Raw genomic sequence first — 63,599 nt, forward strand, 5'->3', positions numbered from 1 at the left:
AAATTATGATATAAAATAGTGATGCAAATTGGACGTATCAACTCACATGATTCAGATTCATATGATGATGCTTGTAATCTAGATGTCATTATGCTAGTCAAGTGGGTTTTACTTATGTGATCTCCGGAGACTCCTTGTCCCACGTGTGTAAAGGTGACTAGTGTGTGCACCGTGTGGGTCTCTTAGGCTATATTTCACGGAATACTTATTCACTCGTTTTGAATGGCGTAGTGAAGTGCTTATTTATATCTCTTTATGATTGCAATGTGTTTTGTATCACAATTCATCTATGTGCTACTCTAGTGATGTTATTAAAGTAGTCTATTCCTCCTGCATGGTGTAAAGGTGACTAGTGTGTGCACCGTGTGGTTCTTGTCGTAGGCTATGATCATGATCTCTTGTAGATTGTGAAGTTAACTATTATTGTGATGGTATTGATGTGATCTATTTGGTTATGTTGATCTTTCATGCACTCTAAGGTTATTTAAATATGAACATTGAATTGTGGAGCTTGTTAACTCCGGCATTGAGGGTTCGTGTAATCCTACGCAATGTGTTCATCATCCAACAAGAGAGTGTAGAGTATGCATTTATCTATTCCGTTATGTGATCAATGTTGAGAGTGTCCACTAGTGAAAGTGTAATCCCTAGGCCTTGTTCCTAAATATCGCTATCGCTGCTTGTTTACTCGTTTTATTGCGTTACTACTCGCTGCGTTACTACCGCTTGTTTACTCGTCCTGGGCAAAGCACTTTTCCGGTGCCGTTGCCACCGCTCATACTTATTTATACCACCCGTATTTCACTATCTCTTCGCCGAACTAGTGCACCTATTAGGTGTGTTGGGGACACAAGAGACTTCTTGCTTTGTGGTTGCAGGGTTGCATGAGAGGGATATCTTTGACCTCTTCCTCCCCGAGTTCGATAAACCTTGGGTGATCCACTTAAGGGAAACTTGCCGCTGTTCTACAAACCTCTCGCTCTTGGAGGCCCAACACCTGTCTACAAGAATAGAAGCACCCGTAGAGATCAAGCTATTTTCCGGCGCCGTTGCCGGGGAGGAAAGGTAAAAGGTACTCACACTCCGGATCTCGGCTACTAAGCTATTTTCGCCGTTGTAAGTACTCGAAGCTATTTCCTTTAGATCCCGCAATTGCATCTTTTTGTTTCTTGTTTACACTAGTTTGGCATAATGGACGACAATGAGCTTCTTATTCTATTTCCTGATTTAAGACATGGATGGTTTGATGCGAAAATTAAAAAACCCATGGAACATATTAGCATGAATACTTTGAATACCATTGTTGCTAATGATATGGAAAATTCTAAGCTTGGGGAAGCTGGTTTTGATGAGCATGATATTTTTAGTCCCCCAAGCATTGAGGAGAAAATTTACTTTGATGATACTTTGCCTCCTATTTATGATGATTATAATGATAGTAGTCTTTTAGTACCACTTTGTTATGGAGGATAAATTTGATTATGATTACAATATGCCTCCTATATTTGATGATGAGAATAATAATGATAGCTACTTTGTTGAATTTGCTCCCACTTCAACTAATAAAATTTATTATGCCTATGTGGAGAGTAATAATTTTATGCATGAGACTCATGATAAGAATGCTTTATGTGATAGTTATATTGTTGAGTTTGCTCATGATGCTACTGAATATTATTATGAGAGAGGAAAATATGGTTGTAGAAATTTTCATGTTACTAAAATGCCTCTCTATGTGCTGAAATTTTTGAAGCTACACTTGTTTTATCTTCCTATGCTTGTCACTTTGCTCTTCATGAACTTGTTTATTTACAAGACTCCTATGCATAGGAAGCATGTTTGATGCTCTCTTTTGCCTCATACTCTATTTTTCATGTGAGCATCATTAAAACTGCTGAGCCCATCTTAATGGCTATAAAGAAAGAACTTCTTGGGAGATAACCCATGTGTTATTTTGCTACAGTACTTTGTTTTATATTTGTGTCTTGGAAGTTGTTTACTACTGTAGCAACCTCTCCTTATCTTAGTTTTGTGCTTTGTTGTGCCAAGTAAAGTCTTTGATAGTAAAGTGAATACTAGATTTGGATTACTCGCGCAGATTCTGCATTTCTTTGTCTGTCACGAATTTCGACCTGCCTCCTCGTAGGTAGCTCGGAAAATTAAGCCAATTTACGTGCGTGATCCCCGGATATGTACGCAACTTTCATTAAATTTGGGCATTTTCATTTGAGCAAGTCTGGTGCCTCAATAAAATCCATCTTTACTGGATCTGTTCGTTTTGACAGATTCTGCCTTTTATTTCGCATTGCCTCTTTTGCTATGGTGGATGAATTTCTTTGTTCCATTAATGTCCAGTAGCTTTATGCAATGTCCAGAAGTGTTAAGAATGATTGTGTCACCTCTGAACATGTTAATTTTTATTGTGCACTAACCCTCTAATGAGTTGTTTCGAGTTTGGTGTGGAGGAAGTTTTCAAGGGTCAAGAGAGGAGGATGATATAATATGATCAAGGAGAGTGAAAGCTCTAAGCTTGGGGATGCCCCGGTGGTTTACCCCTGCATATTTCAAGAAGACTCAAGCGTCTAAGCTTGGGGATGCCTAAGGCATCCCCTTCTTCATCGACAAATTATCAGGTTCCTTCTCTTGAAACTATATTTTTATTCGGTCACATCTTATGTACTTTACTTGGAGCGTCTGTGTGCTTTTGTTTTTGTTTTTGTTTGAATAAATGCTTGTGTGGGAGAGAGACACGCTCCGCTGGTTCGTATGAACACATGTGTTCTTAGATTTTAATTTTCATGGCGAAGTTTCTTCTTCGTTAAATTGTTATATGGTTGGAAACGGAAAATGCTACATGTAGTAATTGGTAAAATGTCTTGGATAATTTGATACTTGGCAATTGTTGTGCTCATGTTTAAGCTCTTGCATCATATACTTTGCACCCATTAATGAAGAAACACCTAGAGCTTGCTAATTTGGTTTGCATATTTGGTCTCTCTAAAGTCTAGATAATTTCTAGTATTGAGTTTTGAACAACAAGGAAGACGGTGTAGAGTCTTATAATGTTTACAATATGTCTTTTATGTGAGTTTTGCTGCACCGGTTCATCCTTGTGTTTGTTTCAAATAACCTTGCTAGCCTAAACCTTGTATCGAGAGGGAATACTTCTCATGCATCCAAAATCCTTGAGCCAACCACTATGCCATTTGTGTCCACCATACCTACCTACTACATGGTATTTCTCCGCCATTCCAAAGTAAATTGCTTGAGTGTGCTACCTTTAAAATTCCATCATTCGCCTTTGCAATATATAGCTCATGGGACAAATAGCTTAAAAACTATTGTGGTATTGAATATGTACTTATGCACTTTATCTCTTATTAAGTTGCTTGTTGTGCGATAACCATGTTTACGGGGACGCCATCAACTACTCTTTGTTGAATATCATGTGAGTTTCTATGCATGTCCGTCTTGTCCGAAGTAAGAGAGATCTACCACCTTAATGGTTGGAGCATGCATATTGTTAGAGAAGAACATTGGGCCGCTAACTAAAGCCATGATTCATGGTGGAAGTTTCAGTTTTGGACATATATCCTCAATCTCATATGAGAATAATAATTGTTACCACATGCTTATGCATTAAAGAGGAGTCCATTATCTCGTTGTCTATGTTGTCCCGGTATGGATGTCTAAGTTGAGAATAATCAAAAGCGAGAAATCCAAAATGCGAGCTTTCTCCTTAGACCTTTGTACAGGCGGCATGGAGGTACCCCATTGTGACACTTGGTTAAAACATGTGTATTGCGATGATCCGGTAGTCCAAGCTAATTAGGACAAGGTGCGGGCACTATTAGTATACTATGCATGAGGCTTGCAACTTGTAAGATATAATTTACATAACTCATATGCTTTATTACTACCGTTGACAAAATTGTTTCATGCTTTCAAAACCAAAGCTCTAGCACAAATATAGCAATCAATGCTTCCCTCTGCGAAGGGCCATTCTTTTACTTTTATGTTGAGTCAGCTTACCCATTTCTCTCTATCTTAGAAGCAAACACTTGTGATTAACTGTGCATTGATTCTTACATACTTGCATATTATACTTGTTATATTGCTTTGCATTGACAATTATCCATGAGATATACATGTTACAAGTTGAAAGCAACCGCTGAAACTTAATCTTCCATTGTGTTGCTTCAATGTCTTTACTTTGAATTTCTTGCTTTATGAGTTAACTCTTATGCAAGACTTATTGATGCTTGTCTTTAAGTACTATTCATGAAAAGTCTTTGCTTTATGATTCATTTGTTTACTCATGTCATTACCATTGTTTTGATCGCTGCATTCATTACATATGTTTACAATAGTATGATCAAGGTTATGATGGCATGTCACTCCAGAAATTATCTTTGTTATCGTTTACCTGCTCGGGACGAGCAGAACTAAGCTTGGGGATGCTGATACGTCTCCGAGGTATCGATAATTTCTTGTGTTCCATGCCACATTATTGATGATATCTACATGTTTTATGCATACTTTATGTCATATTTATGCGTTTTCCGGAACTAACCTATTGACGAGATGCCGAAGGGCCAGTTCCTGTTTTCTGCTGTTTTTGGTTTCAGAAATCCTAGTAAGGAAATATTCTCGGAATCGGACGAAATCAACACCGAAGATCTTAGAATCCCCGGAAGCATCCAGAACACCCGAGAGAGGCCAGAGGGGGGCCACACATGCCCCAGATGATAGGCCGGCGCGGCCCAGGCCCTGGCCGCGCCGCCTTATGGTGTCGTCGCCCCTTCGACCTTCTGACGCCGCCTCTTCGCCTATATAAAGGTCCCAGACCTAAAACCTCGATACGAAAAAGCCACGGTACGAGAAACCTTCCGGAGCCGCCGCCATCGCGAAGCCAAGATCCGGGGACAGGAGTCTCTGTTCCGGCACGCCGCCGGGACGGGGAAGTGCCCCCGAAGGCTTCTCCATCGACACCACCGCCATCTTCATCAACGCTGCTTGTCTCCCATGAGGAGGGAGTAGTTCTCCATCGAGGCTCGGGGCTGTACCGGTAGCTATGTGGTTAATCTCTCTCCTATGTACTTCAATACAATAATCTCATGAGCTGCCTTACATGATTGAGATTCATATGATGATGCTTGTAATCTAGATGTCATTATGCTAGTCAAGTGGGTTTTACTTATGTGATCTCCGGAGACTCCTTGTCCCACGTGTGTAAAGGTGACTAGTGTGTGCACCGTGTGGGTCTCTTAGGCTATATTTCACAGAATACTTATTCACTGTTTTGAATGGCGTAGTGAAGTGCTTATTTATATCTCTTTATGATTGCAATGTGTTTTGTATCACAATTCATCTATGTGCTACTCTAGTGATGTTATTAAAGTAGTCTATTCCTCCTGCATGGTGTAAAGGTGACTAGTGTGTGCACCGTGTGGTTCTTGTCGTAGGCTATGATCATGATCTCTTGTAGATTGTGAAGTTAACTATTCCTGTGATGGTATTGATGTGATCTATTTGGTTATGTTGATCTTTCATGCACTCTAAGGTTATTTAAATATGAACATTGAATTGTGGAGCTTGTTAACTCCGGCATTGAGGGTTCGTGTAATCCTACGCAATGTGTTCATCATCCAACAAGAGAGTGTAGAGTATGCATTTATCTATTCTGTTATGTGATCAATGTTGAGAGTGTCCACTAGTGAAAGTGTAATCCCTAGGCCTTGTTCCTTAATATCGCTATCGCTGCTTGTTTCTCGTTTCTATCGCGTTACTACTGCTGCGTTACTACTCGCTTGTTTATCGTCCTGGGCAAAGCACTTTTCCGGTGCCGTTGCCACTGCTCATACTTATTTATACCACCTGTATTTCACTATCTCTTCGCCGAACTAGTGCACCTATTAGGTGTGTTGGGGACACAAGAGACTTCTTGCTTTGTGGTTGCAGGGTTGCATGAGAGGGATATCTTTGACCTCTTCCTCCCTGAGTTCGATAAACCTTGGGTGATCCACTTAAGGGAAACTTGCTGCTGTTCTACAAACCTCTGCTCTTGGAGGCCCAACACTGTCTACAAGAATAGCACCCGTAGACATCAACCGTCTTCCTTGTTGTTCAAAATTCAATACTAGAAATTATCTAGACTTTAGAGAGACCAAATATGCAAACCAAATTTAGCAAGCTCTAGGTGTTTCTTTATTAATGGGTGCAAAGTATATGATGCAAGAGCTTAAACATGAGCACAACAATTGCCAAGTATCAAATTATTCAAGACATTTTAGAATTACTACATGTAGCATTTCCCGATTCCAACTATATAACAATTTAACGAAGAAGATTCAACCTTCGCCATGAATACTATGAGTAAAGCCTAAGGACATATTTGTCCATATGCAATAGCGGAGCGTGTCTCTCTCCCACACAATGAATGTTAGGATCCATTTTATTCAAAAAAAACAAAAACAAAAACAAACCGACGCTCCGAGCAAAGCACATAAGATGTGATGGAATAAAAATATAGTTTCAAGGGAGGAACCTGATAATGTTGTCGATGAAGAAGGGGATGCCTTGGGCATCCCCAAGCTTAGACGCTTGAGTCTTCTTAGAATATGCAGGGGTGAACCACCGGGGCATCCCCAAGCTTAGAGCTTTCACTCTCCTTGATCATATTGTATCATCCTCCTCTCTTGATCCTTGAAAACTTCCTCCACACCAAACTCAAAACAACTCATTAGAGGGTTAGTGCATAATAAAAATTCACATGTTCAGAGGTAACACAATCATTCTTAACACTTCTGGACATTGCATAAAGCTACTGGACATTAATGGAACAAAGAAATTCATTCACCATAGCAAAAGATTCAATGCGAAATAAAAGGCAGAATCTGTCAAAACAGAACATTCCGTAAATATGGATTTTATTGAGGCACCAGACTTGCTCAAATGAAAATTCCCAAATTTAATGAAAGTTGTGTACATATATGAGGATCACGCACGTAAATTGGCATATTTTTCTGAGCTACCTACAGAGAGGCAGGTCGAAATTCGTGACAACGAAAGAAATGCATATCGCTGCGATAATCCAAATCTAGTATGAACCTTACTATCAAAGACTTTACTTGGCACAACAATACACAAAACTAAGATAAGGAGAGGTTGCTACAGTAGTAAACAACTTCCAAGACTCAAATATAAAACAAAAATACTGTAGTAAAAACATGGGTTGTCTCCCATAAGCGCTTTTCTGTAACGCCTTTCAGCTAGGCGCAGAAAGTGTATATCAAGTATTATCGAGAGACGAAGCATCAACATCATTACAGGGGGTGTTGGGAGTTTTCTCAACCATGCATAGTATGTTGGATACATAAGTTTCAGCGGCTCCCTTTTCATTAGTCTTGGGCTTGCTGCTCTCATCAAACAAATTTTCAGAAACAAGCCAAGCATAATTATCATCTAGAGCTTCATGCATCGCTAGGAGCTTACATGGTATTGGTGCTTTAATCTCCCCACCATCATTAACATTATTAGTGTACTTTATTCTATCCATATCCATTTTTTCAAGTGTTCTTTTAAAATCGGTGATTGTACCAAGCCTCTCATGCTTACTAAAAACTTTTCTAGCTTCTTTAGCTATATCTGCAAATTCTCGCACTAAGACTTTTAGAACAAAATCTCTCTTCTCTCCCCGCTCCATATCGAAAGTGTAAGAAACATGTGTTGTATCATGGGGTTGAGACTAATAAATCCAGCTTCCATCATGCGTACCAAACAAACAGAGGCATCTTCATAAGTAGGGACAGACTTTTGCAAGGGGTATATCTTTAAGATCTTCATGCATACTAATATGGGTGAAAAATTCTTCTATATTATCTCTTCCAATTATAGACCCTTGTCCCACAGGTATATCTTTTACAGTAAAATTAAGAGGAAACATGTTGAAAAAAAGTAAAGCAAATGCAAGTAACTAATTTTTTTGTGTTTTTGATATAGAGTGCAAGACAGTAAATAAAGTAAAACTAGCAACTAATTTTTTTGTGTTTTGATATAAGTGCAGCAAACAAGAAAGTAAATAAAATAAAGCAAGACAAAAACAAAGTAAAGAGATTGGATTGTGGAGACTCCCCTTGCAGCGTGTCTTGATCTCCCCGGCAACGGCGCCAGAAAAAGAGCTTGATACGTGTACAGCACGCGTCCGTTGGGAACCCCAAGAGGAAGGTGTGATGCGTACAACAACAAGTTTTCCCTCAGAAAGAAACCAAGGTTTATCGAACCAGGAGGAGCCAAGAAGCACGTTGAAGGTTGATGGTGGCGAGATGTAGTGCGGCGCAACACCAGGGATTCCGGCGCCAACGTGGAACCTGCACAACACAACCAAAGTACTTTGCCCCAACGAAACAGAGTGAGGTTGTCAATCTCACCGGCTTGCTGTAACAAAGGATTAGATGTATAGTGTGGATGATGATTGTTTGCGAGAAAACGAGTAAAACAAGTATTGCAGTAGATTGTATTCGATATAAAAGAATGGACCGGGGTCCACATTTCACTAGAGGTGTCTCTCCCGTAAGATAAATAGCATGTTGGGTGAACAAATTACAGTCGGGCAATTGACAAATAGAGAGAGCATGACAATGCACATACATGATATGATGAGTATTGTGAGATTTAATTGGGCATTACGACAAAGTACATAGACCGCTATCTAACATGCATCTATGCCTAAAAAGTCCACCTTCAGGTTATCATCCGAACCCCTTCCAGTATCCGAACCCCTCGAAACAACAGACAATTGCATTAAGTATGGTGCGTAATGTAATCAATAACTACATCCTCGGACATAGCATCAATGTTTTATCCCTAGTGGCAACAGCACATCCACAACCTTAGAACTTTCGTCACATCGTCCCGCATTTAATGGAGGCATGAACCCACTATCGAGCATAAATACTCCCTCTTGGAGTTAAGAGTAAAAACTTGGCCAGAGCCTCTACTAATAACGGAGAGCATGCAAGATCATAAACAACACATAGGTAATAGATTGATAATCAACATAACATAGTATTCTCTATCCATCGGATCCCGACAAACACAACATATAGAATTACGGATAGATGATCTTGATCATGTTAGGCAGCTCACAAGATCCGACAATGAAGCACATGAGGAGAAGACAACCATCTAGCTACTGCTATGGACCCATAGTCCAGGGGTGAACTACTCACTCATCGGTCCGGAGGCGACCATGGCGGTGAAGAGTCCTCCGGGAGATGATTCCCCTCTCCGGCGAGGTGCCGGAGGCGATCTCCAGAATCCCCCGAGATGGGATTGGCGGCGGCGGCGTCTCAGTAAGGTTTTCCGTATCGTGGCTCTCGGTACTGGGGGTTTCGCGACGCAGGCTTTAAGTAGGCGGAAGGGCAACACGGGGGCCACACGAGGGCCCCACACACCAGGGCCGCGCGGCCAAGGGCCGAGCCGCGCTGCCCGTGGTGTCGGCGCCTCGTGGCCCCACTTCCTTTCCCCTTCGGTCTTCCGGAAGCTTCGTGCAAAAATAGGACCCCGGGCGTTGATTTCGTCCAATTCCGAGAATATTTCCTTTGTAGGATTTCTGAAACCAAAAACAGCAGAAAACAAGAATCGGCTCTTCGGCATCTCGTTAATAGGTTAGTGCCGGAAAATGCATAAATACGACATATAATGTGTATAAAATATGTAGATATCATCAATAATGTGGCATGGAACATAAGAAATTATCGATACGTCGGAGACGTATCAGTCGCCCACACGACCATGGCCACCGACCAGCACCTGAACCTCTGGCTTGCCCGTCAGCCAAAAGGTTCCCACCAACTGAGGCCGCCACCTCAGAAACCGATCTCCTTGCGCCGCCGGACCGCAACAGAGCACCGAGGACTTCGCCGACACCGGGCTCCCGCACACCATCGGACGACCACCGGCCTCACCGGGCTCTACCCCGCGCGGATCCCGGGGAGGAAGCTCCTCCACCATCTCCGGGCGAACCACAACCACCACGAGTTGGTGCCGCCACCGGATCCGGAGGTCAGGCAAAGGGGGAACTCCAGCGGCTAGATCGTCGGCCAGCAGCCACCCCGGTTGCCGGAATCGACAGATCCGGTGGAGGAGTGTCTCAGGGCACGGGAAATGGGCAGAGGCCCCTGCCCCTGACCCAATCTCGCGGCGGCCGGGGCGCCGAGGCCGGCGGCCGCGCAACCCTGGCTCCTCCCGGAGTCTCCCTTGCCCCAGCACGCATCCGACCCGAGCGCCGCCACCCGCTGCGCCCGCCGCTGCCCGCTGAGCTCGCCGCCGACGGCCGCGCCGCCGCCAGCCGAAGCCGTCTTCATGGACGCGAGGAGCGCCAACCGCCGCGAGGGCCTGAGCCTCCGCCAGCCAGCCGCAAGGAGGGGGGCCTCGCCGCCGCCGTCTACCCACTACAAAGATTCGGGTCTATTGCAACGAAAAATATTGTCGCAATATATGCCGTTTCGTGGCGATATGCACCTGTTGCCACAAAACCACGTTCGTGGGCAAGCGTTGCAATTGGACACATGGTAATAGGCTATTGCAACAAAAATGCAATCGTGGCAATAAAGTGCTCTATTGCAACAACCATGCGGGTAGTTGCCACATTTTCTCCCGCGGTGATACTCACTTATCTCCACAATGTGGTTTGTCGAGATAGCTTAATGCAACATGCCAACAAATCATGGCGATTGATAGTTTGTGGCGATAGAAATTTGTAGCAATAACCTCTACCAACAATCCACGTTTCGTGGCGCATGCTCTTTCGTTGCAATAGACAATCGTGGCAATAGCCTACGCCAACGCCCCCTGTTTCGTAGCATTAGACATTTTGCCATGAACCACTACATTCGTGGCATTAACTTATAGCAACAAACATTTCATTCATGGTGATAAATAGCTATGGCAACAATCATTTTTTTTTTGTAGCGAGAAGCTACTGCGACAATTTAATCTTTTCGTGGCGATACTCTATTTCAACCAAATTCAGTTTTGTGGCACCAAATACTTATTGCAACGAGCAAACTGTTTGTAGCGACAAGCTAATGCGACAACTTAAAGTTTTTGTGGCAATACTCTATTTCAACAAAGCTTTGTTTCGTGGCGCCAAACACAGTTATCACAACATGTAGAAAAATTGTGGTGCCAAGTTATTGCAACAATATAAAGTTCTTCGTTGCTACATCCTAGCGCAACAAAGAATGTAGTCATGGCAACTAAGATTTGACGCAACAGTATTTTTCACTATTTTTTCATGGTACTAACCTAAGGCAACGGAAAGTGAGTTGTGACAATAGCCTATCGCAATCATAAAAAAGCCATTAAATTACAAAATTCAAAACCATACATATAATATGTCAGTTCATACAAATCAAAATTCTGATCGTAAATATCCATCAAATGAAACTCAAGTAAAATGTAGTCATCCTAATTAAGTGTAAGACTAAATTTTTCATGATGTATAGTACATCACCATCGTGATTCTTGAAATCTCTACTCTAGGTGCGTATTCCCATTACTTGTACCCTCTCCAGCTATTTCTTTGGTTCCTGCAATCAAGAAATGGAAAAAACAAGCCAAGTTCTGTCAACAATCTGCCATGAGATTGGACAAAATCAATTGTATAGGAAAACTAGCATCAAGTGTATACGAACTAGCACCAAGTGTCTAGCCGATATACGAACCGGTAGGTGCGAGAGACAACCCAGGAGGCGGCGGAAAGACACAAAACCCATCTAGGGTTTCATCATCCTCGCCGGCGATACCGCTGGTCCCCTCCGCCTCCGGTGGCCTTGGGGCCTTGGAGGTGTGGCGGACCACGGTCCCTCGCCGGCGGGGAGTTTCCGTTGTTAATTTAGTTTGCATTTCAGTCTCTTTTTTCGGATGGTGACGCGGTGGCTACATCCTGAAGTTAGAATAAGGTCCTCCCTACCCTATCCTCGCTCCGGTGGTGCATGTAGCGCTGACAGAGGGCGCCTGGAGTTGTGTGCCCGTCGGAACTCCTCGGATCCGGTCGAATTTCGTGTTTGTTGGTGTGGTTTCATGTCAGTCTTTTCTGACAACGGTTGTCATCATTGGCGACGGTTGCTGCTGTGGTGCGTGGGTCTTTTGGGACCTTAGCAGGACCACTTCCCATCTGTTTACTACAACTAGCTCTACTACGACAATCTTTGCCTGACTTCGGCGATGGAGGGGCGAGGACAGTAGCGCGCCTTCGGCTCGTGCTAGTGTTTGTAGTCATCGCTAGGTGGTCCGAGTACCAATTTGTATTTTTTTTTACTTTTTGGTTTATTTGTACTACTGCTGATGATTATTAATATATCGGTGGATTTCTCGAAAAAAAATGTTTGTTTCAAAATTGCAAATTTGTGCACATGATGATTAGATGATCCAGTGCACCTGCCATGGTGTCCCCTACTGCTGCAGCTCATGTCCTTCACCACGTCTACAACTACCATTTCATTGTCTGGAGACCGGGTCGCTTCTTTCCGAAAAAGAGTGTTTAACTTCTACTGTGTAGACTAAGTACAAAATACATTTGTCTCTACAAATTACACCAAGCAAGCCCTGGCCCATTGGTTTTAGGCCCGTGCATAATGCTAACTTGATAGGTGCAAGGTTCGAATCTTCAGGTTTACAATAAAAATTTGCCGCTCATAATATAAGAATCAGTCAACTTATTGTTTATTTAAAATATAACCCTTATAATTTTTTATACTAGGACATCCTATTTTATTAGACAAAAAATATAGTAAACAATGAAAAAAACATGATCGTTGCAATATCTTCTAGATATTACCATGGCTCCATAATTTGTGGCAATATGCAAAACTATTGCAACACAATGGGGTTGAGGCAAAAACAGTCGCTTTTATGACAAATACGTATTTTGTTGCAATAGGAGACTAATATTTTTGCAACAATATGAATGCCTAACGCAACAAGGGGAAAATGTTGCAATATTCTTCCGTATATTTCCACAAATTCTGTTTTAGTGGCGTTACCTAGTCTCTATTGCAACAACATGACGAGGTCCTGCAACAACCCGTAATCGTGGCAATAGCACCACCTTATGGCAACGACATAACGTTTTGTTGCAATAAGAGCTCTCTATTGCAACAAAATGTCTAATTACCGCGACAAAACTCAATTGTGGCAATATGCGGAGGCTATTGCCACAAACGAAATATTCGTGGTAATATTGTGATCTATTGCAACGAAATAGAGTTGTAGCAATAAATATTGTTGCAATAGACCGGAATTCCTGTAGTGACCGCACGGGCAAGGCCCGACGGCGACCATCGGCGGCGGCGGGGCGGGGGGAGGGAGAGGACGCGGGGCTAGGGTTTTCTCTCGGGGGAGGGAGAGGACGCGAGAGGCTGCTGTCCGACAGGTCAATCACTGCCATGTTCCACTTATCGGGTGGTGCAAACGATTACACCTAGCCGAGCGCACAAGTTCCATACTTAAATCAGCCCCATGGTCCTTACTGTGCGGGCAAAAACAGTGTCACCGGTTTCATAGTTCGAAATTTTGTACTAAACCGCAAATACAGTTTACATTTGTGAAGGGAAATAAACTATCTCTTACTAGCCGGTTTAAATGGTTTTCCTATGATGTTATTTTTGCACACCCCTACATGTGTTGCGCAACGGATCAAAGTATATGTCGAGATGGTAGAGATGAATATCTTCTCTCCATATCCTTCTAGTAGGTGTAAAACCGTTTCCTCAATAGCTCAATGTACGATTTTGACAAATGCTGATCCAACTCTCTTCGCTCCTTGGCGTACGATGATCGATGTCATGACAAGGGACCACAGTGGTAAATGTAGCTGAAAAGTGTCGCTCTCCACTGCAAGATTTCCCTTTATTGCGAGGAAGGATACAATAGTTAATGGTAGGGCTCGCCCTGAGCATCCTCCGAGGAATCGATACACACGATTCCCGCCTTCCTATCTTTCGAGGCAGTGTCCCCGGACCATCCGATCATCACTATTGCGTCCATCATTATTAATTTTACATCATGATTTATGCACTTGAGTTGCAAGTTTGAGTTGTACCTAAGATCTATTTAGTTACACGTTGGGTTGTTTTCAGTTGCAACTAGAAAAAAATACTTTCGTTCCTTTTTGATTTATTTCATGATCTGTAAATTACAACATGAGTTGCATCTGAATTTTGATTAGGTCATTAGTTACAAGAACTAGTCACACCCATAATTTTGGGACGCATCTAGCGAGCAAACGTTGGCTCGTTGGTTCCAGCCAGCCATCGGGCCAAAAAAGGAAAGTGTCCCTTCCTCCCACCCCCGTCCGACCAAACCGTTCCAGAAAAGGAAACTGGACCCCCCCAGCCCGGATCGCAACAAATCCCGCCAAAATCTAGTCGGGCCCACCGTCCTCCCGTCCCCTATTTACCTTAACTTTCCGTGTACAGCTGCACGCTCCCTTCCCTTTTCCTTTCTCTCTTCTTCCTCCCCGTCCCTCCTCCAGATCTTTCTTCCTTCATCCAGATCTCCATTGCAGCTTCTTCCTCTCCAAAAAAAGCCAGCAAGTTCTTCCTCCACAGCCGACTCGCAACTTGTTCCTCCCCACCTGCAACTTCTTCTCCCTTTCCCTTCAAATCTCCATTGCAGTCAACACAAAAGACAACAAGTACCAAGCAGAAATCTCCATTGCAATCAAGCACAAAGACAACAAACTAACGAGCAAGTTCTTCGTAGGTCGGACAAACAAGGTTAGATTTGCACGGATGCTTACCTCCCCCCTCCCATCTCCTCTTTGCTATATTTTGTTCAACCTTTTGAACATGGCAACCAGATCTACAAGTTTTCTTCCCAGAAAAAGAACACAATTTGAGCAAAAACACAAACAAAAACCAGATCTACATGGTCAGATCCATTTTCATCTGAACCAAGTAGTGCCTGATGCATAAAAGACAACTATTGAATCACAGAATTGCTTCCTGATGCATAAGTATGTTCCTCATCCATACAAATTCATGGAAAAATGCAAAACGAGGCTTGTATATCATAGAAATAGCAGCATAAACTTGTAACAGGACACATGTAGATAAAAAAACTCAACTTTGAGGGCACAAACCTATTATAATTTGGTGGGATCCTCAAGGTAGTTGCTTTTCAGTTCAGAATATACTCAAGACAACACCTTGCAAAGCAACTAATTTAGATGATCTGATGCATACTAACCATAGAATAAGCCACAAAAAATGGGAAGGAGTAGCAATGCATTTAGATGGTCACATAGTACTGGGAAGGTTCTATAGTAGCATTAGGTACCATTAGTTTGTCGAAACCATCGAGACAACCAGTTCACCGACGAACAAACTATGTTTCAACAAGAACTAGTATAGTCACATGACAAAGCTAAGCGATAGAAATGATCGACTTAGCTACCATTTGAGATGCTCAAGCAAAAGTTTCTTCCGTCATAGTGCTAATTACATAGGGTTTGCACCGTTTCTCCGTGGCTGATCGATGAAGCAAAATTTGACACTTGATCTGGTCCATGCTAGTCTCCAGTACCTGAAAAAAGCAAGTTTGTGAGAAGGTGTGAATGGTGGTGACAACCATAAACTTTTGGTAGCTTATGTCATGCAGATTTGAATCAAAAAATGCAATTCGGGAAAACAACTTAGATGGCGTTAGTGTACCAACTTAGATGAATCAGAGAAGCAACTTTAGATGCATCCATAAACAAATTTTTCAAGTTTACTTACAAACAAAATGAAATTACTTTCTGTTTTGCAGATGAGTGGTTTGGACCTGAACCTAGAACCAGACGATGTCGACATGGAAGATGCAGGAATAAATGGCAGTGACCCCTTTTTCTGCACTCAAGTCTGCCCGAGACGGAGGTTGTCGATGAGTCTCAGGACCCACTCCTTGCTGAGCATGGTGGACAAGGTGGCGACTCTGATGTGCACAGTGGTGGAGGGCAGCAATTCAATGCAACACCACCTCCAGCAAATCCTAGCACTGAAAACATCAACACAACGACTATGCCTACTACAACCCTTTCTGGTTCTTCTAACCCTGAGTTGGCGGATCATGGTGCTGATGGAGTTGCTCCTAATGAAGAAGTTGCATCTAGTCCTCAAGAACCCTTCCTTGGTATGCGATTTGACACAATCGAAGATGCCGGAGAGCACTACAATGCTTACTCAAAAAGACTCGGGGTTTTCTATCAAATCAAACACATCACTGAGGCAACCTTTCACTAAGGTGGTGCGGAAGCAACAATTTGTGTGCAACAAGTATCGGGCACCGAAAACAGAAGAGCAAATTCAAGAGGAGAGAGTCAAAATTGTAGAAGAGGTTAGCCCTGTCCAGCTAGATGATGAAGACGGGGATGGAGAAGAAGCTGGACCGTCCAAGAAACCAAAATCTGCAGGAGTTAAGCGGCAAAGGGAAAAAATAAAGCAAACCAAGTGTCCAAGCAAAAATGTGTGTGAAGTTGATTAACAACAAATATGAAGTGACATATTTTATTGCGTAACACAATCACCCCATGCTTGTGAAACCTTCACCGACAAAGTACCCGAGATCACACAAAGGCATACCTAGAGATGAAAGGGAGTTCCCGAAATGCCTACATGATCGCAATTTAGAAACGGGGCGTATGATGACAGTGATGTCTTCTTTTTATGGTGAAGAATGTTTCGTCCCCTATGATCCAAAAGCTATAACAAATCTGCGAACAAGTTTGAGGAAGGAGGAGAAGGAATGGGACATTGCTGAGACAGTGGCTTATTTTGCAGAGTTGAAGGACAAGGACCCGGGTTTCTACTCTCGAATTTCTTTTGATGAAGAGAATAGGGTTGAACACATTTTCTTGGTTGACAGTGTTGCAAGGAAGGCTTACACAGAAGCATATCATGATTGTGTGTCATTTGATACAACTTTCTTGACTAATCAGTTCAATATGCCTTTTTCTCCATTTATTGGGATAAACGGACATGGACAGATCCTTCATGCTTGGTCGTGGTTTCCTAAGGGATGAGAAAGAGGAGAGTTTTACATGGCTTTTCACCCAGTTCCTTGATGCTATGCATGGTTTGCAGCCAACAAATATTATAACGGACCGAGGACCGGGCTATGAGGAATGCAATCGGAGAAGTTTTCTTTAACACCGTGCACCGCAACCGTCGCCGGCACGTTATGAAGAAAGCAAATGAGAAGCTCGGGCCATTCCCGGGTAGGCACCCTGGTTTGGTCGAAGACTTCAATGAATGCATCAATGAAAGTATGAGTGAGGATGAATTTGAAGCAAGATGGGCAGAGATGATTGCAAAGTGGGATTTAGCTGAGCATGAAACATTTTTATGGTTGAAGAAGTATGCAAAATTCTGGGTTCCATGCTACTACAGACATCGATTCTTCCCATTTTTGCAATCAACTCAGAGGAGTGAGGGATTTAACGATGTTCTAAAACGTTACATCAACCCTCACAACTCAATCAAGCATTTTGTTAAACAATATGAGAAGCTACAACAACGGATATTGGGTAAGGAGGGCCACAATGATTTCCGCACGGATGAGCTTGAGCCAGATCCATGGTCGCCGTTCCCTATTGAGAAGCAAGCCTTGGCTGTGTACACACGTCCCATCTACCATCGGTTCGGAGAAGGAGTTCGCGCTCATTGGCCGTTATAATGTCCAACCACAGGGCAATAATTTGTACCAGCTAGTTCCTAACAATGAGAAGTGCTATCCTTATGGTGGAAGGTACTACATGGTTAATGCTAATGGTGGGCAATTCAACTGCGAGTGCTGCAAGTTTGAGCGTGACGGTTTGCTATGTTGTCATCTCTTAAAAGTGTTTACGCATATTGGTGTTGATGTTATACCAGAGCAATACATATTACGAAGGTGGACTCCAGCTGCATTGGAAACTGTGGTTCAGCCAACTGTCCCAAGCACAAGATGATGTTATGCCTGAAGAATCACGGCAGAAATTGCGGTTTGCAAACTTGTCAACTAAGTTTGTTGCTTTGGCTAAACTAGCAAGTGCATCAGACCAGCATGATGCTATTGCTCGTAGACACATCGGAGAAATGACAACCGAGTTTGCACAACTAAACAAGGTAAAAAGGAAGAGAAAACCAACTACTTCAAGCACTCGAACAGTCAACAAATCCTAATTCTAATAGGACATCTACTTCAAGCACCTACTACGCATCGGAGAACATCTTCGGGGCCTACCCGAACGCGACCGAGTACCTCCACCTACAACATCAAACAGCAGCAGGCACCTCGGTCAGCTCCAGGGCATGTGCCAACAACGACATACTACAGGTGATGTGCCACCAACAACTAAACCCGCACCAACGAACTTCCCAGACAAGGACGAGTCCGCACCGTCCGCCCCTACTCGCCAAGGTCGTCCAAACAAGAAGCAGAAAAGCATAGAGTCTGACATTCCATATGTGCAACAGGCAAGTCACATGGTTGGGGCAAGTGAAGAAGCTATGGTTATTCTTGATCCTCCTAGGTCGAATACAAAAGGAAGAAAGAAGAATCGATACCCTAGTGGGATTGAGTTGCAAGCAAAAAGAACAATTCTGTGTACGTTGTGCGGATTGCCTGGACATAATTCAGCAACATGTGAAAATTCTCTGAAAGGATGAACTTAAATTATGTCTCGCTCAAGGTCATTTTTTCTCGTGTGTGTAAGATCGGATAGTATTGCAAGACACAACAACTTATGACACAGATCTACAATTATAAGATGTAATTGTGCTTGAAATGTTGAATTTTCAATACTCGCAATGTAATTTGTGCTTCCCAAATTGAATTTCAGTAATGCAAGTAGTTAGAAGGAGAGAATATACATCATTTTCCTTTCTTCTTGAGAGCTTTCCTCCGATCGATGGTGTTGTGGATGGAAGTAACCCATGTGTGAGTCATGATTTTCCTAATATTTGATATGTCCTTCCCTCCATAGTTTGGGAGAGACCTTCCTGTCCAGTGCTCAGCATTCATAAGTGCATGGACACCACAATCCTTGCTGCGAGAAAAAAAGTGGGAATATAAGTTATGTATTCGAGCAAGCAATTTATATGAGTTACAGAAGAACAAGTGAATCAAATTAGCACAAAACTAAATTAATCAACTTAAAAATTATGCTTTGATCAACTAGATGTATTTGGAAAAGGAGTCCAGTTGAAATTTTATGAAGCTGGTAAGAAGCAACCTATATTATATGGGAAAAGAAAATAACTTAGCCTACTTCAGTACAAGTACTTCACCCCCCGCAGAAACTATTTTAAGGATGCTGAGTAAGCAACTTAGATGCTACTAACACTGTTGAGAGGAAGCAAAAAAGGGGTTGTTCAGAAGCAACTAAGGTAAGGAGAAGTTGCACACAAGAAAACTTAGCTCAAAAAAAGGTAGGCAACTGTGGTATAAGTTGAAAAGCAAATTAGTGTTAAATTTGAACTATGGAAACCTTCTTATAGAAGCAACTAAGTTGTTGCTAGTGAAACAAAAAAAGTACTTGATGGAAGCAACTAGGGTGTCCACAGTAAGGTGAAGCAAAATAAGAACATATTGGCTACTATTGGAAAGCAACTTAGATGTGCAGTAGGAGCAAAACTTAGATGCTAATAAAAGCAAGTTATCTGAATGAGTGTTTTTATGTGCTTACTTAGTTTTCTGCTTTGGAGCAAAAATGTCGCTGGCGTCAAACTTCTCAAGCTTGATGCGTGATTTTGGGTACTCTTCATTCCATAGAGATGTTATTGCTTCCTGAAGATTCTTCACAAGCAGGCCCAATTTTTTATCATTTATTGTCCTCATAGAGTCAAGAACTTCGAATCTTCTATCTTTGATGTTGAGAACAAGCAACCAGTAGTGGTTCACCTTCACAATTGGGTCTTCGCTCATGTTTTCCAACACTGGAAGCAACACCTGTTCGTGTGGTTGGCAGATAACAAAGAAATCAGGTGCAAAACATAACTAGAATGACCGTGGTCCAAAATATGAATGAACACAAAAAAAGGAAAAAGAAAGGGGGGAAAAAGATTACCAAGTCTTTCTTGTCAAGATGCGCATCCTTCTTCGCAAAGTACTTCTTGACATGCTTGTGATTCCAACCATATTCCTGAAGTAATGTCTACGTAAAAGATTTGAGGAATCCCCAGTGTGGTGCAGCTTAGTTTTGCTTCGAATATCTCGTGCTTGACAAGTAAAAAGAAACGAACAAAAACGAGACACAAAAAAGGTGTTGGGGTGCTAACCATAAATCTCAAAGGCATCACAACTTTCTTGTCATTCTTATCTTTCCTCAAGCATAATTGATTCGAGACCTAGTTCAAATATCGTGTTATCTAGCTCAAGCACAAGGCATCATTGAGTTTGCCGGTCCTCGATGGGAAACAAAAAACTTCTCGAAGTTGACAATGATTGGGGTGTTGTCCTTGTGCCGACCCCTTCCATTTCGTTTACCACCCGAGATAACTAGATCATAGACTTCCTTCACATCGCCAGAGCATGCATAGGTATTTTTGCTTGAAAAGTCTATGTACGGTGACTTATAACATGCAGCTGGTCGGATGATCCGGCCAGAGCCGCATTTGAGTTGCTTCCGAACCATCCATGGAAGGAGTGACCTTGTTGCTAACAGGAGTTGGTGTTTGGAGTTCAGCCTTCATTTTGATGTCCCGCACCGATAGTATCCGCTTCGTCCGTCGGTAGCCTTTCTCCCTTTCAACCTTGGTACATAAAGCAATGGCTTCTTCCTCCATTTCTCGGACTCCAAACATCGTCGAAGTCATCGAAAATTGGAGACCCAAAGGACCTAAAAGATTGTGGTGTTCTCCCATCGATGCCGCACCTACAGGAGTTTGTTGTTGGCTTTTCTCGTGGACTATCAAACCCAAGGCTGAAAGATGGCGGGTCACAACCCTTCTCCCATCTAGGATCCTTAGCTCGCGGAGGTGGACAAGTTTGACGAGTTGGAACCGTTGATTTCTTGGCGGCACTCGTTGGTCCGCGATCCTTGACAAGTAGAAGGCGTAGCAGGAGATGTTGGAGTATTCTTGTTCCGGCGTGGAGAAGTACGAATGAAAAGAGCTTGTGCTGGATTTTTTGTTAGTGAAACTGCATGACTTGCGTCTGGAGGAGGTTGCGGTGCCGCACCTGTGTTGTGGGCTGCTATTCTTGAACTAGTTGCAGCTCTTCGAGGTGAAACAGGCGCTTGATTATCTAAAGTTGCTCGCCGTATCGACCATAGTTGTGTCCGACATTGCCATAGTTGATTTTGGTCCCAACGGAGCTGCAGCTTGGTTGGCGGCTTGTACTCGTGACCTGATCCTCGAACTATTTCGGATCGCACATTTGTATCCAAAGGTCTGACACGATGCGCAACCATTTTTTGTTTCATCTGGACTCCTTTATCACCCCTGATTGCTAACTTATCAAATGCAACACACTCTGCCTGAACTTTCTGTACAACAGTGTCCCTGCAGAACTGGTCCAGTGGTGGTGTTGTTGTAGGAGAACCCCTTTGAGACCTATCTATCTCCTCCATGAATATGGAATTGGGGTATATCTTCTCTGTTATATCAAAGAATTTTGGGCCCTGGTTGTTTGTCATGTCAATGTCTTTGCCTCTGGATGCCGCAAACCCTCTGATATCTGAGAACGGGCTCAGTCCAGGCAATGGAATGTTTGCTGCGCCAACTGATTGAGTGTTCACATTTCCCAACCTAGCAGATCTCCTTGGTGTATTGTCGAAACGAGGAGATCTCCTTGGTGTATTATCGAAACGAGCATCACGGTCTTGGAAATCATCATCCTCAATGTGCTGTCCATTTGAAGGTTGTTGTTTGCTGGCACCATCTTCATTGTCACCGTCGTCATCGCCTTCATCATCCTCGTCATCGTCGTCTTCATCTTCTTCGTCATCGTCATTACCATCCGCATTGTAATCCTCATCATCTCGCATCCTCAGCATCCTCTTCATCAACAACAATAGAAGGTTCGGTGCCTTTGCCTCTTCCTAACTCTTCCACAAACACCTTTTGCACTCTCTTCTCGCTTGTTCAAAGTCCCCTACTTGTTCTATGAAAGTGCCCAACCTCGTTGGAGATATCGGTGCATAGCTCCCCAATCATCACAAGCAAGTTTCCTCTTTTTCTGCTCAGCAAATACAAAAGCAAAAAACTAGTGAGAATTATTTAGTTTTGTATGAAATCACTGTGTACATTTTGAGAAAACAGAAAATAAAAAGTGGGAAAAAGGAAAAATGAAATTACCTGACATGGGTAATTCCTAGGCAACCTTGATGATACAAACTCTTCTAATCTCGTCATCCCGACAAAAATACCGTCTCTAATAGTCACCCCCACCCCATCTTTCAACTGTAAAAAATCGGAAATGTCATAATTTGTTAGCATGAGTGTGCAATTTGAACCGAACTATGAGCGGTTTATATGAATCACCGGAACAACTTAGATATCGAAACTAAAGCAACTTAGTTGTGCCTAGTAAGCAGCTTAAGAGCACAAAAACATATGTACTAATATGAAGCAATTTGGACTAGATGTAGTAAAACAACTTAGTTATTTTGGCAAGTAACTTAGATGACACATAGAAAAAACTTGGATATACGAAAAACAGAAGAATGAAGAAGTAAGGTACATTTTGTATGAGCGATTTAGATGTACTAATATGTAACAACTTAGATGTGGCTAGTAAGCAGCTTAGGAACACAACATATGTACTGAGTATGAAGCAATTTTGGATCAGGGTAATAAAAAGCAACTTAGCTATAATGGCAAGTAACTTAGATGACACAGAGAAAACAACTTAGATATATGAAAACAGAAAAAGTAAGAACTAAGATACATTTTGTGGAAAAAGCAAAATAGAAGGGCTAATGTGACAACTTAGATGATGAAGTAAGAGTGCTTTGGAAAAATGATCCGGCCACATCACAGATGATCTACTTAAAAACAACTTAGATCACTCCAGTAAAGCAAAACTTAAGTAGTTAAAAAATACCTTCATCTTTCCAAACTCTCCATTTGACTTCATATCTTTGCGCATGACAGACTTGAATTAATTTGTCATCCCATGCGGCAAAGACGTATGGGACATTCCTCAACGAGATGGCACATGCTCATCAACATCAAGAGAGTCAAGATATAGTATCTACAAAAAAAAGGTAAAGGGAAAGAAACAGTGAGTAAGATCTCCTGAAAAAAAAGCAACACATGTTGCAACAGTTATTACGACATAAAAAACAAGGCCGAAAACACGAAAAGGGTAAAAAAGATCAAGTACCACGAGGTGATGTAAACAAGAACACACGGATTTCTTTTTGACTCCCATCTTTTTCACTTCTTGAACAATTTGATCAAATGCAAACCGGCACCAATTAGACTTCTTCATGACATTGAGATCCACTAGACTTGGATATGACCTTGGACCGATATTGGCACTTGTTGATGGTGATATAAAACAGACTCACAACAAGCAGACAAGGTATGCCCGTAGGAACTTCATATCACCTGCCCCTCCCATTTCCCGAATCATCTTGCGCCATTGCTTGAAACCTGGAGCAGACTCCACCCCGAATGTTGTACTCTTCGTTCATGAAGGCTATAGGTTCAGCTTTCCATTTCATACCGTACTGTGCAAACCTTCATTGGTAGCCCAAAGACTTTGTTGTAACTTGTCGCATCGACGGGAATGGTCCCCTCCCCGGTATAGCTAGCTCACTTCTAATTGGGTCAAAACATGCCAAGACCCACATGCTTAGATCAACAGGCATCTCAGTAGCTTTAACCATCAACATTCCTCCCCACCCCCACTCTGTGATCAACGTCTTCTGATCACCTGATAAAATTTCATTCAGCTTCACAAGTCTAGCAGGAGGAGACGCTTTATTCCTACCAAGCTGCACACCATGATAAGGAGAAAAAAAGGTCAAATAGTAATTCAGGACAATTTCACACACAACATAAGAAAACTAATACACATATTTGAAGAAAACACACAAGCGAGGAAGTATGAATTGGACATACCGACAGGAACGCACGGCTTTTCTTAGGTTCAACCACGAGCTGCGTAAGGTCCAAGCAACATTTTCTCGCATGATTACCACCAACCGAAGTAGCACCACGGGATCGTAAATTAGTAGCGGGTACAGGATTCGGACCATTCATGTTCATAGGATTATCCGCAACTGCAGCCTAAAAAAAGGAACAACATATTCAACATAAGTAAGGACAAGGTAATGTCAGAACAACTCAATTTACTTCCAAAAAACAACTAAGGCATGCTATCAAAAGAAAACTCAAATACTTTCAGAATAGCGAACTTAAGTATGCTATGAAAAACAAAATAAGGTGAGATGCTATACCTGCTGGCGAGGCTGCACGCCTGTTACTGCAGGTCTGCCCGTTGCTCCATCTGGTAGTTGTAGACGCGGAAACCTCTTAGTCATCTCCCTACACCTGTTGATGAATAGAAAATCAAAAATCAAAAATCAAATTAACATGCTTACATACGCACACAAAAATGTACAATGCAACTCTGCATCACCACTTATGCAAATTAGTTTACATGGTCATACAAAACATACAAAAGCTCTGTTCTGCTAAAACTTAAGCAAAACATGACTGAAAGCAGACATCAACTTTGCTTTACTTGGAACAACTAGATGTATTTGGAAAAGTTACTCAACTAGATGTATTTCCAAGAACAACTTGTTTAAGACAGATAATGGGCAAACTCAAAGGGATCGTTCATGTCATGTAAAAAAACAGAAAATCAACTTAATTAAGAACCACCAGCCAACTTAATTACTTCTAGTGGACAACTTAATCATAATGACAAAACAAGTTAAAACATGGACAACGGAAACTCGTGGCATCGTTTATGGCATGGAAAATTCAGAAAAGCAACTTAAGTAACAACGACGAGCCAACTTAATGACTCCTAGTTGACAACTTAATTATAATGACGTAACAACTTATTTAAAACACGAATAATCGCCAACTTGTGGCATCTCATGGCATGGCAAATCAACTTCAATAAGAACCACCAGCAACTTCAATAAGCAGACCTCATATGAATTAGAATGTTCCAAAGAGCAAAAATAACCACTAATAAGCAGACATCATAAGCTAGTACCGGTATCATCTAAAATTGGTAGCCTATATCAAGCAGGTGCACTAGCATGGCAAAAACAACTTAGGCTAGAATGAGTATCAAACACAACTGCAAAAGTTACTCTACATGATCCATACAGAACCTACAAGGTCTAATAAACAACTGAGAACATAAAAGATGTACTAGCATCATCTAATTTCGGGTGTACAAATTACTCCAACCATGATCAACGAGGAAACAATGGGAACCATAACAACAAGTACAAAATTACTCCAAAAACATGCTCTACAGGGGACCATAAGAACCATAGAACAAGGACAAAAAGTGGATATACGAGAGGAGAGTCCATGCACCGCCATCCATCTACTTCCAAAAATCCCGCACCATCAAAATGGGGACAAAATTGAACCAGAAATCAAGTCCTACCGGGGATTGGGGGATCCGAGCACATATCGCTTACCCGAGTAGCCGGATCCGCAACCGATCAAACGTGCGGACACGGCGAACGCACACGGGACGATCTCCGTCAACGATCCGGGCGAAAACACCACGCGCCGAGTGTACGGCCACCGATACGGCGGCGATGAAGCTCTTGGACGGTGAATCGACCGCACCCGCCCGAGAAAAGGTCGATCTCCGTCGCGGAGATCGAGCGCACCTCGCGCCTCGCCCCCACCGCCGTCGACCTCCCGCTCCTTATGCCTACCGAGCTCACGAGGACCTCCCCGAAGCGAATCGAGCACCGCCGAGCAACCTACCCCTCACCCCCGGACCCCTAGCGAATCGCGGCGCCGGCGAGCACGCCGTCGCTCATCCGAACCCTAGAGAATCGCCGGCGGAGCTCACGACAGAAATGGGGAACGAGCGAATGGAGACGTTTCTCGATTGTCTTCCTCGCACGCGCGCGACGAGGATGGCCCTTCAGGCGTGGTGCGGTCGCGGTGACGGTGGGGCCCTCAGGTGGGGACGGTCGGAACAGAGCAGGTATATCAGGTTCTCCATCCGAGATCCAACGGCCAGCAATCGTTGGCTCGCCACGACAAACAAGCCACCGTGCACTTTTTAGCGTTTGGGTAATTTTGTGGTGTATTACTCGTGTGTTGAATGCAACTACCGTGCAAATCTTGATGCGATCTGTTACGTTTTAAATCAGGCGGCAGGTGGACAGAGAGCCAGTCAGTCACGCGGGGATGCATATAGATCCAGTTTCCAACTACACATCCTGGTCCTATCCTCACTTGCAGCTGGGCCCCATCCACTTCGATAAGACAACCACAATATAGACCTGTCTGACACATGGGCCCCACCCTAACGGACCCTCTTCTTCTACCGGAAAACGCCGTCTCCGACCGGAAGGCCAAGTCGCGACGCCGGTAGCCCTCCTCACTCCTGCTCAACCATCCTCGCCGGCGGATGCGACCACGGCGGCGGCCTCAATGGCGTCCTCCTCCGCCACCGAGCCCGGCGTCCGACTCTCAGATCGCAGTACGCGCGCTCTCTCTCTCTCTCTCTATTTTCGATTCGCCTCCAGCTCGATTTGGTCCTGGGGCTCCTCCTCCGCGTCGGGTCCTGATCTGGCGTTTGGGGGTTTCTCTTTCGCAGCGAGGAGGTCGCCCCTCAGCTTGAGGGCCATGGTGCTCCTGATGCACGTCCTGTTCGTCGGCGCCGTCTTCATGCTCGATTCGACCCTCGACAGGCGGATCCACGAGGAGCCGTGGTACAATTCCCACCTGATTTTGCCTACCAAGTTTTTTTTTTTTTTTTTGCATTTTTTGCTTTCTCGGAGTAGAAATTTAAGATTCCCTGTTGATTTCTATGACGCGTTCAAGCATGGTTCCAGCTATAGGTATCGCTGAAATTATCGTTTCCCCTGTTTTATTGTCTGTTAGAAAACCATATATATTTGTCTGTTTTGCTTCTTTGACAAAAGTAGCTTTTGGGGTGCCCGTGTGCCAGTCGTCTGCGTACGACCACCTATGGAGCACAAGTCACCTAGTTTCACACAGTGGAGATAACGCTGCCTTTCCACTGCATATCATGGTGGTATTTGGTAGTTTGCGCTAGTGCCGTTTCTGCTTGGCATTCCAGTTGTAGCGTATAAGGATCACAGTTCTCAATTTATTTGGACTCCAGAAATTATGATCAGTATGGCAATATACCACGCCATGATTCTATATATTCTTTCCTTTTTTTGTTGAGGGTCTATTTGGAATCATTTTATTACAGGTATATTGGAGTGTATGGAGTGCTTGTTCTGGTCACCTTAGTCCAATACTTCTACACTGCTGGTTCATCTCCAGGGTATGGAATAGCCTCATCGAATCTGTTCTCATACTCATATTTTTTTACCGAATCTGGTAAATGCCTGACTTTGTGATCTTTGGGGCTCCTGCGCTGTCAGGTATGTTATTGATGTAATGCAAGCTGGTGATAGGATGCATGCTACCTTCGTCAATACTGCCACCCTTTCAAAGTAATGTCATAATCACGATAGCATCGAAATGTTGATAACTTGTAAGAGGTGTACGCTGATTCTTATACTTTCTTGTGTGTGTGTTTTTGATGATTAAGAAAAGACAATCCAGTTCAAAACATGGAAGCGTAAAGTCTCCCATGAACCGGCCTCAACTAGAGAAACTTAGCCCGGTCTCTTCTACATCGTCATGGCTACATCATATCGTGGATCTTTATCCTCCTGGGTCAAGCAACAGGTAATGCTCAAGGGATTTGTTTTTTCAGTATCTGCAGTAGTAATTTTCTTGTGTACGCCACTGTTATATAATTGAATATTCTCCTATTGTTTTTTTTATAGGGATTGGACTTGCGCATACTGCAAAATTATTCAGGTTTCGTTTTATTTCTAAGTTCATGGTGTTGAAGCTTCTATTGTTGTGATATGCAAAATGTTCTCGACCTTCATTGTTTAAAATCAACATGCTGAAACTTCATCAAGTTTCAGTATATAAAACTCCTACAGCAATGTTTCAGAATTGCAAAGTACTTGAATTCAGAACTTGGGACAATAGTTGGTTATATTCGTGGATATACTTAAATTAGTCTATTTGCAGCCTTTCTTTCATATCCTTGCTTTAAGCTGTTTTGTTATTGGCAATCAAAGAACCATTGAGGTGCCTCAAGTCTCAAGATAATGTGGATATTTAATCTTCCTTGATATGATTCATCGTATCTTTTAATACTTCCTCCGTCCACAAAAGGATGTCTCAACTTTGTCTAAATTTGCATGTATCTACAACTAATACATGTCTAGATACATGCATATTTTGACAAAGTTGAGAAATCCATTTATTGATGAAGGGAGTCCTTGATGCTCCGTTAGGGTTGCCAATTCCTAACTAGGATCATGCAACTTTGACATTTACGAAATCAAATACTACTGCCTCATATATTACTACAGAATTGTTCTACCCAAATTTCTCTGCCACACTGATTTGTGTTATCCTACGCTCCAACCTATTTCTATGTAAAGCTGTTCCCTCTAAGTTCAGTTTTTTCTGCATTACACTTTTACAGCCACCTCGTACCAGACACTGCCATGATTGTGATAAGTGTGTCCTTCAGTTTGATCATCACTGTGTTTGGCTTGGAACATGCATTGGCAAAAATAACCATTGTCGGTTTTGGTGAGTTTTGTCATGTATATCTTTGCATTGTACTTTTGACATGTACATATTGTCTTTGTTGCCTTGTGTCCCTGTTTCGTGTGTTTCTGTTGCACTTATTGTCTCCTTCTATGTTCTACTGTGCATTCTGTGGAAGTTCTTCATGCGTGTTTATTGATTTTCCTCTAGTACTCCATAAACATTTTGACGAGCCTACTGTATTAGCACTTCATTAGTGTGACTGGCAATGCATATCAAACCATGCGTCGGATTATTAATACCAACCAGCAAACAACTCTCCACCTGGTCACAAACACTTGGTTTCCCTTTTACCTTGTGTTGTACTCCCTCTTTCTCAAAATATATAGAGCCTAAGGATTAGTCAAAAGTCAAATCTTACTAACTTTGTCTAAATATTTAGGAAAAAAATATCTACATCTACAATATTGAATGGACACATTAAGAAAATATACTTTATGGTGAATCTATTGATATTGATTCAGTATTGTAATTTATTCATATTTTGGGACGGAGGGAGTACCAGCGCACAACATGGACATCCTTTTTTTTGCATAACACACTGTAAACATAACATCGTTAAAGTACATTTGGATGCATATTTTTCATGTGACTAATCTAAATATTTGAAAAAACGGTAAATTTGCTACAGGACACCGTTATTTTCTGGCGTTTGCTAAAACACACCATTCGATTGTGTCTTTGCCAGGTACCATTACAATTTTGTGGCACATTTGCCAGAACAAACCACCTGTCTAAAATGGGAAATTTTGCACTTTTGGCTGGGATAATCATGCTATGACTGGTTTTGAAGATAAAGTGCAAAACTTTCCATTTTTGGACAGGTGGTGTGTTTTGGCAAATGTGCTGTAAAATTGTAATGGTACCTGGCAAAGACACAAATGAACAGTGTTTAACAAACGACGTAAAATAACGGTGCCGTAAAAAACTGGTAATAGTAGGCAGCAGTTCCAAAGGTTTCAAACTGGTGTATTAGAGGATGGATGCACCTTTTTCTTTTGCCACCTGTAAAGTTAAATGCAGTTTGGTTCACCACACATGCTTGTTTTTGGACTTTTGCCGTTACACATTGGAATGTCCATTTTGCAGTGCCTTGTGCTGTGTTAGATCAATAGTTAAGATTGTTCCTTCAGTTGTATAACAAATATTTCCTAGGTGGTACATATTTCAAGAAACAATCCTGTGTACCTGGACTGTTGCTCTGTACATTGAGTCACTGCATTTAGATATTGGTGACAAGGCCTGGTAAGACATGTTATTATTTTTTAATTGCTCGTATGATGTGGCTTAAAACCTTTCAGTTTGAGGCTTATCTTTTCCTCTGATCTCATGGAACTTCTTCTTATATGTCAGGTGGAAGGATTTTATTGGTGTAATCATGTTAGCAGTATTGATATTTATCCTACTTTTTCTGCTGCTTCTGTTGATGTTTCATAGGTAAGTTTTGTAAGTGTGTGATGTGTCTAGCTGTATATGGGATTTAAATTATTGAAAAGAAATTTCAAATGGTAGCTTTAGTTTTTTCCATGAATTGTTAAGTTGAGAACACATGCTTATCCCCTCCTTCGGGGAGAAAAAGGAGAATTAGTGAATTTGAGCATCAGCGAAATAGCACTGTCTGAAAAAAGGCCTTGCAACAGGCCAACGGTTGAACAGACAAAACTTTTTCCAATTTATTTGTGTAACATGCAGACCTTCAATACCGTACTACCAGTTCAGATTGAGTTACAGTAGCATATAATGCCGGTTGACCTAACAAGTTGAACTTCTGGGTTAACCTGGCGAATAGAGGATCATAGGAGAATAGCCCACGGGACCATTTGGGCATTTTTTGGACCATATGTTGTTGGAAAGGCTACAAAAGTATCAATATCATGCATCCACCACCTTATAATGCATGTTCAGCTGAATTTGCTCCCTTCTCCTTTTTGCAGCTATATTGCTCTTACAAATCAAACTACCTACGAAGTTGCCAGAAGGAAGCGGATATTCTACTTGAGGTATGTAATATTAGGAGTGATTCAGGTTCTACTTTGCTATGATTAACTGAGTAGTTAAACATAGGAGCTGTACTACTTGCAGGGGAATTCCTGACAGAGTTCATCCATTCAGTAAAGGCATCTGTAGAAACATCTACGATTTCTGCTTCTCTAGACAGAATGGATTTGTTCTGGAAGCTGTGCCCCCGCTGGAGGAGCTGGAAGCCAGAGCTATTCCTTACACATGCCGAGACATAATTTGCTGCCGGTGTTGTTGATATGTGTTGTACTGTACCATTCTTTACCCCCTAGCATGTGCTGCAATCCAGTTTCAGATTTTTTCGACAATGGAAGCTGGTCTTTCATGAGCTGCACCAGTAGATATGTCTCGAGTTCATTTTCATGTAAAAGCACATGTTCATTTTTTACGCCAAAAAGAAGTGTATGTGTTGCTCAAGATGTAGATGTCTGTCTGTCCCCATTGTATAACCAATATATGTCTGGAAGTTCTTTTTACAAGATATATGTGGCTTAAATTAGGTTTATAGGACAGAAACTGTATCGAGTGACTGTTTGCAATTCTGTATAAATGTGCTATGCAGTTGTGCTTGTTCATACGAGCATTGGGTTCACTCTTTGGAGCCGTTTTATTCTTTACTTACAAAACTGACCCGACTTTATTCAAACAACTTTCATCAGATATGGAGATATGTCAGCCCGTATATATCAGACTGTTTCTCTGTCCGTGTCGATTGCAGAGTTCTTCCCTTAGGTGATCCTGTCTAAGCAGGCAGAGCTTCGTAATGAGGCACGTGACCTTATTTGACATGACATGACCTCGTGTGCCACTGAGTATCTGCTATGGCAAGGCCTTGTAAAACACTGATAAGTAGCACCGGATAATTTGCTATTAAATCAGGCCAGGTACCCTACACCTCAGAGCTCAGAGTAGTAGTTGTTTGGTCTTTTTTTCCTTGGTCCTACTTTCTGGCTGTCTCTTGCCACAAAGATAGAGATAATTAATGTACTCCCTCCCTTTCAAAAAGAAAGCTGCCCAAGTTTGTGTAGATATGGGTGTATCTAGAAAAAGTTGAGCAGCTTTTTTTTTGATAGGGGAGGGAGTAATAGTTGGTTAGTTCATGTAAAATGATATATCTAGCTGTATCATGATGTGTTAGTCTGTCTTACATAGTACTACTTCTTAACAACCAAAGCACAATCCTGAGGCTTGATCTCTCACACCATCATATACTCCCTCCGTGCACAAATATAAGATGTTCTAGATACTTTTGAAGTAGGCTAGAACCTACATAGTAAGGCTTTGTTTGGCTGTTGGGGGAGTAAAAACCAGGGAACATTATCCCCACGGGAGAATTTAGGGTGCATACGGGATCCCCTGCTCCACCGGGGGAGAGCCACCTTTTCCCTGAGTTTGTTTGGCAGCAGCGGGAGGAAAAGTTACCTCCACGAAGCGGGAGGCAGAAGTGCCGCTCCCGGTCGCCGGAGAGAGGCGGAGGCACCTCTGCTAGGTAGACGCTCGCGGCGCTCGCCTCAATCGCCGCCGGCCTGCTCTGTGCTTCGCCGACCGTCGTTGTCGTTGGAGGGACAGGGATCTGGGCGGAGCAGATCTTGGGAAGAGGACAACCGTCGCCGGAGAGGGGAAAGCTTAGAGAGGAGAGGGACGTGGAGGCGATGCGTTCTGTAGGCCCCCGCTCCGGTCGCCGGCGGAGGAAGAACCTGAGGTCGTTGGAGGGGACTCGACGCCTCTCTGCCCGTCGCCTTCTCCGCCCCGAGACGAGACAGTTCGGGGTTTTCCTTCCCGACCTCAAGCCTCGCGGATCGTTCTCCCGGGCAAGCGCGCGGAAAGGTCCGGGTCTCTCTTCCCCCTTGACAACCAAACGGTGCGGTAAGCTGTCCCGAGGCAATTCGTCCCGGGGATTATTCGGCTGTGGAAAGCGAGGGGAACCCCCCGGGAAAGCCTGTAACCAAACGAGCCCTAAAAGTAGACTATATACAAACAAAAGTGAGTGAACAAAAAAAATGTTAAAACGTCTTACATTGTTGTATGGAGGGAGTATTACATATCAAACCATATGAGCAAGGCAAAGAACTTAGTTATCCCGGTGTTGCGGTCAGAAACCCACCGGCGGGCAGCGACGGGCAACACCGTAGAGCCGGGAATCTCCCAGGACTGCGGCTGGCCCTGGTCCCTCCGAGCGACGGCCCGCAAAGCCTTCGGCACGCACGTCCGATGCTGATGCAAGGGCGTGCCACCTGACCTATACCTGGTCGGGAAGGTGTTGGATGATGCCTCGCTTAGTTTCCCGCATGGCATACACGTAAACATTAAATACGAGTCTCGATCGGCTCTCGGGTTATCCCGTGAATCGGCTCAAGGAGCCGATCCACCCATGATGCGTACGAGGTGTACGATCAGATGGTGGTCCTGCTTGATCAAAACAAAGCTAAAACGACCTACTACGATTTAGGGTTTTCACCGCATAATCGGAACATCCTACTCGTGATCGAGCCTGGCGGCCACGCACGGTGATCGTGAACCGACCCTAGACAAGGCCTAAAAACCAACACGAAGTTGATCCTCGGAACATCCTGTCTAGGGCTAGCAAACTACACCCTACGCGCCACTCGGATCCTTCGACCCGTTTGTAAGGCCTAACAATGCAGATATTAAACTAATCCTTGAAGAACAAGGAGCAACCATAACGGATCGGATCTACTAAATAATGATCAAGCGGGGTGCCGCCCTTACACCCAAGATAGGTGTAAGGGCGGCTAGATTCCTAAGGGTCGCACGACGATAGCACATGATACGAAGAACAATGCTAACCCTAAGAACATCTATGATAACTACGTTGCTCGCCATAAAAAAGGCTTCGATACGAGCAACGCATGGACGACGAATAAACGTGTGCTCGCCTAGATCGCAAGATGCGATCTAGGCAGCATGGTGCTTACCCGGAAGAAACCCTCGAGACGGGGGAGTTGGCGATGCGCCGAGATTGGTTTGTGGTGAACGTGGTTGTTGTTTATTTCATAAACCCTAGATACATATTTATAGTCCGGGGACTTTCTAATTCAGCGTGCACCTAACCGTGCACGGGTTAAACTCTAACTTCTAAACGACACGTATCCTACTATGTTACAGATACACGGGCAAACTAGCCCAAACTTAGTATGGAAGGCCGATTCATGTATTTCTTCTATGTATATTCTTCAAGCCCATCTCCAATCGCGGCCCACCTCTGATCCGGTCAAATTCTGGTGATAACACATGCCCCCTGGTTTTGGAAATGACATTTCCAAAATCATTATGCTTTTCTTTTGTCGGGTCATGTCGTGGCAGAGCAGAACCGTCGCAGTATCCTTTATCATGATGCCTTGCCTTCTTGACTTCTATGCACGATTCGACAATTCTTTGGCACCATTTCCTCGGAAACTGTTGTAGCATTAACTCTCCCCAATACCCATTATTTAACCGTGTCGAGCAGTTCACCCTTTCACCCTCCTGCTCCGTACTAGCCATCGGCAAAAAACCCCCCATTCCTCCGTAGCCATGTCTTCTTCTTCCTCCTCCTCCTCTGCCTCCTCAAACCTCTCCGATGTATCATCTCCCTTCCATGAGCCGACGCCAGAGTGGGGCTCGTTGGCGGCGCACGACATCCTCGCCCAAACGACGTGGGACAAGGAGGAGCACGATTCCTCCATCTGGTCCGAGGATGACAAATCCTTGACCGACGGAGAGGACGACCTTCGATTCCTCGTCGACGGGGAGGAGGAGGCGGAGAGCGAGGACGACCGCTTCTCCTGGGACGACTTCACCTCCTCCGAGGAAGAGGTGGAGGATGACGACGACGACTCCCTCGAAGGTTACCCACCGGCGAAGCGCCTCCGCGCCTGGTGGGACGACGACAGCGATGAAGACGATGAGGAAGACGAGGCTCCCGTAGAAGGCTACGGGAGCAGCGATGAGGAGCCTATCAGCAGCTGCGCCGGCGGCAGCGACGACGACGACGAGGGCAGTAACGGCCCTTAGATTAGGGACTAGTAGTAGTAGTCGGCTTTTGTTCTTTCTTCCCCGAGCAATCGGCTCTTTCTTTGTAAGAAATCCCACTATTAATGAAGAGAATATTCCCCAATTAGTCTTACTTTCTTGTCAACTTTGCCGATCGTCGAACGAAGTCGCTGTACAAAGAGCCGATGACAGGGCATCGGCTTGCACTATAAACGCGATTCGAGGCCAAGCCGTTGCCTATCCACACGGTCCAACAGGTCTAGCTTCCGTCCAAACCATCTCAAACGTGCAGATTGAACTCCTCAACAAACCACTAGGATGACTTATCCCAAATATTATGATTTCTGGTTTGAAACCGATCTGTCAACCTGCTTAATTGAGCTTGCTCCTCTAGAGTCGATGGCAATGCATCGGCTTTTATTATTCTGAAGTCGATGCCCGTGCATCGGCTGTACGCATACTGTTGTCTCCACATGTTTGTACACTGAAGTCGATGTCTGTACATCGGCTGTGATTTTTTTTTACTGGCCGATTTAAAATCGGTCTCCATATCTCACTGCCCATCCTCCCACATGCTTGGGAAATACTTCTTGAGATGTTGGCCATTGACGGCCACCGGGAACTTCACACCATCCAAGCTGTTCAAGCATGTAGGCATTGCCCTTCGAACCTGGATGACTTTGTAAGGACCGTGCCAATTAGGAGACCATTTGCCGTATGCTTTATCCCTGGTTCCTAGTGGCAACACGGCTTCCCATACTAGATCACCAACTTGAAACTCCTTTGGTCTTACCTTTTTATTGTATGCCCGAGCTACCCTGGCTTTGTTCTCTTTAATCTTCTCTAACGACCAAAGTCTAAGTTCCGTTGCATCCTCAATAGTATCACTCATCGTGGTTGCATATTCCTCGTGTGTCGAGTCATTCGAAACGTGACACGTCTCGATCCAGCCGTAATTTCCCAAGGTAATACGGCCTCCTGCCCATAGACAAGCCGGGTACGGCGAAGTCTTTATAGCTCCATGGCATGACATGCGATAGGCCCACAAAGCCTCCGACAACGTCTCATGCCACACCCCGGGGTTCTCCTCGATCTTCCTCTTAATCAGCTTGATCGGGCTTTGATTGGATGCTTCGGCTTGCCCGTTGGCTTGAGCGTAGTATGGAGATGATCGGATTAGCTTAATCCCCATGTCATCGCAGAACTTTCTGAATTCTTTAGAGACAAAGACCGAACCTCCATCGGTCGTGATGGTTTGGGGAATCCCGAACCTATGAATGACATGTTCTTTGACAAAATGGATAACATCTTCCGATTTTACTTTCTTCATGGGAACGGCCTCCACCCATTTGGTGAAATAATCTGTAATGGCCAGAATCCACTCGTGGTTCTTGCTTGACGGAGGATGTATCTTGCCGATCATATCCATGCCCCAACCTCGAAATGGCCAAGGTTTGATGATGGGGTTCATCGGCGACGCGGGTACCATCCGGATTTTTCCGAACATTTGACACGCTTGGCATCCCTTGTAGTAGTTGAAGCGAGTCTTCCAAGCATGGTAGGCCAATAAAACCCCGATCGCCTAATTAACCACTTCATCTTATGGGCCGATTGGTGAGTTCCACAGGCGCCTTCATGCACCTCATGTAAGAGCCGATTAGACTCGGTTGGTCCCGTGCATTTAAGTAGTAACCCTTCCAACGTCCTGTAGAACATGTCATCTCCTATAAGGACATATTTCATAGCCTTGTATCTTATCCTTTTGGGTGCCCCCCGAGCCGAATCCTTCAAATAATTGAAGATATCGGTTCTCCAATCATCCTGTTCCAGAACTGCACCTGAACTTCCGACCCGTCGGGTATGTCCTTGTATCCTGACGCCATCTGTGCGAGATCATTGGCGTCGGTATTCTGAGACCTTGGGACCCAATTGAAATTGATGTACCGAAAATGTGTCATCAGCTCACGACACTCCACCCAATATGGAAAAAGTGATTCACTCTCGCACTTGTATTCGTCCGTGAGTTGAGAGATCACCAACTTCGAGTCTCCAAAAGCTCCACCGCCTCTGCCCGGCTTCCAAAAGCAACTCCATTCCCTTGCGCACCGCCTCATACTCAGCAACATTGTTGGTGCAAGGGGCGATAGCCCGATGGCGAAAGAATATGTTGCCCCCGAGGCGACACGAGCAGAATGCCGATGCCACAACCATCGTCACAAGCCGATCCATCGAAGAACATAGCCCACGCACGTACGGATAGTGCCACTATATTAGTATTAATCCGCTCAGCTATAAGATCGGCCAACGCTTGTCCCTTGATCGCTTTCGCAGGCTGATACCGAAGGTCGAACTCCGTCGGCGCAAACATCCACTTACCAAGCCGGCCTTTCAAAACAGGGGCCGACAAGCATGTGCTTGACAACGTCCGACTTGCGGATGACGATGATCTCTGCCGTCAAAAGGATGTGATGGAGCTTGGTGCGGTGAAGAACAGGCAAAGGCAAAGCTTCTCGACCTCGGGATACCTTGTCTCCGCGTCCAACATCCTTCTGCTCGAGGTAGAAAACGACCTTTTCAACACCCTCATAAAGTTGCACCACCACCGAAGCGATGGACGTGTCAGCCTACCGACAAGTAGATATAGAACGGCCTGTCTTGTTGGGGTGGAACTAGCACGAGCGGCGTCGTCGGATACCGCTTAATCTCGTCAAACACCTGCTGCTGTTCTGCCCCCCAGTGAAACTCGTCATCAGATTTAATCTTTACCAGCGCCATGAACGGCTCGATTCGTCCTGACAGGTTAGAGATGAATCGTCGGACGAAGTTGATCTTGCCGATAAGACGTTGGAGCTCTTTCTTCGTGGTGGGCGGCTGCATGGTACGCACTGCCTCCTGGCTTTTCAGGCCGATCTCAATTCCCCGTTCATGAACCAAAAACCTAGGAACCGACCGGCCGTCACACCAAAGGCACACTTCTTCGGATTCATTCTCAGTCCGAACTTCCGAGTTCGGTCTAGGATGCGTCGCAAATCATCCAAGTGTCCCTCCATGGAGACAGACTTGACCACCACGTCATCGATGTAGATTTCCACCAACTTGCCGATCAGATCGTGAAATATATAATTCATGGCTCTTTGGTACGTTGCACCAGCATTCTTCAACCCGAAGGTCATGACTACATATTCAAACAAGCCTACTGCTCCTGGCACTCTGAATGCGGTCTTGTGTATATCTTCTGGAGCCATGAAAATTTGGTTATAGCCGGCGTTGCCATCCATGAAGCTCAACACCTTATGGCCAGCAGCTGCATTGATCAACGTTTCTGCCACAGGCATCGGATATTCATCTTTTGGAGTGGCTCTGTTGAGATCTCGGAAATCGATGGCCACACGCCATCGGCCGTCTTTCTTTTCTACAGGAACGATACTGGAGATCCATTCAGCATACCTGCATGGCCTGATGAACCCGGCGGCCAACATCTTCTCGATCTCTTTCTTGACTTCTTCCAGAATTTCAGCCTTCATCTGACGTGCTCGTTGTTGGAACGGCCGAAACCCTTTCTTAAGGGGAAGCCGATGTTCAATGATGCTCCTGTCCAACCCAGACATCTCTGTGTAATCCCACGCAAAGCAATCTGGGTATTCTTTTAGCAGAGCTATCATCTGACCCCTAAGATGTGGATCTAGCTTCTTGCTGATAAAGGTTGGTCGCGGCTTATCCCCAGGATCGATGTCGACTTCTTCTAGCTCGTCAGCCGATGTGAACCCATATCCTAGCTTTCCGTCACCTGTGAGGTCGACACCACATACAGGGAGAGCATGTGGTACGGATAATGCGGGCCGATCGCCGGCATCGGCCTTCATCTTGATTGTAACCAGGATTTTTTGGAGGTGTCGGGGCCGATCGCGTGGAACAGCTTCCCTCCTTGTCTTCGCTGTGAGAGCAGCTACCCTCGTCGCTGTCCTTGCCAGGGTGGTGCCCGAGCCCCATCATGTTGATGTTGAACGAGAATCTTGGCTGGCACCCTCCAGGGTAAGTGAGCCCCACCATGTTAACGGCGGATGCCGGTGAATTCGGCACTTCGGTGCTACCAACGCGAACGGCAGCGGTGGACGGGACCGGAGTGGCATCTCTCCTTGGTAAGTCCCCGGAGCTGGTCCCGACGGAGAATACCGAGGACTCATGATTTCCCGGATCACGCGCGAGCGACACGCTCCAAAGTGTTCACCGAGGCTCTCGTGAATGGCGGTGCAGCGAATGAGCCACCATGAAGTTGATCTCTCGACGCAGCGACCTGGTGCGTTCTTCCGACGGGGTGGACAGGTCCACTCCATCGAGCACGCTCAGTGAGAACCCTTTCCACCCGATGCCATGTGAGCGGGTTCTCGTGAAAAGAGCCGATGAGGTCGGCTTCGAGGACTCGCTTGACCTCGTCATGCTTCTTCTTGAGCTCCTCAGTCAGATCCTCGTACTTGACCGGAGTGCCTTCCGCCATCTCAGATGTAGATGGCGATGCGGTTGATGTCGAAGACTGTCCCACCGGGCGTGCCAGAATGTGTTGCGGTCAGAAACCCACCGACGGGCAGCGACGGGCAACACCGTAGAGCCGGGAATCTCCCAGGACTGCGGCTGGCTCTGGTCCCTCCGAGCGACGGCCCGCAAAGCCTTCGGCACGCACGTCCGATGCTGATGCAGGGCGTGCCACCTGACCTATACCTGGTCAGGAAGGTGTTGAATGATGCCTCGCTTAGTTTCCTGCATGGCATACACGTAAACATTAAATACGAGCCTCGATCGGCTCTCAGGTTATCCTGTGAATCGGCTCAAGGAGCCGATCCACCCATGATGCGTACGAGGTGTACGATCAAATGGTGGTCCTGCTTGATCAAAACAAAGCTAAAACGACCTACTACGATTTAGGGTTTTCACCGCATAATCGGAACATCCTACTCGTGATCGAGCCTGGCGGCCACGCACGGTGATCGTGAACCGACCCTAGACAAGGCCTAAAAACCAACACGAAGTTGATCCTCGGAACATCCTGTCTAGGGCTAGCAAACTACACCCTACGCGCCACTGGATCCTTCGACCCGTTTGTAAGGCCTAACAATGCAGATATTAAACTAATCCTTGAAGAACAAGGAGCAACCATAACGGATCGGATCTACTAAATAATGATCAAGCGGGGTGCCGCCCTTACACCCAAGATAGGTGTAAGGGCGGCTAGATGCCTAAGGGTCGCACGACGATAGCACATGATACGAAGAACAATGCTAACCCTAAGAACATCTATGATAACTACGTTGCTCGCCATAAAAAAGGCTTCAGTACGAGGAACGCATGGACGACGAATAAACGTGTGCTGCCTAGATCGCAAGATGCGATCTAGGCAGCATGGTGCTTACCCGGAAGAAACCCTCGAGACGGGGGAGTTGGCGATGCGCCGAGATTGGTTTGTGGTGAACGTGGTTGTTGTTTATTTCATAAACCCTAGATACATATTTATAGTCCGGGGGACTTTCTAATTCAGGCGTGCACCTAACCGTGCACGGGTTAAACTCTAACTTCTAAACGACACGTATCCTACTATGTTACAGATACACGGACAAACTAGTCCAAACTTGGTATGGAAGGCCGATTCATGTATTTCTTCTATGTATATTCTTCAAGCCCATCTCCAATCGCGGCCCACCTCTGATCCGGTCAAATTCTGGTGATAACACCCGGTCAACAAATAATGGACAGCACTGCAGGAGCCCCGGACTGCTTCTAGAACTGCCGAAGATCATGTGGTGTCAATTAACGTGAATCAGCCTATCTTGTAGGGTTTCGGTTCTATTCTTTTCAGATATGAATATATGAAGCAACCATCAAAGGACACGCCGGTTTTGCTAACTTTCTGCAGTTCTATTATGAAAGGAACAGCAGCAGTCTTCGCATTTTTTTTGCTGTAGGGAGTTCAGAACAGTAGTTTCTTCAACTGATTCTTTTTTCCTTCTCTTTTCTTGGGTCGTTTTTTGTTGCTGCATTTTTCTCAGTACCATGTTATTATAGTTAGTTCAGGTACGCACAAGCACGCAGCATATAGCTCAATGTCTTTATATTTTTTTTGGGGTACATATAGCTCAATGTTTACACCCAACCACCTCCATCTTCTCCTGCTGCTTTCTTCAGCAAACATATGTACTTAGTCAGGAGTCTCTCTGAGAGCGACAGCATCTGTTCAATTTTCAGCAAGAATATCACACGAATAAACGTGACATTATACAACTATTTTTTTGGCTACAGAAGACAGCTCCAACTCAACTAACTGTTACAGTAAGATAATCCAGAGATGACGTCGAAGCAGAATACCCCCACTTCTTCGGCGATCTCTTTGGCTAACTCAGTACCTACACTTCAGAACATCTTCAACAATCTTTAATTCTGTATCCGTATCAAGCAAATCAGGACTGACAAACAAACATCTCTGATATATTCAACGCCAGACGACATATTCATGTCACCCGCATAAACAACAGATATGTCTACTTGCCGTGCTTTGCTCACCGTTCCTGATCAAATCCGCGACTCCTTTTTCATTTCGTCGACGAAGTCCACATGTCAATTCCCACTTTGTGCTGCGTCGACTGCCGAGAGTCAGCAGGCCTGCCGGTAATTCAAAGTCGAGAACACTTCGCCGTCTAAAAAGCCTGACATGCTAGTTGGTTAGTTGATGTAAAAGAATATATCCTAGCTTAGTCATGATGTGCCATTCTCTGTTACCTAGTAGTACTACTTAACAAACCACAGCACAACCCTGAGGTTTGATCTCTCACGCCATCATATGGTAGCAAATCACATGAGCAAGACAAGAACTTTAGTTATCATGTTAAAAAATTATAAGTATAGCACAGAGGCCCCAGCATTATTCCAAAATGGATGAAGCTCGTGTGGAGTTAATTAACATGAATCAGCCTAGTTTCTGGAGTTCAGTCCTTTTCTTCAGACATGAACATGTAAGGATGACATCAAAGGACACACCGGGTTTTCTAACCTTCCGTGCAGTTCTACGATGAAAGGAACAATATCAGTCTTCTCATTTCTCGCTGTTGGGAGTTCACACTTCACAGCAGTCGTTTCTTCAACAGATTCTTTTTCCACTTTTGTTGAGGCGTTTTCCCCCTTTTTTCAATTACGTGCTTATACCTAGTGCAGGTGAGCACACGGCACAACCTATAGCTCAATCTTTGCACTCAACCACCTCCATCGTGCTGCTTTCTAGTTTCTTCAGCAAACACAGCAATGTACGTAGTCAGCAGTCTCGTCGAGAGTGACAACATATTTCAATTTTCAGCAAGAATATTGCAAGAATAAACGTGATCCTATACAACTGTTTATTAGTTTACACAAGATAGCTTCAACTCAACTAACTGTTATAGTAAGATAATCCGTAGATGAAGTCGAAGCAGAGTACCTAACCCACACTTTAGAACATCTTCAAGAACCTTGAATTTTGAAGCCGTATCTAGCAGAGCAGCACAGCCGACATCTCTGATAAATTTAACACTACAAGGCATGTTCATGTCACACACATAAACAATATATTTGTCTAATTCGTCATGCTTTGCTCACTGTTCCTGAGATCAGCGACTTCTTTTTTCGACGACTGGTGATGTGTCGACTATCGCATGCTTGCCTACAAAATCATCGCCGCAAACTCTCCCGGCCGAATTGGCTCCATCTATAACCTTTCGGCACCCCTCTCTTTCTTCGGCACCTCTCTTGAAGTTCGGAACCCAATTTCTCCCTCATAAAATATTCTCAGAACAATTTCGTAAAATTTCCAAAACAATTTCAATCCTTAGGAACATTTAAGAAGACTCCAGAACTCTTTTGATAATGTCTCTCACTCATATTTACTCTCAGATCAATTCCAGTGTGCCTACGTGATGAGGACATCCCTACCGAACCACTACCTCCGTCATTGCAATATGAAGAAGATCTTGTTGTGAAGGTTAAGTCCAATGAAGTCAGAATTAGACCTATGACAAGAGCTCGTGCGAAGCTACTAAAAAAACAGGTGAACTGGTTCTTAAACGATACTTTGATTGATGAGAATTTTATACTACATAAATTCTTTGACTTGTGTATGATCAGGTACGAGGATAAAGGAAGCATCACACGAGGAGGATGAGAACAACTGGACATGGTGCTGGACATGAAGACACCTCATGGACGCGCGAGGGAGGAGAGGGAGGCATGCACGAAGGAGGAAGATGAAGTCCAGGCCGGCGCTACACTCGGCTTGACAGGCCGCCACGCCGGCCGGCCCGGCCCCACGCCCGGCCAAACCAGCTCGTAGGCCAGATTAGCCCGGCGCCCGCCGGCTCCTGGACCGGTGCCAGCCGGGCACGATCCAGGGACCCTGTACCCCCCATCCGGTTCCAGCCCGGCCCCTGGCCCGGTTCAAACCGGACCGCCCGGCCCCTGGCACGGTTGACCGGCTCCCAGGCCGGCCGTGTCCGAGTCAGTCTCGACTAGATCCTGATCTGGGACGATTATTATTGTTGTTTTTCGACTTCTGGTCATCTTGAACCCCTATATAAGTGCCTAGGACGCTCCCATAATAGGTTTAGACCATGTTTAAAATAAACCCTAGTTCATAGTGGATTTCTTTGCAACTCTATCAAATCTATACACCAATTCGGATCGATCTGGTGTTTTGCTACTGAAAGCTTTGTGTGATCTGTTGTTCCATTGGGAATTAGACGGTTGCAATTTACCGTTTCGTGGTTGGCGGCTAAGTGCGCAAGTGTGTGGAGTTGCGTATATCTTGCAGGGTTGAGAGCTGTTGCATGGCGACAGGAATCAATCGAGAGACTTCGTCAGTGTCAACAAGTTATCTCCACCTCATCATCATGTTATCTCCGATATGTTCATCGTGTGTTCATCATCACCACCGTGCTTACTGAGAAGATCGGGCAACCCCTAATCACTACGGAACTATTTCGATGACACCGGAATAACCCTTATACTCCACCGAAACTATTTCGATGACACCAAATTCACGAAAACTATTTTGATGTCGCTGAAACTATACTGGATGTTTTGTCAACCACATACCATATATAGAACTCTCACAACATATTTATTAACCTTAAGCTTGTGACCTAGCATGTTGGGTAATACATGGATATGACCCCGAAAACTCATCCCAGATCAGCAACCAACAAAAGGACATGTATGTCCGTGGTGGCTCCCATGCATATATGAATAACTTCGAGCGAACATAGTGTTAATACAAATGTTAATCCCATTACCCTACAATATTAATGATAACCCAAGGTGAGACTTATGTATTCCCGTGAAACAACTTCTTGATCACTATACTCGTATCCCCGTGAATCAACTTACGTGTTATTCTCATTCCGGTTTCATTCTCTTTACTCGTTCATGTATTACGATATCCACATGATCACTATCGTGACGTGTGCGCGCAAATGATTATGTGGCATCACAATACTGAAAGAGCCCAGAGTGTATCTCCCCATCGTTAGGAGGAGCAATATCAGAGTCTTGAACTATCCAAGTATGCACACATAATTTTAGATATACCTAATCACCAACTTTATGATTACCAGTTACGGATTACGTTTGATGATAATCAAAGTACATCTTCCGATATGAGGACATTTGATATTCTCATGGTCTAAGAATTTATGCATAAGGTAAAACTTAATGATAATACTGATAACGTGTGACGAAATCATCTCATAGTATATCACATAATTGGGCCGGTTCAGTACCATTGTTCATATAACAATGTATTCTCATTGTTATTGGCATCCTTGTTATATTACTTTGACCATGATGAGAAAAACAATGATCATCATACAACACATGAGCTAGTCCTAAAGGCGGGACTAGGAACAACTTATTGTTCATCTCTCTACACATGCTTGTGAGCTTTCCTTCGGATCTCATATTCAAGAAACAACATGATTTATATAAAAGAATGAACATCAAGTTATAAATTATGTATTGTTATTGCCTTTAGAACATTAACTTCGTCAGGCGTTGCCCTTGTGTGTGACCAGGTACCCGATGATACCCGACACTTCTTGTTCTCGTTGGATGTGTCTTTCCACGTGAGGTTTGGGCAGACATTCTGCTTGGCTGGGGAAGGGAAGCTTGGGTACATCAGCATGATGAAGACCTTGAGTGGTGGACCTCGAGACCCACATTGGTGGCCATGCTTGGAATTTCTTGACCGGGATCATCCTCATGTTTTGGAAACTTTGGTGGCACCTCATCGATGTTGTCTTCAACTCTGCCCACCGTTTGTGGCGTGGGTCCTCTATCCTATTCGACCAAGGAACCTTGTGGAGGTTGGCCAGCCTCATTCGTGAAGATATTTTCCTCTTTGAAGTATCCTTGACTGGATGTGCTTCTCATCTGCTATTGGGCGATCTGGGAAAATATTTGGTTTTTGGATGATATGAGTTGGTGAATTGTCACCTCCTTCTTCCCTCTGTAGGTTTAGCGAGGTGGCTTCCAGTTGATCTTTTGTATTGCTCTTGTAAGGTGTTGTGAATAATCTAATAAAAAAAGCCGTGTGTATCCATTGGATGCAGAAGCTGGGACGATATTTCTCCCATTTCGAAAAAAATCTCTGATGGATGCATGTATTAATGGAGATCAGATCTTAGAGGGTGAGTGGCCGCTAGGCCATGGGGTTGTACCAAACTTTGCATTTTAGCGTTTGCGCGGTGACTTGCGTTGTATACAGTTTTGGATTTTCTTCTATCTTTGAAACAAAATGGAATGGTTACACTTTCACCCCTTTTGTCTATTCTGGAATCTGGATGCGAACACGATAAGAAATTTCAGAATCAATAGCTAGCGATGTGGAATGCACAAAGAGATCTCAACTATATCAGGGTGTTTGCTAGAGTACAACCTCCTCTCTCCCAAACTCAAATGCATTAAAGACTGAGATTGCTTCATACCCCTTCGTAATTAAGCTTATGAAGGGGTATGAAACGATCTCTGAGCCGATTGCAGTGTTCTTCCCTTAGGTCATACTGTCTAAGCAGCCGTGCTTTGTAACGAGGCTTGTGGCCTCAGCTGATATGACAAGGCCATATAAAGCACTGATAAGTAGCACCAGATAATTTGCTGGGCCAGGTTAAGTGGTTAACCCTACAGCAGTGGAGGACACCAGCTCAGAGTGGCAGTTGTTGGATGAAATTCGTTACCCGGCAAAAGTGACGGCAGTAACCTACCGGCCCAGAGTCCCCTCGTTTGGTCAGCTATTTCTTCCTTGGCTCCATTTTCGGGCTGTCTCTGGCGACAAAAGGAGAGACAATCGATGTGCAATTTGGTAAGTTGATGTAAAGAATATATCCTAGCTGTATCATTCTTTCATAGGTTGTTACCTAGTATACTAAACAAACCACAGCACAACCTTGAGATTTGATCTCTCACGCCATCATATAAGACAAGAGCTTCAGCTATCCTGTTCTTCAAGAAAAATGAGGATAAGGTATCTCCAGCGGCGCGACGCGTTTCAGCGTCCGAAAATGTTCGCGCGCGTCTGTTTGCGTCGGTTGAAATGGTTGAAATCGACCACGCGTCCGTTTGCGTCGGGGGTGGCTCCAACGGCACGACGCATTTTTTGCGAGAATCATTTTTTTATAACATGAAAACATAATTTACATAATTTAACACATGAAAATAAACCCTAAACGCATGCGCCTACTGCTGCTCCTCGTCCCTGTCGAGCACGATGAGCTCCGGTACCGTCCACGGCCAGTTGGAAACCGGCGGAACGTACGCCAGGCGCGCCGGCGGTGCTGGAGGTGGAGGCGCCCAGGGCTGTGGCTGTGGCGGCGGTGGAGGCGGCCAGTGTTGTGGCTGTGGCGGCGGTGGAGGCGCCCAGGGATGTGGCTGTGGCGGCGGTGGAGGCGCCCAGGGGTTGTACGGGGGCGGTTGTGGCGCGGCCGAGTCCTGTAGCGCCAGTCGTAGGGCTTCATCCTCCGACAGGCCTGGCGGCATGAAGCCGGTGGCGTACCGGGGCAGCGGCGGCTGCACAGGTCGGTCGTTCTCGGAGACGAGGAGACCGAGCTTCGCTATCTCGTCGTCCGTCATGTTGTCCGGGAACTCGAACTCGCGGCCCTCCGCCATGGCTAGCTGCCATTCCTGGAAGACGAGCGCGATGTAGTCATCGCTGTCATCCTTGACCTCCTCGTTGCGCTACGCCAGCGCCTCGATGTAGTCGTCATCGTCGTCGTATTCGTCGTCGTATTCGTCGTCGTCATCGTCCTGCGCATGCGTCGGTGCCTGGTGCGCACGCATCGCCGCCTGCTGTCTTCGAGGACGAGGCGGCGGTGGACGGTCGAAGGGAAAGTCCCTGTCGCCCATGAAGCCCGCCCTCCTCCTCCGATTCCTCTCGGACACGAGATACGTGCGCCAGCTGTCGGAGTCGATGGCGTACGCCGGATCGGCGCGGAGGTCCGGTGGCAGGTACCGCCTCATTCGCCGGATCTCGGCGCTCCTACCTGGTTCGCGCGCAGGCACTGGAGGGACGGGCACCCGGCGGCAGCTGAGCCGCCAGCCGCCAGGCAATTGCACGCCCGACCAGGCTTCGCACGGCGTCCAGTTCCTGTGCATCAGCCTCCCCAGCGTGACGGGCAACGGCACCCATTGCGTCCGCTCCCCCTTCTTGGTGCCGCTGCCGGACGCCTCGAAGTCGTTCTTCTTCTTTCCCATGGTGATGCGGCGGCGCGGCGGTGGAGGTGGGAGTGGAGGTGTAGGCGAGGGCAAGAACTGTGCCGGTCGACTTTTAAGGCCGGCCGCGCGCGGGATACAATGCCATTGAAGGTGGCGCAGAAGCCAAGCCGCTGCCCGCCAGTGCGTGCGCTGAACAAGCAACCGCGACATTGAAGGCGAAAGCTGCGGCGCAGACGTGGAAGCGCTGACCGCGGAAGCGATGCCCTTGATATAGGGTCGCTGCCAGGCGGGCCCGTGGAGGAAGCGAGTGGACGCTCGGCGCAACCGTGCAGCATCCGCGGAGACGCAAACATGTCGCATATTTGCGCCGCGTTTGCGTCGCAGCGGACGCCGCAGACACAATACATCGTCCCGCTGGAGCTGGGTACATACGTATTTCCGGTCCGCGCGGACGCACGGTCGTCACCCCGCTGGAGATGTCCTAAGCCCCGGCCTGCGTCCAGAACAGATGGAGATCTTGTGGAGTCATTTAACGTGGATCGGCCTATCTTCTAGGGTTTCAGTCTTTTCTTTTCAGATGTGAACATGTAAAGCTACCATTGGGACACCGGTTTTGCTAAAGAGTAAAATACACCACATGTCCTAAAAGTATTCGAGGGGTGTCAAGTTAGTCCCAATACTACGAAATGCATATTGAGGTCCTAAACGTTTGTTAAATGTGTCACATGAGGTCCTATCCAGGCTACATCAGCTTTCACTTGCACAAGTGGCAGGTTGACCGCTACCATGTGGCAATATTTTGTACAAAAGTTCCCTAAAATTTTTCTCTTCTAATTGCTGCCTTTCTCCTTCACATTTATTCCTCCCTATCTTTCTCTCTTCGAAGTGTTGTTTGTTTCTAATAACTTCGTAGCCCAACACGCAAAAGCCCAACAAACCAGAGCGTGGAACTAAACATATTATTCCTGTCGCTACCATGCACTTAAGGTGTAATCGGTCTGGTGCTTAAGTACATGATTACAAAGTGTTAACAATTTCTATACATGCTTCTGGTCGTGTTCTATGTGTACGTATTAAAGATAAACATCGTGTATTCAAGATTTTGTTTTTCTCCAAATGCATTCACGTTGCTTCAGCTAGCTAGCCATGTATTTGATTGACTAGTACATACAGATGGAGCCATGAGCCATGAATCGATACACACATGGTTCTTGGATTAAAACGTACCCTTGCTTTAGCCGAAGAAGATCTGACGAAACAATTTGACGTTGTGATGGTGACCACCTATGACAGGGTGGAAGAAAATGGCCACAAATTTGAAACATAACACTTTTCGGCGATTTTTGTGTAAAATATTGCCACCTGGAAGTGGTCAACCTGCCACTTGTGCAAGTCAAATCTGATGCAGCCTTAGAAAGGACCTCAAGTGACAAATGTAACAAACTTTTAGGACCTCAATATGCACTTTCATAGTTTTGGGACTAACCTGACACCCCTTGAATAGTTTTAGGACCAGTCATGTATTTTACTCTTTGCTAAACCTTCTGTGCAGTTCTATGATGAAAAGAACAGCACTTTTGTTTGTCCGCGGATGTCCATTTGCTCAACCCTGTGGAGGAGGGAGACTTCAAGATTACTACCGTCTACGGACCCACGGATAGCACTTTAAAAGACCAATTCTTCGCCGAGCTCATTTCCCTAAAATCCCCTCAAGGGGTGCGGTGGCTTGTTCTTGGTGACTTCAACCAAATCAGGAGGGCAAGAGACAAGAGCAAAGGCAATGTCAACCGTAGTCGCATGCTTCGTTTTCGGGATGCCATCCAAAACTGTGAGCTCAATGAGATCCATTTGCAAAACCGTCGTTTCACGTGGTCAAATGAGAGGGTGAGCCCAACTTTATGCAAGCTTGATGCTTGCTATTGCAATGAGGATTGGGACCTCCGCTTTGGCAATCATGTCCTCTACGCCCTTTCCTCTTCGCTTTCGGACCATTGCCCCCTTCTTCTCGCCGATGATAGTGGCCCTAAGAGGCCTAGGACTTTCAAGTTCGAAAACTTTTGGCTCAAACTTCCGGGTTTCGTTGATGTGGTCACGACGGTTTGGAATGCGCCCTCCGTGCATACCGAACCTTGTCAAATTCTCTATCACAAGATGAAGGGAACGGGTAAAGCCCTACAAAGATGAGGGAGGAGTTTATACTCCAACACAAAGGTCTTGTTGCATGCGGCACTTCTTGTCATTCTCCACTTTGACATGGCGCAAGACACAAGGCAACTTTTCCCCAATGAGTTGGAGCTTAGGACAAGGTTAAAAAGGAAGGTCATTGTTCTTGCCGTCGTGGAACGGGCTAGAAAAAAGCAATCTTCAAGGATTGCCAACCTAAAGGATGGGGACGCAAACACCAAGTTTTTCCACTTAAGGGTCAACGCTCGAAGGAGAAAGAACCATATTCACCGCCTTAAACACAACAATGGTTGGGTCACCGGTCATGACGATAAAGAGAAAATCATTTTTGATCACTTCAAATCGGTGATGGGGAGGGGAGATACTAGCTCTCATGATTTCAATTGGACCGAGCTAAATTTCACCATGCCGGTTTTGCACTCCCTTGGGGAACCCTTCACGGAGGAGGCAATCAAAGCGGCTATTACCCAAATGCCCGGCGATAAGGCGCCGGGGCCGGATGGCTTTACCGGCTCCTTCTTCAAGCGGTGTTGGGAAATTATAAAAGTTGATGTCATGGCCGTGGTCCACCTTTTTGGGGATCTTCATGTTGAGAACTTCCATTGGCTCAACTCCGCGAATATTGCGTTGTTGCCTAAGAAGGAGGGTGCCGAGGAGATAGTCGACTACCGTTGTCGAGGGTACTCCTCGGCAATGCCCTCCGATTGGGGCTTAGGGTTGATGGAATTCTGCAAGCTGATACGAGACATCGGTTCACAGACAAGCGGGGAGAGCGATTTACCCAGGTTCGGGGCCCTCGATGAGGTAAAACCCTTACGTCTTGCCTGTCTGATCTTGATTATGATAATAATGGGTTACAATGGGGTGCCGAAAGGTTCGGCTGAGATCTCGTCGAGAGGCTAAGTGCTGCGGCGACCTAGCTCTAGACTTCTGGTGGCTATGATTGCTAAGATTGATTGTGTCCCTCGGCAGCCCCTCTCCCGGCCTTTATATAGGGGGCCAGGTCTCAAGAGGTCTAACCGAGTACGACTAGATTTACAGTAGTTCTAAATCCAAACTTTCCTTGTTCGGCTCCTTCCTTGTCTTGCCCGCCAAGGAACCTTCTGGTGCGCCATCCAAGTGGCCCGCCTTGCCTTCAAGTGCCTTCATGGGCCTCCAACTAGATTGTACAGGATAGGGCAATGTCGGTTACCCGAAGGGTAATGCCCACGTCAGTAGCCCCCGAGTGTCTAGCCGAAAATAGTTCGGGTAGAGACTGAAGCATGCTTCCTCTTAATGTTCTTCTCCTTGATTGTTCTTGTTCATCTTGAATCAGCATCATCTTCTTTTGTCGGGTGCGCGTCAGCGCTCCCGATGGGAGTAGCCCCCGAGTCTAGGTACGGATGCTTGCAATCCGTGCGTAGACTCAAGTTGTACCACTCGAACGTTTTGCTCTGCCCAAGTTTTTCTGCAAGTCTTCATAGGTCATCCGATATATTTTCCGCACGCAAGGGATAACGAGTAACGTGCCCAACTTTTGCTGGTTAACTACCGATGGCAAAACAACATTACCCTACACAAAATCAAGTCATCGGGCATGATCCTGGAGTGCAAAAAAGTTCTGTCGGGTGCGCATCCAGCACTCCCGATGGGAGTAGCCCCCGAGTCTGGGCACGGGTGCTTGCAACCGGGTGCAGACTCGAGCTGAGCAATCATCTTTTTCTTCTTTTTTCTTCGAGTCCTCATTCTGTCGGGTGCGCGTCCAGCGCTCCCGATGTGAGTAGCCCCCGAGTCTAGGTACGGATGCTTGCAATCTGTGCATAGACTCAAGTTCACCATCCGATATCTTTTTTATTCCTTCGAATGCTTCGAGCATTCCTCACGACGTCATTGATGACGTTTACTGACATCTTGATTTTGACTGACAAGACGCGACCCGCTGGGCCCATTCTTTCTCTGTCTGGCCCTATTTTTAAGCAATATCCGTCCTTCTCGTACAGTTACCAAGGCGCCTCCTCGATTTCCGCAATCATCAATGAAAAAAGGCCCCCTTAATGAACTGGCAGCAACGACGCGTGCCCACGCAATCCTCAAGTTCTCCCTTTCTTAAAACCTTCAAAGGACAAAATCTTTTTGGTTTCCTCCCATATTCACCATAGCATCGTCCTGTAACATCCCAAAAATTTCAAAAGAAAGAAAATGAATTTCCCTATTTCCAAATTTTGGAACCAACAAAAACTTTTCTTAAATTAAGTTTGATACATGGTGATCTTGCTTAATTCTTGTGCAATTGCTATGATTGCTTGTTAAAGTATTGTGAAATGATCTTAAACCCTAAACCTCACCCCTCTTTTCACCACCCAAGTTAAAATAAAATAAAAGGAAATTAAATAAGAAAAAGGCCTATGTGCCTATGGCTATTTTTGTGAAACTTTACCCTAGGCCTTTCTCCTTTGTTTGGAGGATTGGAAAACCTTCATAAACCTTACCTATTACTTATCAAACCAAATCCAAAGTGAAACCAAAGAAAATAAAAAGAAACTAAAAATGCCATAGAGGCATATGAGAGTAAAATAGCAAATTTGTGAATTTAAGGATCTTGACCCTAGGACTTGTTGTGAATGGTTGGATCACTCCTCTATACCATTTCAACACTCAACAACATCAAATGGGTCAAGACAAATCAAATTAAAAATCAAATGCAACATATGCATAGAGGCATATGTGGCACATAGCCTTTTTACCCAAATCTTGTTCTATGCACTTATACCTTGACCAAATGGTGTGAAACCATCTCTAAAACTAATCTCACACTAATTGGAACCTCAACCATGCCCAAGTAAAGCAAGGGGAACAAATTACAAGATTAAGAAAAATTGGCATTTCACCTCTTATGTGTTTATGGCCATTTTTGCAAATCTTTGAGCTAGACCTTTTGGAATGGCTTCAATGGTTTTGAAATGTTCCTAAACTAATAAGAATCACTTTGGAGTCAAGAAAAATCAAATCAAATAGAGAGAAATGAAATAGTGAGAAAATCTCATTTTCACTCACATACACTTTAGCCAATTTTGCAAATCTTCAACCAAGGCCACATTTGCTTGTGCCATTGTTTGTAAAACACTTATATATCAATAGCACACCCTTTTGCATCAAAGAAACCCAATTCAAAGCAAAGGAAAAAATCAAATCCCACTCACATATGATAATGGTCATATGTGACATTTTTATCATCCTACCCACTTTGCACCCCTGGTTTGGAAGTTTCTTAAACTAAACTTGCCCAACTCTCACCACCTCATCCAAGACCATGTCAAGGTGAACAACTTTTCTGTTGACCACCAGTGTTGACTCTGACCAGGTTGACCAGAAAAGAATTGACAAGATGTGACATTGAATCAAAGAGAAGATCACCCCATTTTTGAAATCTTGCAAACCTTCACCAAATTGACCACCACCACCACCATTCTACCTCTCTGAATATATGAATGAGATTCACCAAAAATATTTCCAAAATTCAAACAAAATTCTCTTGCGGCCATTTCCTCAAACACCTTGCAGGCAACATTTGGCAAAGGTCATACACCCTATTATCCATCAGATTTTAGCCTCCACCACTTTCCATTTGTGATCATCAACTTCCTTGTACCTCCTCTGCATCATCCTATGCCCTGCAGCTCTGATAAAAGTGAAGCAATAATCAAGATTTCAACCATGCCGTGTACCATGCCCACACACGATCTCCCTGGTCCTCTCCTATCCCTCTCACCATGTCAGAAAGCACGCCCACACTCCCCTGAGCATGCTTGTACCCGCCCTGGTCGAAGGAGAACACGGCATTGGCCAGAACGCCTCGCGCCCAGGCACGCCCAGGACACGCCAGAGCGCGCCCAGACATGTCACTGGATGCGCCAGTGCACGGCTTCGCCCCGTCAGCCTCGTCCTCCCCTTGCTTTCTTCTCTTGCACGCGCCATCACCGCACCACCAGCTACCTCCTAGACATCCTCGATAGCTCGCGGAGGACCCATCGCCGTCGCCATGATCAAACCCTTGCCGCCAGTACCCGCCGCAGACGCGGAAGCAACCCGAGCCGTCCCCTCCTCCTTTCTCTGCGCCAGCTACGCGTTGAGAACCGCCTAGACGTCGCCTACCCCCTGATCCCCCTACCTTGCCCCTTCGCGCCCTAGAAGGCCCTCGCCGTCGACGACCACCACGGCACCCCCGCAGCACCCCTCCATCCTATAAAAGGAGGCCCTCCCGCGCCCAACTCTTCGCACCAACATTGCTCCCCTCTCTCTTCTCAAGCTCCTCGTCCACTCCTCTCGCTCGATTCACCTCTGTAGACCCACAATTGCATCACCGGAGCCGCGGCAGTGCTGAGAAGAGCGCCGCCGATTTGGGCCACCATCGGAGCCACCGTCTGCACCATCTGCTTCCCCTTCCTCGACAACATCGTCGTCGCACGTCGCCGACCATCGCCGGAGCCTCAGCTCGCCGCCGACCCCCTACCTCCGCCGCGGCAGCAACCTCTTCTCCCCGACGACGACGACGACGCACGGCCGTCGATCCTCAATCTAATCCTGCGGCTCCTATTCGCAGGTACCGATTCGGTAGAATTAAGTCGCTGACGCATGGGACCCATTGTCAGCTGGCCTGAAACGTTACTGGGCTGGCCCTTCTGCGTTTTAACATTTCGGCCCATTCCTTTTCCCGCCTAGCCCACTTAGCAAATCCAAATTAAATCGTTTCAGTTTGATTTCAATACTGATGCTTTGCTATAAATTTAATAGTTTCAAATCTACAAGTCCAAATTTAGTAAATCAAATTGTTCCAGAAAGCTTATGAAATTATCTAACCAACCCACTCGGATTCAACCTCATAGCTTGTGTAGATTTTTAATAGCAAAAATAACAAGACAGAGACTTTTTAGTATTCAAATAAATCTAGAAAATCAACCAATTTGAATTTTGAAGTGAATCCAATTGCTATAATTCACATTTCACAAACCCTAATTGTCTATGCAAAAATATGATATGGGTTCTGTACATGATCATGGGCTAGAAGTAAAATATTGGCTATGTAGTCAATAACTAGCCCATTTAAACTATATCAAATTTTAGGAATTTAAATCTATGAGGTGTAGCACCTCATTTAAATCACATTCCCAAGTGTTATGAAGTAATGTGATGACCTCTATTGCATGGTCTCATAATTGCTCACTTGAGGATCTTAAATCACATAGTTATTTAAATTGCATGAGATGATGAATCTCATTTAAATCCTTTTTCTCAAATGATAAGTGTGAAGTGTTGACCTTGGTCAACAGGTGATCATACATGGTTATTTGGGGAGATTAAATCTTAAACAAGATTCAATGAGAGGAAATTATTTCTCCAAAGAACCAAATAGAAACTCTAATTCCAATTTCAATGAGAGGAAATTAATTTCCTAATACTAAGTGGGAAACCCTAGCATAATTTTGGAATAAATGTTAAGTAGTGATGCTAGATCATTTGAGTGAGCCATTAAGGCTAATTAAGAGTACTTAAGTATTGTTTGGTGATTGTATCCTCGTATTCGTTTATAGACGCTAGTACCAGACACTATCAAGAGGAGGAGGTATTCTACCAAGAGGAAGGAGAAGAGAACTTTGAGCACTACCCCAATCAAGGCAAACTATTACAAATGCAACTAGACTAATGCAAAGCTCTACAATAGCAAGGCACCATTACTTTTTTACTTTATGCTTAATGCTCCTATCCCAAGTTTTTTACTTTACAAGCTTTACTAAATTTTGTTTATCAAAGTACTTTTTGATTCATGATTCACTTAGTTTAGTTATGGAGTAGTACAAGAGTATCAAACTTAGCCTAGAGAAATACAAGTGATTAGCACCCTCATGACTAGTTGCTAGTGCTAAACTAAAATTGATTACTCTAGATGGGAACTTGTGAAAACCAATGACTTTGAAAACCTTGGAATGATGAGTCATTCTATTGAAAGATTTTGAAGGTGAATATGACTTGTGAATGACTTGGTGAAATTTACCAAAAACTGATGGTTGGGTTCGGATGCGATACCATTCCAATTCTTAAGTATCCCCACAATACCTGAATCTGGGTAAGGCTTAACTGGAAACTTATGTATTTTAGTATGGGTTCCCTCTGAACAAGCGTCATAGGGGTTATGCCAAGGCTGCCTCCACCAAAAGTGAAATGACGTGAAATGAGGTGAATGTCATACCCAAGCCCTGTGCAGTTCCCGGGTTGACCGTTTGTTTTCATCGGGAGGCCAAGCTCATGGGGAGAGGTGCCTATACTAGGGTATGTGATGCGTGCAATCGACACGTCCGTTGGGAACCCCAAGAGGAAGGTGTGATGCGTACAGTAGCAAGTTTTCCCTCAGAAAGAAACCAAGGTTTATCGAACCAGGAGGAGCCAAGAAGAACGTCGAAGGTTGATGGCGGCGGGATGTAGTGCGGCGCAACACTAGGGATTCCGGCGCCAACGTGGAACCTGCACAACACAACCAAAGTACTTTGCCCCAACGTAACAGTGAGGTTGTCAATCTCACCGGCTTGCTGTAACAAAGGATTAGATGTATAGTGTGGATGATGATTGTTTGCAGAAAACAATTAGAACAAGTATTGCAAGAGATTGTATTCGATGTAAAGAATAGGACCGGGGTCCACAGTTCACTAGAGGTGTCTCTCCCATAAGATAAATAGCATGTTGGGTGAACAAATTACAGCTTGGGCAATTGACAAATAGAGAGGGCATGACGATGCACATACATGATATGATGAGTATAGTGAGATTTAATTGGGCATTACGACAAAGTACATAGACCGCTATCCAAGCATGCATCTATGCCTAAAAAGTCCACCTTCAGGTTATCATCCGAACCCCTTCCAGTATTAAGTTGCAAACAACGAGACAATTGCATTAAGTATGGTGCGTAATGTAATCAATAACTACATCCTCTGGACATAGCATCAATGTTTTATCTCTAGTGGCAACATCACATCCACAACCTTAGAACTTTCCGTCACCGTCCCGATTTAATGGAGGCATGAATCCACTATCGAGCATAAATACTCCCTCTTGGAGTTAAGAGTAAAAACTTGGCCAGAGCCTCTAGTAATAATGGAGAGCATGCAAGATCATAAACAACACATAGGTAATAGATTGATAATCAACATAACATAGTATTCTCTATCCATCGGATCCCAACAGACACAACATATAGCATTACAGATAGATGATCTTGATCATGTTAGGCAGCTCACAAGATCCGACAATGAAGCACATAAGGAGAAGACGACCATCTAGCTACTGCTATGGACCCATAGTCCAGGGGTGAACTACTCACTCATCACTCCGGAGGCGACCATGGCGGTGAAGAGTCCTCCGGGAGATGATTCCCCTCTCCGGCAGGGTGCCGGAGGCGATCTCCCGAATCCCCCGAGATGGGATTGGCGGCGGCGGCGTCTCTGGAAGGTTTTCCGTATCGTGGCTCTCGGTACTGGGGGTTTCACGACGAAGACTATATGTAGGCGGAAGGGAATGTCAGGGGGCCACAAGAGGGCCCCACACAACAGGCCGGCGCGACCAAGGCCCAGGCCGCGCCGCCCTATTGTGGCGCCACCTCGTGGCCCCACTTCGTGAGTCCTCCGGTCTTCTGGAAGCTTCGTGGAAAAATAGGCCCCTGGGCGTTGATTTCGTCCAATTCCGAGAATATTTACTTACTAGGATTTCTGAAACCAAAAATAGCAGAAAACAACGAATCGGCTCTTCAACGATCTCGTTAATAGGTTAGTGCCGGAAAATGCACAAATATGACATAAAGTATGCATAAAACATGTAGATATTATCAATAATGTGGCATGGAACATAAGAAATTATCGATACGTCGGAGACGTATCAGTATGTAAATGAAAGGTTAGGATTGGTAGTTCGCGTACTGCATACGATAAATCAAGGCCAGTTACCTCTGACGAACTATTGCAGTTATTGTGGCACAAGTGTACAACCTCTGCAGAGTTTAACCTATTCGAATAGCCGCGTCCACGGTCATGGACAGTTGGAAAGGCCATACTGTTCCATCATCAGAACTTTTACAAAATATGAATGGTGACTTGTGACTTGATGTTGAAAGGTGACCTTGACTTTGAATCACAACTAAGTTGTGGGAATGACACTAATGTTCCCACTTGAATTAAGTTAGGCAAATGAGGAGTTTTTGATTATTAAACTGCTTATGAAATAAAACTGGCTTCATGCAAATAAACTTAGAGCTTAGAACCCCTTTACTAGAATTGATAATATTTACTTTAGTATTAGTTTGCGAGTACTTTAAAGTACTCATGGCTGTGTCCCTGGCTATTCAAATGGCCAGACTATGAAGAAGAGTATCAGAACCCGGAAGAAGGACAGCAGGACGTCTACGACAACTAGGATCACTCCTGACGTCAATAGTTGCTTGTGGAATAAATGGACTACTACTACGCTACTTCGTTTCCGCTATGTGTTTGGTAATTGATCAATAGATCATCTATGATTGTAATGAGACTGGATCATGTGATCCTTTATTTGTAAGACAATTATGGTATGTAATGAATGATGTGTTGTGATATCAATCTATTATGTCTCGCAAAAACAATATTCCTGGGATTGCGAGGAATGGCATAATAGGCACCTGGACTTAAAAATCCGGGTGTTGACAAGTTGGTATCAGAGCCATTGTTGACCTTAGGAGACCCTAGTTAGAATGGACGTCTGAAAAACTTAGTTTCCAAACCAATGAAGTGAATATTTGTGAAAACTTATTCTCACTCTTATCCTTGAGGCCTTTTTCAAAATGAGAAATTCATGTTCTACTTTTCCTTGAAATTTCTACATAAAAGTTTGCACACTTGATCACTTCTCTAACTTACTCATCCTCATTGTTCATAGATGGAGTACACTTGCAAGTCCTATCAGATTGGTCATGGAGGCAACCTGATGTTCGAGAAGGATTTGAAGCAACTAGTGGAGTATTTAGGATGCCCGTATCCCGAGTTCTTCAGAATACCCCTCAACCATCCATCAGGAGGACAACCTCGGTGGGAAGTTACTACCGATCTGAGAGGGAAGCTTGGAGCCCCAATATGGGAAACCATCTGGTTTTCTGTAACAGGAAGCACTTGGAAGGAAGGGCTAGTCAGAGCGATGCAAGAAGCAATTGCCCGTCTGTGCGGACAGAAGGTGAACAAGCTCAAGAATATCCGCTTCATTTACTACCCAAGACATGACCCCATGGGAAGACCAATAATCATGCCCCCACACCCGGAGATGAACCACTATGTTGCCTACCTCGACTACATGCTGTACAAGACCCGCAAAGAGTTGGACAACGCCCTCGCCTTTCACCAAGCACATTACCCGTGAAGACGAAGAATCCCCCTCTGAAGAGTAGTATCCTTAAAGCACTATCGTAGGTGTGAGTTTGTATCAGGATCCCCTTGTATCGTAGAACGAATGAATGGTTCTTCAAACCAACGGTGTGTTAGCTTTGTAATATGTGATGCTTGATATGAATGAAAAAGTGTTGTTGGTTTTTACCCCCGCAACACTACTCAAGTTTTCAATTTATGAACTTTTAAAACTTTAACAAAACAAACCATAGATATTTCCCTCTTATCTTATCATCTACCTCAATGTTCAGATGGCCCCACCAACCCGCAGCACCAACCAGGATGCAATGATGCAGATGCTCCAGATGATGATGGCAGACCGAGAAGTCGAAAGAGCTGAACGCCAAGCCAACATTGTCGCACTGCAACAGATAGCTCAGAACAATCAAGGCCATGGAAACCACGATCACCCTGGGTCGAAGCTGAAGAATTTTCAGAACACCAACCCACCAATGTTCAACAAGACTGAAGAGCCACTTGACGCAGATGACTGGCTCCAGACCATGGAGAACAACCTCGAAGTTGCGGGAGTTGAAGCCACAGAGAAAGTACTGTTCGCCACCCACTACCTGTCAGGACCTGCAAGAGCCTGGTGGACAAGTGCTCGTGCAATGAATGCGGGACAAATGATGACCTGGGAAGACTTCAAGCTGAAGTTCAGCAAATACCATGTGCCTCAAGGACTGATCAAGAAGATGAGAGACGAGTTCCGTGAACTCAAGCAAGGAAGAATGTCCGTGGTGGAATACCGCGACAGGTTTCTTACTCTGTCAAGGTACGCCCCGGATGAGACCGAAACCAATGAGAAAAGAAAGGAAAGATTTCTGAACGGACTGCATGATGAGATGCAAACAGTGTTAGTGAACATTCCGTTCGCTGACTTGGAAGCCCTCGTAGACTCAGCCATACAGATGGAAGGAAAGCTGCATCAAGCCAACGAGAACCGCAAGAGAAGAATGATGAACCAGAATGGACCCCACCATACCCAGAAGCACCGCAACCACTCACCTGGAGGATTTAACCCAAGAAACAACAGGCCACCTGCTCAGACTTATCGCCCCAACTACGCCAACAACAACGGAGGAACCCCGAAGCCCGGAGGCAACAACAACCACAGCAACAACAACAATAGCAACCCCAACAACAACAACCACCACCCCAATGGGAACAACAACAACACCAACAATGGCCCGAGGACTGGAAGCAATGCCATCCCCGTCACCCCGAAAGACAAGTCAACTGTAAACTGCTATGAATGTGGAGTTGTGGGCCACTACTCCAATGAGTGTCCCAAGAAGCTTGCCAAGATTGCCGCCAATACTGCTGCACCTGCCCAGCAACAGCGCCGCTTCGCAGGTAGAAGGAACCAGAACAACAACAACGGCCGTCTCTACCACATGAATGCCACTGAAGCTCAGGAAGCACCTCAGGCCATGCCAAGTATGTTTTCCTGTAAATCCAATTGCTCAATCTTTCTTAGGAACCTAACTTTTCTTAAAATCTCGGGACGAGATTTGTTTAAGGGGGAAGGGTTTGTAACATCCCAAAAATTTCAAAAGAAAGAAAATGAATTTCCCTATTTCCAAATTTTGGAACCAACAAAAACTTTTCTTAAATTAAGTTTGATACATGGTGATCTTGCTTAATTATTGTTCAATTGCTATGATTGCTTGCTAAAGTATTGTGAAATGATCTTAAACCCTAAACCTCACCCCTCTTTTCACCACCCAAGTTAAAATAAAATAAAAGGAAAATTAAATAAGAAAAAGGCCTATGTGCCTATGGCTATTTTTGCGAAACTTTACCCTAGGCCTTTCCTTTGTTTGGAGGATTGGAAAACCTTCATAAACCTTACCTATTACTTACCAAACCAAATCCAAAGTGAAACCAAAGAAAATAAAAAGAAACTAAAAATGCCATAGAGGCATATGAGAGTAAAATAGCAAATTTGTGATTTTAAGGATCTTGACCCTAGGACTTGTTGTGAATGGTTGGATCACTCCTATATACCATTTAAACACTCAACAACATCAAATGGGTCAAGACAAATCAAATTAAAAATCAAATGCAACATATGCATAGAGGCATATGTGGCACATAGCCTTTTTACCCAAATCTTGTTCTATGCACTTATACCTTGACCAAATGGTGTGAAACCATCTCTAAACCTAATCTCACACTAATTGGACCCTCAACCATGCCCAAGTAAAGCAAGGGGAACAAATTACAAGATTAAGAAAAATTGGCATTTCACCTCTTATGTGTTTATGGCCATTTTTGCAAATCTTTGAGCTAGACCTTTTGGAATGGTTTCAATGGTTTTGAAATGTTCCTAAACTAATAAGAATCACTTTGGAGTCAAGAAAAATCAAATCAAATAGAGAGAAATGAAATAGTGAGAAAATCCCATTTTCACTCACATACACTTTAGCCAATTTTGCAAATCTTCAACCAAGGCCACATTTGCGTGTGCCATTGTTTGTAAAACACTTATATATCAATAGCACACCCTTTTGCATTAAAGAAACCCAATTCAAAGCAAAGGAAAAATCAAATCCCACTCACACATGATAATGGTCATATGTGACATTTTTATTATCCTACCCACTTTGCACCCCTGGTTTGGAAGTTTCTTAAACTAAACTTGCCCAACTCTCACCACCTCATCCAAGACCATGTCAAGGTGAACAAATTTTCTGTTGACCACCAGTGTTGACTCTGACCAGGTTGACCAGAAAAGAATTGACAAGATGTGACATTGAATCAAAGAGAAGATCACCCCATTTTTGAAATCTTGCAAACCTTCACCAAATTGACCACCACCACCACCATTCTACCTCTCTGAATATATGAATGAGATTCACCAAAAATATTTCCAAAATTCAAACAAAATTCTCTTGCGGCCATTTCCTCAAACACCTTGCAGGCAACATTTGGCAAAGGTCATACACCCTATTATCCATCAGATTTTAGCCTCCATCACTTTCCATTTGTGATCATCAACTTCCTTGTACCTCCTCTGCATCATCCTATGCCCTGAAGCTCTGATAAAAGTGAAGCAATAATCAAGATTTCAACCATGCCGTGTACCATGCCCACACACAAGCACTCGATCTCCCTGGTCCTCTCCTATCCCTCTCACCATGTCAGAAAGCACGCCCACACTCCCCTGAGCATGCTTGTACCCGCCCTGGTCGAAGGAGAACACGGCATTGGCCAGAACGCCTCGCGCCCAGGCACGCCCAGGACGCCCAGGACACGCCAGAGTGCGCCCAGACATGTCACTGGACGCGCTAGTGCACGCCTTCCCCCCGTCAGCCTCGTCCTCCCCTCGTTTTGTCCTCTTGCACGCGCCATCACCGCACCACCAGCTACCTCCTAGACATCCTCGATAGCTCGCGGAGGACCCATCGCCGTCGCCATGATCAAACCCTTGCCGCCAGTACCCGCCGCAGACGTGGAAGCAACCCGAGCCGTCCCCTCCTCCTTTCTCTGCGCCAGCTACGCGCTGAGAACCGCCTAGACGTCGCCTACCCCTGATCCCCCTACCTTGCCCCTTCGCGCCATGGAAGGCCCTCGCCGTCGATGACCACCACGGCACCCCCGCAGCACCCCTCCATCCTATAAAAGGAGGCCCTCCCGCGCCCAATTCTTCACACCAACATTGCTCCCCTCTCTCTTCTCAAGCTCCTCGTCCACTCCTCTCGCTCGATTCACCTCTGTAGACCCTCAATTGCATCACCAGAGCCGCGGCAGTGCTGAGAAGAGCGCCGCCGATTTCGGCCACTGTCTGCACCATCTGCTTCCCCTTCCTCGACAACATCGTCGCCGCACGTCGCCGACCATCGCCGGAGCCTCAGCTCGCCGCCGACCCCCTACCTCCGCCGCGGCAGCAACCTCTTCTCCCCGACGACGATGACGACGCACGGCCATCGATCCTCAATCTAATCCTACGGCTCCTATTCGCAGGTACCGATTCGGTAGAATTAAGTCGCTGACGCATGGGACCCATTGTCAGCTGGCCTGAAACGTTACTGGGCTGGCCCTTCTGCGTTTTAACCTTTCGGCCCATTCCTTTTCCCGCCTAGCCCACTTAGCAAATCCAAATTAAATCGTTTCAGTTTGATTTCAATACTGATGCTTTGCTATAAATTTAATAGTTTCAAATCTACAAGTCCAAATTTAGTAAATCAAATTGTTCCAGAAAGCTTATGAAATTATCTAACCAACCCACTGGATTCAACCTCATAGCTTGTGTAGATTTTTAATAGCAAAAATAACAAGACAGAGACTTTTCAGTATTCAAATAAATCTAGAAAATCAACCAATTTGAATTTTGAAGTGAATCCAATTGCTATAATTCACATTTCACAAACCCTAATTGTCTATGCAAAAATATGATATGGGT

The 63,599-nt window shown here is 44.8% G+C and overlaps 1 protein-coding gene across 1 annotated transcript; it reads left to right on the plus strand.

Annotated features, from left to right (window-relative positions):
- Window positions 1-26,565: 26,565 nt before the first annotated feature.
- Window positions 26,566-31,441, plus strand: LOC124692889 (protein S-acyltransferase 10-like). The gene is made up of 11 exons (XM_047226330.1): window positions 26,566-26,673; window positions 26,791-26,905; window positions 27,415-27,489; window positions 27,590-27,661; window positions 27,765-27,899; window positions 28,001-28,034; window positions 28,720-28,829; window positions 30,003-30,092; window positions 30,201-30,284; window positions 30,782-30,847; window positions 30,930-31,441. Exons 1-11 carry the CDS (start codon window positions 26,625-26,627, stop codon window positions 31,102-31,104), a joined length of 1,005 nt encoding a protein of 334 aa, XP_047082286.1. The 5' UTR covers window positions 26,566-26,624; the 3' UTR covers window positions 31,105-31,441.
- Window positions 31,442-63,599: the final 32,158 nt, after the last annotated feature.

This window comes from Lolium rigidum, chromosome 2 (genome assembly GCF_022539505.1).
Source record: "Lolium rigidum isolate FL_2022 chromosome 2, APGP_CSIRO_Lrig_0.1, whole genome shotgun sequence".
In the NCBI taxonomy this organism is placed as follows: domain Eukaryota; kingdom Viridiplantae; phylum Streptophyta; class Magnoliopsida; order Poales; family Poaceae; genus Lolium; species Lolium rigidum.

Coding starts and splice junctions, on each gene's coding strand:
- LOC124692889 (XM_047226330.1), top strand. CDS start 26,625: ATGGCGTCCTCCTCCGCCACCGAGCCCGGCGTCCGACTCTCAGATCGC. Junction 26,906..27,414: donor CGGATCCACGAGGAGCCGTG/GTACAATTCCCA, acceptor ATTTTATTACAG/GTATATTGGAGTGTATGGAG. Junction 27,662..27,764: donor AATACTGCCACCCTTTCAAA/GTAATGTCATAA, acceptor GATTAAGAAAAG/ACAATCCAGTTCAAAACATG.